The following is a 65,579-nucleotide window of genomic DNA, read 5'->3' as shown; positions in this document are numbered from 1 at the left end:
ATATAGCAGCCGACAGTAGTCCCTCGCGAGTTTTCCGTTTCTTTTCAGGATTTACTAAAAACCTGTAAATTTATTTACGTAGTTTTTATATTGTATTTTGTTTATGATAAATATTATACTGTATTAATCTTTATACTATTTACATAAAAGGCAATAATTGAGAATTTAATCAGTTTTATTATTTCTGATTTTAAACATTTAATTCTAAAAATTCTAAATGTCAAAGCTTATAAGTTATAACTAACAATTAAAATGGTCGGTCTATACTCTTCTATGTACAAACTTTAGTTCGTTAAAAGTTTTTATTTAAAAAGTAACTAATTTTTTTAATTTATTATTATTCTCATCACATCGCATAATATACAATATTAACCAGTTTGTATACATAATAAATACACGATTTTATGATACATGTACTCGTGTCTCGTACATATATATCAATATATAATTGGTCAATACATTCTTTAATTCTCGTAAATCACTAACAAAATAATAAATAATAATTGTTTATATTATTTCATTACAATTTAAATACTTGAAAATGTAAATCCAAATGTACTGGCTGAGGAATACAAGCACCCCTGATCACCAACAACTATACTCTGTGCGTGCCAATACACATCGAAAATACTCAGAAAAAAGTTTCCTACTATAAATAAAAAACTACTATAAAGTTAATGAAAAACTGGAATGATAACGAGCCTATGGAGGCATGTAATAAATTTAATGATTTTTTTTGCCATATTTTACAATTGCAATTAATTTTCATTAAAATGAGAACTAAACAATGCATAATGTATTTAAGTAGGAATTCGTAGTACTTAAAATAATTAAATAGCAAAATAAAAATATTATAATATTAAAAATAAGAAGAATAAAATTTTATTTTATTTATTCTTAATCAGTAATAAATCATTTTTAATAGTTTATGATACATTATCATTGATAATAATGTAATATTATATTATCATTAAATTAATAATAGTTTGTATTAATTATACAGGGGATAATATACGATTATTTTAAAAACTAATATAGTATAGTATTTTCTTTAAATTAAAGAATTCAAGAATAAATTTGAATAAATGGTACATTATTATATCTAATTCGATTAAAACAATAAGAAACATAACAAAAATAAATTACTATTATATGTCTGCAGCAGACTGCATGTGAAAGTATATAAGGAATTAACTTAGGATAGTTTCGAAGTGCCTTCACTGAGAGGCTTCTTTATTTTGAGAAAAAAGTCATTTTTTCTCTCATCACAATAACTTATTGTTCTATTATTATTTAACAGATTGCGTAATAAAAAATATTTAAAGTTAAAAAAAAAACTAAAAATAATATTATTTAATAATTTTATTATGCATTTATCATAAATATATAATAATGTACTTAATGCATATGTAAATTTCAAAATTGGTTATATATAATGTATTTATAATGATTAAACAATTTTAATTACATATTAATAAATAATAAGTACCTAAAAATTATTTACCGTTGGCTATATTATAATATATTTAAAGCAATATCATAATTCAAAGAAAAAATAAGGTTTTACTGTTTAATATTATGCATTGTGTAATTAGGTTATTCATGCAATTTAAAATTCATAAAGTTGCATGCAAACGATTGATTGAATATTATAACTCTAAGACATTAGATACTGGTAAATAAGTAACCTAAACCGTTGTTTGACATATTTTGGTTTCCAAATCAAAAATTTATATTTTTACAATATTTTTTTAGCAATAATTTTTTTTTGAATTCTTAACTTTTTAATCACAACATACATTTAAATTTCCCTATTTTAAAGCAAAACATTTTTGGAGTAGGTACATCGATACATACAAATCGAGTTTTCTTATAAATTATGAGTATAGATATAAAATGTAAATAATACATATACAATTTTCACATATGGAGTATTGTAGTAAAAAGAGCACCTCATATAATGTTAGACCACTACTTTGCTCACCTAAAGTTAATAATAATAATAATAATAATACTTTTAACTAATAAACTACTAGTCCGAAATTTGATTTCTATAGATCAAAAATCATAGAAAATAATCATATGCTTTAAGGTGTAATTTAAAACTTGTGACGATATTTAAAAAAGTATAAAATTTAAAAATGTTTACCATAATAAAAAGTATAAAATAGAGTTTTTTTCTAAAATATTTGTTTTTAACGATTTAAAATTATGTAAAACAAATATGTTCGAAAACGTTAGTGGTCTTATGTTTCTAATGTTAAATGAATCACTCCGTATATTACAATATTATGACATACTAAAGAAGAACAGTACACAATGTACAAACATTGAAATTAATTACAATCTATATTTGTATGTATGCGTATGAGTGTGTGTGTGACGCTGACCCATCTTCCGCTCAACATAGTGGCAGCAGAGCGTTAGTAGAGGACAATATTAAAATAAAAATCGCACACTGATAATAATTATAATAATATTATCTATAGATATAATTAGGCATGGAAATCGGCACAAACACTGTAGGCTGGTGAAGGAAATGTATGTACATATTATGATTTGCAAATTTTAATTGTGTTTATTCGCATAATAAATAACAATAGATATTTACCGGCTAGTATTTTTCAAATGGAGCAACTTTAACACTAATTAGTATTTAGTTTTAGTATCTATTATTATGATATGATACAGACGTGTATTTATACATTTTACTTTGAATTACGTAGATATTCGATGTGCGGTATATAAACTAGAGTGTTCAGACTTTATTTTATTACTCAGGTTTTTTTTTTTTTAATTTGCCTAAAAAAATGTTTATTGCAACTCCGATATTTCTCAGAATACAAGTCGTTATTTTAAATTCGTATTGTATAATTTGATCATTTATAATATTATCTTTCTGCGGTATGTATATCTTGTAGAACATGTTCTCGTCGTCATATTTATTAATGTAACATAGAGATTATTAGCATTTGAAATTATTGAATTAAAATACCTAATACATTTTCAATAAGTTATTCATTTTTAATGTTGTAGTTTAATTATTTTTTATGAATACTTTAATTAGCATAACATTTGTGTATGTAATATTGAATATTTAAAAATACTGCGTTGTTTTATAAATCCAATTATACATTTTTTAAATTTTAATTTTATTATTATTAACAATTATAAATGATTTAATATAACTGGAGAAGTGAAGAATACCTCAATTGATACCAAATGTCTTGTTTTATATTTTTTTCTATCATTAAGTTTTAATTTTAAGTTCCTAATATAAGGTCTTATATAACCTTGAATATTGAAGTGAAACACACCATTATTTATCATTAATGTGATGCGTAATTAGGCCTAATCTATACCTAATCTGAGCCTAAACAAAAAATTGTAATTAATCGGCTCCAGCTAAGCTATAAAAGCATAATACATAAATTCATAATTACCAAAGAAAAACTTTCCTAGCATACAATATGTGGTGTTAACCTAACAGTTAAACACATAATAAACAGAATTCTACCAATACATCAATGACTTAAATAAAATATAACCCACCAAACATGGATACAACATTCATCTCAAACACTGAAGATATTTTAAAAAATCAATTAAAAAAAAAAAAAATGATACGTAAACTGCAATTTATTCCATGGAAATGTTTTTATGGTTTCCGTTAATTTATTCCTACGTATTCTTGGGGATTTCCGACAAATTACGTTATCGCGTAGCAATTTTCCATCCACAGTTCACACTACTCTCCGACACCTAAATAACAATTTGATATGTATATGATATCTAAAAAATATTTTGACTGTAATTTAATACGGTTATAGCTATTGCGTTTAGTGGGATCTAATAAAATATCGATTTTCTCCGATAAAATAACGTCTCTAAATTATATATAAATTAATAATATGATAGTACCTATACATATTTTGTAGGTATAGTGTGTATTTATAGTAATATATGTCGTCATTCCGTTCACTACATCACTAATATACATATATAATAATAATATAGTAGGTAAGTGACGTCTACGATGCGTATATATAATACATATTATTATATTAAATTGTTATGACGCAGTGGTTATCATTAAAAAAAAAACCATACAATTCTGATGATGCAACACCGACACACAACCGTGAAGTGTGTATGCGGTGGGAATATTTTCAACGGCAAAATGCGCAACTAATTTATTTTCTGGGTATCCATCTTCTTATTCCAATGATTGCAAATCAGTACCGTTTTTCGATGTTTCAATTCGCCTATATTTATACAGGAAGACATCCGCAACATCGTAATAATATAAGAATCATATATTATGTACTGCAGACGTAGACGAATAATGTATGAAATGTGACATACACGCGTATATTATGTTTTCATACAAATAGGTATGATGGAAAAAAACTGCACAGCCATAAAATTATAATATTATATCGGTTGATATACCTAAAACTTACTGCAAAAATGATCACCCCCCCCCTTTTTTTTAATAATTAATTTATTAAAAATCAGATTTTTGGAACTTTTAAATACACTCAATGGCCATATTACTTATCGAAAACAAATATTGTTTTTCATAATTTAAAGATTATCCTGTGGCGATCTAACGTCTTTTTTTGATTAATAATTGCACTTTTTTTCTTGTAAATTTTCAATCAGATATCTTTTTTTGTAAATGTAGGTACCTCTTAATATAATATAAAAAAAAAACAATTAGTTTTTGAAATATTTTATTTAGTATAAAAAGGATAACAGATTCATGATAATGGATTTGGTATTTATGGAGGATAACATTTCTATGAGTTAATATAAATTTTCTACATTCTAAAATTTCTGAACATTGTTCGAATGTATAATAAATACTAGATTCGATTTACTACACATATTTTACATTTTTTAAAAACAATTTTTAAGGACTTATATATACTTTATAAACACATTTTAATAACTCTGAAATAGCTAATTAAAATTTTGTTTTAGATGTATTAACATACTAAAAATAAAAAAACTAAATATTCTGCTTGATAATCTACAATAAAAAAGTTCTTTACATTTGAAAAAAAACTGTATCGATAAAGAACACAACTCTAATGGTATAAAAAATCTGAATAATTGAAAATATAGTACTTAAGTATACTTGACAATTCCAATACTCAGAAAGTGAATAACTTAATTATTAAAAAAAAAAAGACGTTGATGAGCATGATTGTAGTGAATTGCACTATATATATTTTATACACGCACCATCGTGAAATATTATGCTCAATGTAAAATCTTATAAGTATGAATAAATTATAAAATGCTGCAAAAACTGAAAACATAATAATATGAACAGTCATTTTGCAGTATAATTCGTAAGTTTTCAATAATTTATTATTATATATTATTATCTTCGTTGCGAGAAATGGTTTCGTAATTATTACGTTTTGTTTATCAGTAAATTTATCATATACCTAGTATACATATATACGATTCCGACTGTTAACGAAAAAATCTCCGCGATCTACGGCGACTATAACAATAAATTCCAACTACAGTGTATGATAATTCTGAGAAAAAACACTATACGCAACAACTTTTTATTCTTGTTGCCAGATACTATTCAATATATTTAAAATTTTAAAATATACTGAATACGTACTGTAGGCTTTATAAAACAAAATAAAATAAAACCTATTAGAATCAAAATGTATTTGTTTGGATTACAAGTTTTAAATAGTTTAAGTAATAATAATGAAATAATTTGTTTTAACATTTTCTGAAAATAACATCGCCGCTAGGTTAGTGCCAATAGAACATGTACGAGAAAATATTGTATCAGTGCTTAGTTTCTACTAAAATATTATCCTACACTATTTCCTCCCACTAAATATAAATTGTATTTTAAAAACACACTCTGAGAAGCGAATATGAGCCAACTACGGTTGCAGTTAAACACGTTGTAAGTTTTTTTATGGAAGAAGCTTCTTTGAACTTGTGGCTTTCAATATACGTGTTCATTCATTATTTATATAAAACAAATACTTAGTTGTTGAAATAATTAGTTTAAAATTGTATATGAATACAATATAAATATCAATAAACGATTATGGTTGTTATCAGCTAATACAACTTGACGTTTTATTGAAAATATAATGAGTTTCCATATAATACTCCGAGTATTAAAACTACACTTTATTTTCTACTCACATATCACATACGTATCCAAATAAGTTAAATATAAGACTAAATTAGTACAAATATATTACTTTTAGTGGAATATCAAAACATAGCTTTCTGAATACAAAGCTTGAAATATAGGAACCTACTAACGAATTCATTAAATATTGAAAAATTCTATTCTACAACTTCATACATTTTTTAATTTATTACTTTATTAGGTTTGTGTTTTACTTTATTTTAGATCGTTACTTAACTTTTTTTCACTATTATGGTGAAATTTATTTAGAATTTTTTTTTTGATTTTCAGTGCATTTTTTAAAAAATATTTATAATATCTTTAGATATGATTGTGTATAAAAACTTAATAAAATAATAATTTTTGATGATTTTTTGTGTTTCTTGGAATTTTTGTTACTGATATTTTCCGAAATTTCTTGGAACATGAATATTACTTTATAGGTCCTGGGATCATTCCTGTGGAATTTCAATAAGTTCTAACCCTAGAGCGAAGTACGAACCTCCGAGGTTCTGACTATGTACCTACCTTTTTTTAGTAAAAATATAGTATTGCTTATACTGTATTGTCTCCGTCTTAAGAATCTACAACAGCTAATTTTTGTTCAGAAATTCCAATTTAGTATATAGTAACACTTTATAACAGAATGGATTAACCCATTATCAAACTTTAAAGTAAGAGTATCATCTATGTTTTCTCATGAATTTATAAATTTACGATATTTCAGTTTTTAAATACCTAAGTTATGAGAATTTTTGAATTGTAATGTTTTACATACTCATAGCTTGCAAGCAAATTAAATGATTGTAAAAAAAACCTGTGTAAAAACACAGATAATGTTCTGCCCTTTATATTTAATAGTAAGTAAACTTACTCGATTATTAAAGGGTAGATAGTATCAAAAATTGGAACTTTAATATAAATTTCCATACCGTACCGTAGACGAAAATAACATACATATCGAGTGTTCTATAGTAAAACAATCGTTTCAAATGGTATATAATTTATTAATGTATACTGTATAAGTATAATATAATATTATTATAATTATATAATTGAAAATAGGCTGGCAAGGCAGGATACGTAATTATACTATAAGACCGAGGATAAAATTTAATATTTTTTTTTTAGTTCAAAGTCATTTGTGTTTGCATAACTTTTAACCGAACTAGTCCATATGGCTCGATACCAAAGTGCTATTACTTATTTATAATAATACTGACAGTAATAATAATTCAGTAATCCATTAGAGTTTAATAATTAAATTCCACCATAATCCACGATATTTAGATATCTATTATTCTGTATTGCAAACTTATATACCTCTCGTATTAGATTTCGACCGAACAATATAATACCTTTATTGTGAAAGTCAATTTTTTTCATGGCGTGATGATGAAATTAAATCATTAATTTATCATAATAAATATATGTTTTTAATAATGAGTTGTGCGCACCGGTGAAATGACATTTTAAAATTATAATATATTTACAATACACACGTCACACATATATATAGGCATTTGACCATCTATTTAAACAAACTCTTCCTAATGGCTATATTATTACTGTTTAGGTACATTAGGTGTCTTACACACATGAACAATAATGTTATATTATTATACAATTACGAATATTACGTTTCGTTAATTTTATAAATTCGATTTGAGTCGACTTGAAACTATAAACTGCACATATATAACAATACCAGATACCTAACCTATATAACAGCTAGTAGGAATGAAAAATAAAATCAAATTAAACAACAACTTTCCCAGCAGCCTTGTGAATTGTGTATAATATACTCATAATAAGCCTGCATTATCCAAACGACGATATTTTAACCATATACAGAGTGCTTCATCAAACATGCTTATCTATATACATTATACATTGTATTCTTCAATAATACAATTTTTATTCACAATTTGGTTTTTGGAATTTCTAAATATATTTAATACCAGATTCTCAAATTATTTAAATTCTTTGTACTACTTCAGGAGTGTCTAAAGAAATACAAACTTCTGTTATTTACATTATTACCTTCCCCTTCATTTGTAAACAATAAATTATTTTGTGGCTAATCTTTCTATAAATGTTACATATAAAATTCAAAATTCGAACGAGTAGTTTTTGAGTTACTAACTAATTAGCTTTGTGCATTTACTAAGGATACATGATAAATTATATATTATCATAATACATGATGCGCGATACGTTAATGGTAGTAGCTTATATTATTGTGTGATTTACAAAAAGGTTTAAATTACAATACTAGATTCGATATCATATCATAGTGATAGTATCATATATTTTTGTAAAAACATCTTTAAGGACTATTGAAAATATAGAGATATATACTATTTTTGATAAAAACATTGTATTTTTAACTTAAAAATTATTCGGTATTCATTCAAATTTTGGATAAGATACATTACAAGTTAGGAAAAAATAATCCAGATAATAATTATAGTAAAAGTAGGAAGAGACTGACTTTAAAAATAAAAGTTATTGTACTGCTACAAAACACTCCTTACGTGGCACAAAAAATCTTAAAAATTTCAAAAAACTGTCTTTGCGTAAATTATTTAAAAATTCTAAAAATCAGAATTTGAATAAATTCATTGTTAAATAAAAAAAATGCGAACATGCACGCTTATTGATTCATCCTGTATATGTAGTGTGTGCACATTATGTCGATAATGTACTCGCGAGTGGCTGACGAAAAAAAATTAATTAAATCAATCCGCACGCGCGCACGTCTACTGCAAATGCATCGCACCACACCCGTGTCTTCCGCGAACGTCCTGCGTGACCTTGTAGACTGTCATAGTGGCGAAATAATATGTATTCCATCGTTTGTTGTCGTTAGGCAGTATAAAATTATTAAATAATTATATTTGTGACTGTATCATGATTATCACCACATTATCTTTGAACTAATGTTCTTCTCACCGACCACTACATCACGGCAGCGATAAAGCGATTAAGCGCAACCGCTAACCGCAAACGACTTCTGTGTACATAATAATTTGACGTGAAGTGGCGAAGGCTGTTTTTTGTGGGTAAGGTCCAGGGTAAATTCGGGGTAGATGACCTTGTAGTAGATCATTGAGTTAAAAGTAACAACTAATAAAACTAATACAAATGTATTACAAATATTTTGTATATACAGCTATTATATGAGTGTAAGTTATACAGACATACAGTGTACATTTACTAGTGACTTGTAGATATGTTTCATAGCAAGTGATATAACTAACTATAAATAGTGAGTTGTATTATGTTTATAAGTTCTAGCATATTTAAATAACTGAACTTCCAATATTTATTATATTTACTTATTTTGACTACATTTGATGCATTCTATGGCTTAATATTTTTGAAGCATAATAATCAGCATTATCACATTTTTCTATGATTTGTTTTTTATTTTTGTAGTTTGAATAAAACTACAAACTTTGATTGTCTGCAACAAAGTATTAAAAAAAAAAAAAAAACGAAAATAAATAATTATTATTGTATTATTTCTCTCTAATAAGCTATAATAAAGTGAATCTATTCAATTATTCAAAAATATTCAGTTATACTTATAATATTATACTTATACTTATACTTATATACCTATACCTAATCAAAATGATAATATTAGTTTGAAAATAAATAAAATATGGTGGTAGTAACTAGTAGCTATAGAAAAAAAGGCTTGGGTCTCCTCCGCCCAAACAATGTTCTAAACAAAAGCAAGCAAGTAATAATATTACAATAATTTAATAATATTGATCAGTGATATAATAATTTGAGTATAAATTTTTAAAATAACAACTATACATCTTAGCGATTGAAAAAACATTGGCAACTTAGTACCTAGGCCTAATCTGACTCGTAATTTCACATATAGCATCACAATATAATATAATATTATTCTGAATCCAGAACCAACATTATTTATTACTTTTATAAAATATGCAAAACAAATCATAACCTTAATTAAATATTTTTTTTTGTAAAAATCTTAATTTCATTTTTTGATCTATCTATGATGGACTCAGATAATTTAATGGTCAAACACTTAAGACAATTTGTCAACAATTTCTTTGAATTTAGAAATAATTAAAAAGTTTAAGTTAAGTTTCATCGTATTTTTTACGATTTAATATAAAATCATATTTGACTAAGAGACAAGAGATAAGATAAAATATCTTAAAGGAGACAAGAAGTCAAAAATTTCGATACCTCTCGAATTAACAGTTGAAATATTATATTAAATTACAAGTTATGTTACTTATTAAAAAGTGTTAGTTTTAACAAGACAATACATTATAATATAAATATTATGTTCAAAGACATAAAATGAAAAAAAATGAAAATTAATTACCTGCACCCATTACATTTTGTGTGATATAATTTAGATTTAAAAAAAGATGGATTATCGTATAAAATATTAGAAAAAAATTCAAATTGCTACATCAAGTTCCAGACATAATCATAACTATTTTCTAGCGTTCAATATACAATATATTATTATTACGATTATACAGTTATTATTAGATTGGTATTTTTGGTTTTTATTATAGACATAATAAAAATATTGTTATAATATATTATGAAGAGGGGCTATCTACTATTATAACAAATAAAATAATAATATTACAGTTGTAAATTATAATTTATAGTATATAAGATATATTTATTTTAGATTTTTGTATTTTGGCATAGGGCCATCGCTTGGAAAAAAAAAACAGTAACATCTAGACATAGTACATAGATGTACCTGTCCGACCGACGCTGTTATTTCAAGTATGCAAACTATACACTAATTACATACAAAAGTATTTAGGAAACAATTTTTTTTTCGGCTGAATTATTCTGAGGGGAAAAGAATAATATAGTCAACTGTGTGTACACAAGACATACACTAAATTAGTAGCTTAATTAGTTTAGGTTACTATAACTGCATTTGATCGAATAAAAAATTTTCATTATATTATTATTATTATATATTATAATGCGTATACAAAATATGTACTCAATAATAAAACCTTGGCCATGACGGCAATGGCGTGGGTTATTCGTTGTTGAAATATAAATTCAGGAATCCAACTCTTCCTGCAATTTTTTCGTGACCGCTAGAGTTCAGTTTTCCAGTTTTACGTGACTAGTTCCAATATTATATTATATTAATAATAAAAGCAATAATGTCTGTACAATACAAAAGCCGATCATGATGTCTGACGTAAGTACATTATATTATATAATTATAATGATATATTGTTTTCACTTCGGTCGCATAATATATAAGTAGAATATAGTAATATAATGATAATAATACGTCTTCTCAGGGCAAACGCGTTTGAGTTCCAAAACCTAAAACAACAACAATAAATGTAACGATGGCTGTGATGTATGCTATAATATTTGTATACTTTGTATGTAATATACTCGTGTACATATATTTATTTCATGTGTAAAAAATTAGAGCGATTGACGAAATCTGAGACGATTATTTTTTGTATTATATTATAATATATGATACTAGATACACAGTACACACGTCTGCGGGTCAAACCGCAGTAGCGCGTTTCAGCACCATATAATCCGATACAATTTATAATAATAATAAAACGCGTAATGATAGAATATGCGTAGGTAGGTTAGGTCAAGTTATAGTGTTACATGCCACACGTCCGATTTCAATAATAATACAATATTATTATGATGATCGCTAGAGCTTAAGGGGCTAGAGACTATTTTTGCCATTATTTTTATCGTCCCATAACTCAATTAAATTATATCCTACAATTAATATTATATTTTCATTTTTTGTTTTGAATTTTTCACCAACATCATAATATCATTATCATAACATCAAAAGTTATCTATGTTCCACCATAAATTATGATACAATAATTTATTATAGCATTTTATCTGAAGCAAACCCTAAGAAAAAAATAAACATTTTTTTTTTTTAATTTTGTTAACTTTTATAACGTACAAGTTCATTTTATTATAAAAATGTACATTGTTTTTTAAATTAAAATTAAATTATTTTTTTTGTTGGTTACTCTTTAAGAAACCCCTAATTATTAAATTGCAAACATCTGACAGAATACAATAATTGACTATAGAGACATGCTGTAAGAAGGCGATCACCGGAAGATTAAACGATTTCTGTCAAGGGAGGATTGTACCTATGAAATATCAAGAACGGCTTGCTGCCAAGCCGGTTAGCGATAGAATCAAGGGCAGCGGACTCTGGTTGACCCTGGAAGAAGTAAACAAGCTAATCAAGTGTTAAAAAGAATACCAGTTTTGTAAGGGCAGGTGAGTTCAAGCATATCCTGATCATCTCCCATTGTCGTAATATATAACATGTTTGTACGTCCGCACAGGAAATTTTAATTGTTATCTTTGTTATCCAATAAACTATGCCTCAGAAAATAAACAATTTACGAACAGTATTAACTATTGTATGGAGATTTAACGAAAAAAAGGGACAGACACTGCGAAACACTGAATCAATAATACACATTAGGTACCTACGTATAATTTTTTTATTGCAAAAAATACGAAGTATATACCAGTTGGCAGAGACGGGTTTACGAAAAAGTATATGGGCTAATATCCTACATATCTTCTTGTGGGTTTTAAAAAATGACCTAAAATAAAATTACCTAGTTTTTAAAAATAATTCAAAATCTTTTAATTGTATACATAATATGTGAGACACAGATATGCATTAAAAATATCAAAAAAAATGTATTTAAGATCAAAAACGCCAAAAAAAATTATCTAAACATAATTATCCATTAAATTATTTAATTTTTTTTTTAAGAATAAAAATTGTGTAATAATAAAATGAATAAATATTAAAATTTAGCAAAAAATAAATATATGTTTGTTTAATAAGTAAAATGGTACGTTTATAAAAAAAAAAAAAAAAAATGAGTAAAAACTAAAATTTGAAAAATTACATTTGTATTACACTGTACAATAAGAGTTTCTTTAATATTTTGAAATTAAAATGATCAAAGGTTATCTGCCAACAAGTTTTTTTATACTGAAAAGACCTCTCTACAATTAACATCAACTGAGGTGATAGGAACAAACTTGAAAAATGTCATATCATTAAGCGTCAAGTCTTGTGGAATAATATTTTCTGGATCAATATCTTCTTCTCCTTCTAATATTTGACATTTTTATTTATTTAAAACGTAGTTAAATTTTAAATTTTCATTTTATTCAATTTGACTTGATTTTTTTATAACATTTTTAATCATACTTACAGCATTTATATACCCTGTTAATGCTAATCCTGATAATGTTTCTAGCGTAATTATTGTAACTGGAAAGCTACTAAAATTTGATTTAACATACATTAATTTGTTCTGCAAAGTACCTTACTTAGTAGTTTTTAACATTTTGCGATTGGAGTTACATATTCTTTATCAAATTGGTTTAAAATGCCTCAATTAATCGGAAAGTATTCACAATAAATAAATAATATAATGCTGCAGTTAACCATGTTAACCATAATGTAACTCATCGCGTTACTATAAATTGAGTAGGAAAAGGAATATAGGAGTAGCGCTTTTAAGAATTTTTTTTTTTACATTTCAAATGGATTGTTCAACCTGGAGACTTTGTGAAGTTATATGAATTTATGGGAGTATGGTATTTCAATATTAAAATTGTTTGTTTGTGAATACAAGATATTTTTAAATACTTCGTAAATATAAGAAATAAATCAAAAATGTTTTAAAAACTTAAAAAGTCATTAAAAACGTCAAAAATGACAAATATAAAATATATAAAATCCACAAAAAAATCAAAAACATGTTGTAGGCTTTATTGTACATAATATTATTCATATGTTATTTAAATTATACATAAATGTACATACAAATGTTTAAATTGCAATTCCCATAGTAAAATCCTGTATATGGTGTAAACCATTACACACACAAGTATTAGTCTAATTTATAGTATAAAATTGTTTCTCTCACTATAAAGTAGGTACCTACTAATATAGGTAGTTGTTTTAAAATTTCTGCAAATACCATTATTATATATGGTCGAAACTAAAACCATAGTAGGTAATTCTTTATAGTTACATTGTATTTTAATTTAAACGTATAAGTTAGGTATCCAGTACCCACCTTGGTATAAACTATACGTCTATACCAAGTGTTATTATTGTATAACCCATATACCTGTCACATGGTTATTATATAATATTATAATCTTATTTTATATTATATTACGCAAAGTGTATATGAATTCATTATGCACAATCGTCACGCGAGCATAGGTAATAATATAATATTATCCCGCGAGCATACCTGTGTGTGTGTATGCACTACATAGTGTATTATGTATACAGGATGATATTAGTTTATTAATTGCTATAAAAATTGTTCATTAGTTATTCATAGTTTTGAAAAAAATATATATATTATATAGTTTTAAATACTGAAATTTAAAAAAAAAAACCTAATTGTGTACTATTTTTTAATACAAAATAGTTTATTTTAATTATCTGTTTTTAATTTAATGAAAATTAATGAGAAGTGGCTTCATACTTTTTTAAATGATTTATGTATTAATCTTAGATTTTGAATAAATAGTTTTTTTTTACTACTAGGTATATGATACATTGTCGAATACCTAATTTCATTTACTATGTTTGTGAATAACCTAACAATATTCTTATTATATATTAACGAGAATAAACTCACTGTAATTAAATGTGTATAGAAAAAATAGAAAATTATAATTTAAAAAGTTAATGAATTCAAATGGAACACTTCGTGAATACTGTAGATAAAATAACTTCAGTCTGGTCGACTCTTCATAATTGGAAGGTGGTAGTACACACAATAATATGGCATAATCGTACATTTTTACATCATTAATAAGTTTATACGAGAACAAAAACACTATACCTGCAGAAAGGTCATTAAATCATTGTTAATGGCGAGAATGGAAGGGGAGCTTATTACATTTCATATTATTAAAAACGAACTAATTTAAAAAATAATTTAAAGTTCTTAATTATTTTATTACGTTAAAAATATTGACCTCTTATATCACTGCTCACACAGCGACTACTCGGTTGTTATAAATACTTATAGTTTAAGACTATCTATATCTACACTATGGGTAAAACGCCGTACGACTTCACTCAGAATTCTTAAAGGGCGCTACATCAACTTACTGCGTCATTCACCATTCTTAAGCCTCGTATCTACTCGACATACTTGTCCTTTCATATGATGAATAATAAAACCATACCTCAATAACTTAACCATGCCTTACGCCTACTATTAATAACTTCCACACCAAGCTCAATTCTATTTAAACGATTAATAATTAATTGTTTATTATTGATAATTACTAATTATTAACATTACTATGGAATTAAAAACCTCAAATAAATATCTTAAAATGATAAAAAAAAATCTAATAATCTATTCACGTTATATCTCTTATAAACTGTTATATCATTAAAAAATATTAACTCATACAATAATGGTGTTAATATTTAAATTAAAACATACAATTGAGGTTTATATAATGCCTAAATTCATCAAGTGCTTTTTCTAGAATAATTTTTTTGATTTTTTGAGTTTATTTTTCGTCAGTAAACAATGAAATATAACGAGAAAAAGTTGAAAAAAATGTATTAATTAAAATAGTAGCATGTAGTAAAGGGTGGACAAATGTTCATTTTAAGAATCATTAGTCATTACATTTAACAAGAAAATGTATCAATAAATTTAATAAACTGTTAATCTATTTATTTTGTATGAATAAAACCAGCCCTGAGCAATCAACAACAAATTATTAGTCTAATATTAAGAAACCACAATCTATAATATCTTATATCTTATACTTTGAATGAGTTAGTAAAAATATCATCTACTTAAACATTTTATAAAAAAAAAAAACATGAATATAAGTGGTAGACCTTGAGTACTAGAAACAATTTAGACCACTCATGAATAAAACTATGTCGATCAATAAAATACTACGTTTCACTTTTCTTTAGACAAGTTCAAAAAGTTAACCTATTAATTATTAGAGATCAGAAATCAACCTATAGTCAATGTCTAGGTACTTATTGATTACCCACAAATTTATAAACTGAAGTAACTCTACTTGTTTTCCAAATATCAACGAAAATATTTTCCAACGGTAATAATATAGCAAAATGATATAGATGGCAGATGCCATCAAAGCCAGTAATTTAAAAGCGTGTTTAAAAGTTAAGTTGTAGAGGATATTATATGAAATTATTGTTTACGAGACGTACGAAAATCGATTCATATCAACAGCTTCTAACAAATTATTAAGTACATGTAACTAGAAAATCTCTAATGATACAAACATAAACAAAGGACGTGACAATCAGTTCTGCTACCTACAGATGTTTTACAATAAGGTCGATTAGCACTTTGATTAACTTCATTAAGAATTCAGTAATATTACTGGTTTACTGGTTACAAGCAATATTGCCCATCATTTATGTGTATTAGGTTTTAAGTTCACTTATTCATTTTAATAATAAATAAGCAGTAAAGATTTCGATTCGGCTTTACACTTTGTCCGGAGATGAGAAACGATCTTCTGGAATTTCAGATTTTATGCGTATTTAATCCGGAAATCAGAATAATTACTGCGACGTTAAACAACGGTATTATTACCATTATAACGATAATAATAAGTGATGTGTTATAATATTTTAACATATCTATAGTATTATATTATATTTTACGTTTCAAGAAAAAAATATGAGACGATAATTTTACGATATATTATACTGTGGAATTCACAAAGGATGACTACCCTATATTTCTTCTTGAATAATATATTTATATTCAAAATCTGATTTTCGAAATTTTTAAATGTATTTTCAGACCATATTTATTTAATTTCTTGAGACTTTTTATACTTCCTACTTAAGAAGACCTATGGTGATTTAATCTTCTGTTTTTAAAATTAAAATATGCCTATTTTACTGTAAATTATGTATTAAGACATTTTTTACAAGATTTTTATACATTTAATTTAAAATTTGAACGAGTAGTTTCCCAGCTATTAGAATGTTTTTATACTTATATGAAAAAAAAACCAAACCTAAATTTCTACTAAGAACTATAATCAAAGATAAAAATTGAAGCATTTTACAAGTCTAAAAGTTTATAACTAAGAGAAAAATAACACTTATTGTTGTAAAGTCAATACATTTATCGGTCCGCTTAGCATAAAAAAAAATCTCAAGAGTTTGAATAAATTTAAATGATTTGTGTAAGTATATTTAAAAAATTCAAAAATCTGTTTTTGAACTACTACATTATTGGATACTTGGATACTTGGTTTAATTAACTGGTCCTAGACTACCAATACACACTATTGTCCATTTCATATACTACTAAGCCCGAGAAATTTCTTCAGTAACGTTTTGTAAACGGGAACTTAAAATGGGACAAAATGCTGTGGTCGATTGGAGAAATTATCTACGTGAGGTATGTGTATGGAAATTAGAAAATAATTATGAAGAAATTGGTGGCCCCAGTCTCATTGTTGAAGTAGATGAAAGTTTATTTGTGCGTAGGAAAAATAATGCTGGACGTATTCTGCCACAGCAATGGATTTATTGGTAGAACGTGTCGGAAACCAACGCGTGTTTTATAATTAGTGTACCTGATCGATCGGAAAAAAACATTGTTACCTATAATACAAAAATATATAAAACCGGGTTCAATAATTATGTCAGATTGTGGGATAGCCTACAATAATTTGCAGCAAGCGAGATTCGTACATAATACCGTTAACCATACCTATAATTTTGTTGATCCGTACACAGGGGCACACACCTAAAATATCAAGAGGTTATAGGGTTCTGCGAAGTGAGGAAATAAAAAGCGCCGTGGAACTATTAGGAATTTTTTGAAGTCTTATTTGGCTGAATTTATGTGGAGAACACGTTTCGGGAAACAAGATGCATTTTAAGCTATTTCAAAAGATATTTCAGAGTTCTGGCCTCCTTTGTAACTTAGCATATTTTTTATAAATTTATAATTATATTAAATTTTTTAAATTAGAATTTTATACTATTTTTAATAATATTAAATATTGAAATAGTTTTTCTGTTTATTGTATTTTTTTATTTTTTTATGGCGGGACGATAATAAACAAGTGCCCATTATTGGCAAAAAAAAAAAGAAAAAATGATGAAAATGCTTAGTGAATCACTTATTTGTATAAAAAAGTTTAAATTACAATTACACACGATTTGTAGTACATTGTACGCTCTGTATATGCGCCCCGAAGGCAAATTGCCAAAAATGTTAACCTGAAAAATTGAAATTTGAAAAAGCGTGACACATATACCTATTTTTATTTGAATGAGAATAAAATAATATGGCAATCGCTGCTAGGGCGACGGCCGCGGTGGATCGCGTGACTCGCGGGCGTTCGATGATATTAGTGTGAGTACGACGCGCTCGCCGGCCGACCGGATATGGCGACGGTCGGTTACTCGTGGGTGGCTGATGATAGTGAGGGTAGCGAGGAAACGGGTATTTTATAATATACTCGGTTAATGATTATTTGTGCATCGAGGCGGCGTCGACGACCGCGTGTCAAAGAACCCGAAAAAACTTCCTTATTCTGTACATAATAATATTATAATACGTACGCGTATTTAAGGTAATGTGCGCTTCTTCAAATATACTATAATATTGTTATGTCCGTTTGTGTTTGTTGAGCAATATGTAGGTATGTTGTCGACAATTGATTACCCGGTACACTGGCGCTGCAGCTATTAGATGCAGATGCAGCAGTTATCGACGAGTCTCGAAACTGATAAACATATTTTATTTTTTAATAAAATCTATTGGTATCATATACCAGATATGAAAACTATACATCTCTAAAGATTTAATATCAACGTTGTAATAAATATTTATAATTACAACTTTTGATGGCCAAAATATAACTTGACTCGCAATACCCTGCACGGCAGCGATAGGTAAAATGGTATTTATTTGTACAGGTAAATTCAGTCCGATCCTGAAGAATCAAAACGTTTTAAAAAAAACCGAAAAAAAAATTTATTGCTCCGATAATAATTTACCACGCCGATTGTAAGACATTCGTCATATTTAGACATATTTGAAATATGGTCTGATGGTGATATGATACATTATACTCATAATAATTTACATTGCGTGATAATTAACAATTCACATTTTTGAAATATGTACGTGTCTTTTCCTCCGAATGAAGAGTGCCTTCCACACGACTACACGCTGGTATTAGAACGACTAAATTTAGTTACATTCAGTAATAGAAAAACCTAGTATTCCTTAATATTGCCATCTAAACTCACAAAGGTCACTTGTACATTAATTCGCGTAAATTCACTTCATTCCATGTTCCGGTATCTGCGACTAATTATTTAAATAACATAAGCCTATCCCGAGTATGATGAAATCGGCAATAAAGACCCAGTTCATTCTTAAATACATACGGATTTTTAGTAAATTTTTTTTTTTTTTTTTTTAATATTGTAATTTGTATTATTTTAATAATTTTTATGTATCATTAAATTTTATATCATGTGTTTTTATAATATGTAAAAAGGAATTGTCCCGTGAGTTATAATACATTTTAAATTATAAATCATTATACAACTACTATGTACCTACATATTTACTTTTTTCATTTTTGTTATAAAAAGGATAATATATTTTTTTATATGATGACTAAATTCATTCCGCGTTTACTATTTAACACTTCATAAATCACACGACCACGAGCACAATTACAACAACAAAAAAAAGATAGGTAAACATATTTTTTCAGTTAGTCTTATGAGTTATGATAGTGGATTACACAATGAGAAATTTACAAAATTTAATTGTCATTTATAAATAACAAATATTTTAAATATAATAATATTAATATTTTTATAAATTTTAAATATTAAAAATGTTTGTTATATTATATTATATTAGTTTATTAATATAAAATAATAAAATAAATATGAATTATAATTAATCATATTAATTGTATATCTGATGAGAGTTCTTATTGTCGCTGAAAATAGAGACACAATACACACATTAGCCTCTTATTCAATAAATTCGCATAACCACATGAAACATTTTTGCTATAAAATGTTAAATAGCTGTTTGATTTACTATTTTTGTTTAAAAAAAAAATCTTAAATCCCCTTTTTTGGTGTAAGAGATATTTTTGTTTTTTGTTTTTCGTCAAAACACCATTTTCTTTCTTTGATTCGTTTTACAGGTTCTAAAAAACTGTGTTATTTATATTTCCTTCGCTATCTCATGAGATTCAAGCATAATTTTAAACCAACTTTCTCGTACATTTGTATAGGTTTTTCTTTGAACCCGTTAAAAGATTAAATTCTTAATTTAAAGAAATTTCCTTTTCTTGTACGATAACATATTTTCTTTGTTGATTATACAAATTAATATTTTATAAAGTGTATTTAAATGTTATTAAAACCCATATTTTAATTTTAATTTAATTTTTAATTATATGGGCTTTAAACTAGCCGGGCAACTATATTCTAAGTTCCAAGACCTTCCCCACCCCTCCCAAGTATGAGATTTGAGATGACCATAATAGTTTTTACTCGCGTTACTTTGATGATAAAATATATCAAAAATCTGAAGCAACAAGCACATACCTCTTTTTTACTAAGACTTTAATTTTATCTTAATATAGTATTCTACGGAGGGTGAACAAGCTTAAACACGCTTTTATCACATTGTTTAATAAATCGTATCAACCTTGACATAATAAAGCATTGGATTTTACCTCCACCGCCTAAACCACTAAATAAATTATTGCCGCTGGTGAAATACACTCGAATAAAGAGTTTTCGCGTTATCCTACAGTCTTAACTGGTTATAGTCTTTAACAAAAATCCTATACCTATAGGCTATAGATGTATTTTAGTTTTTCGATTAATGAAAACATAATTTCTTCAGTAATTATATTATATCATAATATAGGTTGCAGCAGTTAATGTCGCGAAGAATCTGCTGCAGTCACCACACTCCTGCCTATTAATATCCACTCGGACGACTTCCGCGGATAGGCCGTAGCTTCGGATCTGCAACAGGTAGATTACACATAATATATGTATATTTATATATTAATATTATAATATCCTAATACTTTTGAAAGTGCGCTCGCGGAGACACAGACTGTGGAAACAACAACGACCGGTTTTTATTTTTCTGGTTCTTTTCAGGTTCTCCATTAAATTATGCTGAGTGCCGGAAATAGATTCTCGTTCAATAATTCATTGCGAACGGTAGCCTCCAATCGCGGTCTCGTACATTGTACATACTACATAATATACATGAAAATATCATAACGATTAATATTGTTTATGTAACTATATTATATACATTCTGTGGATAATGTTTTATGAACGGTGATATTTTGCACTCGCCCTACGAACACTAACTACTGCACAAGCCCGACAATTGGTGACGAGAGATTGTCGATAAATCGGTATTGCAGGAGCTGTAAGTACCCAAACAAAATCATACACAAGTACACAACACAATTATTATACTATGTACATTATATTAGTATATTACTACACCTTAAACAGCAGAATATTTTATGATAACCACGCGTATAAGTGTACCTACCTACGATGAAAACACCTATATGATTATTTATAAATCATAAAAAACTCATAAGAACGTCCGACAAAAATATTATCGAATATGAAAAGACAAAAAATAGTCGGGGATGTTCAAAATGTTACAATAGTTGTTACTGGAGTGGTACAATAATAAGAGAGGACTTGAATGCCGATAATTATTTACAAAATTAAATACTTAAACAAAGATCTAATATAAATAAATAATTATTTTAGTTATTTTGTTGTAACTCAAAAATGTTTGCATAGACTATTACATAAGTTCTATGTATATTAATATATTTCACGGTATTATATTGCAGTGGAATTTCAAAATATTTATATTAATTTTATGCTATCGTCTACATTTATTTTATATCGTATTACTGATAGTAAAATACATACACTTAGTAATATAGGTTGACAAACCGTCTCTGCTCAGAATTGTTTTCTATATGCAACGATTTATACGATTAATGAATTCAAATTTAACTCATCAATTATTGTAATGATGAGATACACTAAACTACAAATTAACTATACAGCATACTATACTAACCAGCCAGAGTAGGTAAATTATGTCCACGAAAAATGTCACACTCATATACTATATAATATACAAATATGGTCAGTACTAAGTCAAAGAAATGGAATGAAAATATTTATTTTTCAAAAATATCATTACACGTAATTTACGTATGAATAAAAAATATTTATGCCGCAATTTGCATTTATACAAATATAGGTACTGGGGCCACGATTTACATATTTATAAAATACACCTAGACTAAAATTTACATAAAAAAAAAAAAAAATTAAAATCAGATGTAATTTAAGTACAGACTTTTTATTATGTACATTGTATGCTTTTTATTAATTTGACTATGTATATGCACTCAATAAATATTAGTTAATTATAATGCACTATAGTTATTTGACCATTTACAATAAATATAATGTTTAGACTTTTATAAATTATTAATTCGCTCCATAAAAATTAATTTTTATAGCTCCAAAAATAAATTATGCTATTACAAATTAACCGTAGTAATAACTTTCTAGGACTGATTAATATTTAAAAGTTGATATTTTTGTAATAATGTAAAAAAAAAATGAAATAACATTATATTTTTATAAGATTGTATTTTTATTATACCTTAATTATTTCTATATTGATACATTTTTTTGTGGAATATTGTATGTATGTGGATGCAATCGGTATACTTATATTATTTGGTATACAATATCTCAATAAGGCTAGGTATCTGAATTCGTGCCATAATCGGGCATCTTCGATTTACAGAAACCCATCAGAGAGGTTATACTATATAACCTACGCTTTTGATGTTTTCATTGTTATTGTTAGAAATAATAATAAATCAATTTTAACTAAAAGGTCTCACATAAAAAAAAATTACCTTTTAGGTATAAATATATATTTAATAAAGTTAAATAAACTATTGCCATAGTCCAAGTTGGTGTACATCATACAAAGTGTAAAATATAGAGTTTTACAATTTTTTTAAATTTAATTGAATTAAAATGAGAACGCATTAAAAAAAAATTATATTTTGATACTATAGTAACATATTATTATAATACAAATAATATTTATTTACAAATAATTAATCATTGAAAAGTTCGTTTAGCCGTTAACCAAGTCTGTCATCTATATTTAAATATAATAGTTAACGCTAGTTAATCTATAGTTTAATTATTTTTTTCTAATTTTATAAGCACTAAACTAGATACTATTATGGTTTCAAAATATATATTATTATTATTGCTGCTACAGTCGATTGTCTGTTTCTGGATCCCGATAAATAGTAAAGTTTTAAAATATATTTGTTTTGACAATAATAATATAACTTTCACGGTTTTTATTTCTTTTTACTAAATTTGGTATACTAAAATTATTTTTACTGCATAAAAAGATAGAAAGTATCAAACAACATTTATTTATATACTTATTTTATAATACCATAATCACTCTGTTATAATTTTAGGCGAAAAATGCCAAAATTCGAATAAAAACAAAACAGACGGATTTTACAGTGCCCCACCATGTGGTGAAGGAAAGTTCCGCGACCCAATAGAGATCTTGGGTTCGTTATGTATTTACTTTATTTTTCACTTAAATTTCTAAAAGACTATGTGAGCTATACGCATACAAGTATAATATTACATAAAATATATTATACTAAAATGTAAGTACAGTAGTAGTGCCAGAGGCAGGTCCGGAATCGACGATTAAGATAGGCTCGGTTGTATACGTACCTATTAATTATATACAAATTAATTTTTATTTATTATTAATTATTAGTTTATTACTATTCGTTGATCCTGGCAGTCCTGCACGGCGTGTCCCAGTAATAAATAATTAAATGCAACTGAATTTACCTTGCATTAAATTCAACTCATTTTTACTACACTAATTTGGCTGGTTTTCGTCAAAAATAACTATTTTATATTTTATGACTAATGGCTAGTCTATTCAAACAAACAGATATTTATTTTTTATGTGCAAACAAATCCACAAAAAACTACTCTTTGAAATGCAAAATTTAAATATTTGATTCGTTGTGCATATTTTTGGTTTAACATTACCTATGTACTGAATTTCAAAATCATGAATTTAATAGACTTTACTGTGGATCACTTACACATACGCATTCCACATATACACATTACATGCATATAAATATTACTTACTTTTTATTAAAAGCAGATTATATAGTTAGATAGATAAAACAAACAATAAATATACAGATAAATGTAGTACAACAAAAAATAAATAAATTCTTCTTGGTCACTCAAGTAGTCACTTTTCAACCATTACACATAAAATTGGTTAGTAAATTTGTATGTAGATAATAAACTATTAAATTATATTATATTTCTGACTTTCTTATCTGTCTGATAAATTAATTGATACTAACTTACGATTCCTACAACATTTTATAAATACCTCATCTTGTGCCTTCTATAGTTCTATCTTCTATTCCGAGTTCTTCAATGTTCCATTCTTTTCAACGCCACCTCTTATATTATTGTATTTAGGCGTACTAAGAATTATAGCCATAATTATCCACTTGATCACTTAGTGCGTCTAAGGTCTAACAAATAAATCTTCAAACTAGCTCTCTGCTTAATTCACTATCACTGTCCATAATTCAGAGTTCTATAATATTCTAGTTCGATTTTGAAATATTATCAACCCATTTTTACAGGTGAAAAATACTCGGAATCAAAAATCAAGCATTTGTGCAAGGCTAATTTGCTCATGTATGCCGATATGATTTTTGATGTGACTTTCCCACCCGATGCCATCAAACTTTGCGAATGTGTGTGTGAAAGTTACAAAGCCTCAATGCACATTGCACCGGGAATAAATATAACATTGATTAATTCCAATTGCGATTACTCCGGTGATACAATTATCGAAGAACGTTCGGCTAACGAAACTCACGCAACAATGTGTCCGGACCTGAGCACTGCATGCGTGTGCTCATATAACGTTCGATGCAACCGCAAGACAAGGTTAATGAAATACACGTTAACACCGAATGAAAAAGGATACCTTAGAATAGCGGTAGCAAATTGTGGGGAATCCGCCTGTGTCACTTGAATCTTACACCTTCCCTCAAAAGTTACGCGTAAACGCGACAACGGAACTGCGTAACTTATAAAACTTCGTCACGTGCATCTTTGGGTGGTTAGGAAAACTAGTGACATAGATGGGTTTTCTGCAATTGAAAAACACTACTCCATAAGACATTTTTGTTGGTTTAGTATCAATAAATGTATAATATTCGGCTGGCCTTGTTTAGCGGTCGCACCGAACTTTGTATAGGAGCGCACATGTGTTCGTTTTTTTTGACCAGGTAGTTTTGAATGAGCTATAGTGAATGATGTCGATTTTTTTTTTCAGTAACCAATAATAATTATTGTCATTAATTCAACATTTTTACATGACAGCTGTTTTCTACAACTAATATTCTTGTAAAATGTCATTTTGTCTTTTAGAAAGTAATTGATTACAATGTTTAAAACATAAAAATTAAAATTCTATAACAAAACAGACTTCTAATAAATGGAAATAACTTTTTTATTTGTAGTGTAATTTATATTTTTACATATAAAAATAATTGACATTAAAAAAAAAAAAAAAAAATGTTACCTAATTGTTATTTAAACAAGTTTAAAATACAATGTCTCATTTGCCTAACACAATACAATATAAATGCACAATGTATTAGATACAGTTAAAACCTATAATTTACTTCAAACGTTCAAACAAAACAAGTACAAAATTAGTTGTTTCGTTTTCAACAAAAATAACAAGTCATTACGCATATTATATACGTGCTTTATATGTTTACGTCGAGGAAAATATTTTTAAAAATTGAAAAATAGGAAATGGCATATTACACTTTATACACAAAAAAAAGTTAGGTGTACCATAGATCTGATTAAAGACAAATTAAATTCGAAAATAATTATTGGTTTAGGATTTTATTATGTTAATTACGAGTACCTACGTATAAAAATCGTTTGTAAATTGATAAAATCGATAATGATTGATACCCACTGAATTACAAAACTATCATATTTATTAATGAAAATAAAATAAACACACAATTTTTCGGTTCTTATAAATTGATATTATATATTAACTCAATTTGCATACACATAATTCTTGGTAGGAATAAGAATGCGTCTCACAGTATTTAACATACAATTATTCATATATTTTTTCTACGACTGAATATAATTGTAGGTAGTGGATCCTTGGAATTTACAAATCACAAATAATCTTTATTTTAAATGAAATATTTACGATATACTGTATGCAAGATAATTGCGGAAGTTATATCGTTTTCGTAATACTATTACAGACAATTTCAACATAACAAAAGTTATTTAATTTTTTTTAATACTAAAAAGATACGATCGTAGAATGCGGATACGATTGCGACATTTAAAATATAAACTATTTTACATTTCGAAAATGTATTTAAATTAAATTAATAAAAAGTAATAATTAACTTATAATTAAAGATGTTGGCACTGCCCAACAATAATTATACTTCGCAATTATTATAAATATTTTAATAGGAGTATCTATAAAATATCGAGTTTGCGCATCAGTTATTTATTGTATATTAATTATATTATAATAGTCACATAATACATATTATTATGAAATGCATTATATAGGGTAATATTCGAAGATTGTATTGATTTTACAATGAAGGGTATTTTTTTTTTTTTGCAAAATCCGTTTTTTTAGTGTAAAAATTTTTGGGATCACCAACACAGTGGATAGTGAATTAGATTTAGCTAGTATTTTTTGAGTGGTTAAAATTTAATATTCTCAGTAATTTTATAATTATTTTTTATTTTATTATTTTAATGAAGTTAAATCGTCTTTGCTCAGAATCATTTTGCATTGTACTAAATGATTTTTTTTTCGGAATTTAGATTTATAATAGAACAATTACAATGCACACGAGGCACAATTGTTAACTATAATTACCTACTTAATGGTTTTTTTTCAATATTATTTGAGCGTGATTTAATTATCAGTATTATAATCAAGTCGATTGTATTTTAATGTTTTTGAACTATTGAACACAAAACACAGTAGGTATAATACCAAAACATCCCGTTCATTTATTTTATTCAAAGCACAATACATCTTATCAATTTCCCTTTTACCACATTGGACATAATATGATATATTGATATACTTATAATATAGGTATATATTATTATGTACCTTTACCACAACAGCATTTCGGGTTGAACAAAAAAAAATGATAGTTTATCAAGATTTTTTCTCGGAGACTCCGCAGTCATCGTCATTCCAAAACGGTGATTATTATTATATTTTATCGTTTTAATCATCCATGACAAACGCACGGTTTTATCGCAGCAAAGAATCGCAGTGCGTAGTACGGCGATTGGCCTGTTATACTATATATATTGTGTAATACTGTCCGCGAAGACCTACGACGCTGGTTGCATGGTCGATACAATAATAATTTGTACTAAAGATACATCTATGTGATTTAGACGCATTTTAAGTGAAAAATAACCCTTCCCTGCAGATTTTCACTTTGGATCTCTGCCTGGTGTAATAACTTGTATCGAAATATAAAACAAAAAAAAAAAGTCGCAAGAATATAATAAATTATAATAACATATACCCACTTGTATGTATGCACAATCACTACACAAATCTTATACATATATACTTTATAAGCTACGACGAGTACATAGCCCTAAGACAATATAATATGCTTATATGCACGCTCTGATGACACATTACAAACGATTTGCGTTTCACTTCGTCTACAACAAAATATTATATATAGTTTACTTCGCGTTAGCTATATATAACTCGTTGCAGAATAATGATGCGCGTGTGTGAGACTGTTCTATACAATATTTTAGTCGGACATTATGTATAATAAATATTAATAAAGTACTATAGTGGTAATAATCAGTTAATTAAATACATCGAATAGTAACATTATATTGTATTAGCGATTTCCCAAGACTTGGCTTGCATATCAGTAGTTATTATATTATAACTAGTAAGCTATATAGACGTGTTTAAATAATTGCATCAAATAGTATTAAACACCAAGTTTCAAAGAAATTTTACTATAAAAATATTATTTTCTACACTTACCTTAGCACCTCCTTTCGTCTCTAGGGGTTAAATATCTAAAAAAAACTCCTTATTAAATAATGTCTACTGCAATATAAAATCAATCCCTCTCTAAATTTTAAATTTCTACCAATGTAGTTAACTTTAGAGTGGTTATTTAGCTTCGTCTTTAAATTAGGGGTTGAGTTTTAATATAAATGTCATGCTTACCTCTTTTCTCGGGTTCGAGCTATATCCAGGTAAAATTTCACCAAAATTAGTTCAGCAGTTTAGCCGTGAACACCTAATACACAGCATTTTCACATTTATAACATTAGTATCGTATAAAATTAGGGAGTTTTGTTTCTCTGTTCTTTTTACTCAACGACTATTTGAGAGCTTCACTAAACAAATCTTGAATTTAAAATGAGATTAATGGTAGATACAAAATCTAAATTTTTTTTTATGTATTAAAGAGATAAAAATGATATAATATAATATATTATTTGTTAAGTTGGAACACCACCAATAATCATAGTATAGGCCAGTAATTTACGTATAAGTACACATTAAGTTAAGTGTTCCAACAACTGACATATTTTTGTCAAGTATCTTAAGTCATTATTACAGCTATTCCCTTGACTTGTGACAAATTTATCGACAAACCTCGGGAAACGTACTGGTGACAAAATCTAATTGAATATGTCATGGTAGTTTATTAATTTATTATTATAGACGAATGATGAATATTTGGCAAGTAAGTACACCAGTCGTGGGAATTTATCATAACTTGGAGTGTATGTATACATGGTTAGAAGCCCAAAGATATAATAATATATAGATTTTAATATTAACTACAGTTGATAGTATGTATATTGTATACTTTATCATTTTATTTCACCAAGATAATTCTCAACTTATACGAATCAATAAAAGTCCACGCTCAAATAGACTATACAAATCACGTTCAAACGATCTATATGATAATAATTCTTATCTAAAACTTGGTAAAAAAGTTTCCATACACTAATGAACAAAAAAATAAAATTAAAATGACTTATGGTATAAAGAAGTACTGGCGCTCAAATGGGTAATATTAATTTATAATTTTATAATACTATACAATTATACAGACTAGGTTTGTGTAGTAAGTACTGGAATACTTACACCGTTCCTTGACCAGTTCCCGACAACATAGTTTCCTTTCCATTTTACATGAACTTGCAAGTATCTGAAATACCTAGGTATGAACTTATGGTTGAAAGTGTTGTTATAGTAGAGCTATAAATATAACTTATTATAACTAATACTTAATATCATATATGTTTATATTGTCAATAGGTACTACCCTATATAAAATAGGTGTAAAATAATAATAGACTTACTCAACATCAAATAAGTTGGTTTTCATTAAAATAAACAATTAATATGGTACCAATACATTTACAGCACATTTTAAGAAATTTTATATACTGAAATTTTACAGTTATTCGACTTTTTCATCTGTTCACCGATTATTTTTTTTAATTTTCAGCCATTTGTTTTAACTTTAATTTAAATTTTAAGTGTGCTTCTTTATTTTAGATATGCATTTCATTAATAATTATTGAATCTCGTTTTAAATTAACAAAAATTAATTAAACCTTGAGTGGGTGGAATAAAATTATAAATTACATTTTTCGTCAAATAATTTACAAATAATTTGTAGTTTGTTTGAAGAAGATGAAAATCCTTCCCACATTTTTGATGGAAAGTCAAGTATCAAATCTTTAACATATTACTTAAATAATATGGACCGTCATGAATCATTGTATAAATTAAACTTAAAATACCGGAGTACTTTATAGATTATGATACACGAAACTTACGGTGTACTTAATGCAATATAATAATACACTAATAACATTAAGAGTAATTACAATGCGATGACAATCGTCCGGATACATATTATAATATTATATGTATGATCGTGTCTCGATTCAACTCTATTCTCTCATTAATAGTAAAAATAAATAAATAAAGTCCACCTTGAAATCTAGTACTATACACTATAGTGAACGGGTATATGTTATGTATCTAATAGTAAAATACGTGTACATAAACATTTATATAGGTACAATAAAATATTATATACACGTTAATTGTTATTACACACGCTGTCCACGACGATAATATTATATTATATTATTATATGGTGTATGTGTATATATGACCTTTGTCGTGTAACAATATTCGACGACGAGTATAACAACATAATTAGTAATAATGATATTTATCTATATGACTATATAGCTTAATATTGTTAAAAGACAAACTCTTAAAATTAACAAAAAAGTTAATTAATAATTACACATATGTGTATATAGTAGCCGGTAGTTTATTATGATATCATATTTAAGTATTTTGTCTCTATCTCTCTTTCTCAATATCGAAAATATACAACGCAGCACCTACACAAATATATCATTATGATACTTATTATTTTATAAGCTGTTATTAAGATTTTCAAAAATATTGTTTTTACATAATTTTAAGTCTTACAGAACATTTTTTTAAAAAAAAAATTAATTCACAATTTCTCATTTTTTACATTTTTAAAATTTTTTACTAATAACATTTTAATCTCTATTTCCAATGCAAATGTTTGTTGAAGTATTTCAATATATAATATGTACCCGAAATTTGGAAAATTTATTTACGAGTTAGATTCAACTAGGTATTTACAGTTTAGATGAACAGAGTTGAGTGGCAAACTAACATTTTGTGGGGTACTTCTGTACCATTCGGCTGGTAAATAGTACAGAAGTACCCCACAAAATGTTTGTTCACCGCTCTGCTCTCATTTAGGTTTTAAATGTTGTTTTTAAATTATTTAAAATTATGTAAACAATAGAAATATATTTATAAAAACGTTAATGCAGTTATTATGTAATATTGATCTTGTAAACCCAGTATGCTATCGAAATTGTAACATTGTAACATGATTATCGACATGTCGTTACTTATAACATTTTCACGCAATATACGCTAGACTATTATTATTATTATTCGCGTCATTTAATTAATTGTCTAATAGGCACTCTAGATCATACACTCTAGATATAGTCGTTTTAGGTACATATTTATATTATAGTATAATATTACAATTTATAACGATATGTTTGTATAGTGCTATTAATATAACGCATATACCACGGATTCGGTGATACTTTTTACACCTTCCCTCGCCCCAGGGAGGATACATTCGTCAACCCCTCTAAAGTCCCTAGTCTGATTGAAATAGTAATGCAATTTAACTACCTACTAAGGAATTTAACAAGAGTACTTACCAATTATCATGTATAAGTCGTATGTAAGATTGTAGGTATATAACATATTAGCCTATAATCAAATAACGATATATATCCGAAGATCGCCTCACAATATAATATAATATATAATAATACAGGTGATCCCAAATCGTCTCTATTTGTCTATCCATAGTGCAAAAGTGCTAAAACGCTGGGTCGTTTTATTAATAATTTTGACGACCAATTTTTGATAATAAATTTAAAAAATAAATATGGTCGCTGCTCGATTATAAAAGTAAACATTTAAGATGTTTGTTTTCAAAAAAAACATAACAAAAACACATATAAGCGTAATAAGGTAATACTAATTACGAGGGATTTAAATGTATAAATAATAATATACTGCAGTTACTGCATTATAGTAATAATTATTAGGTACGCACTACACATAATGTGTCTCCCAATACGAAATATCACCTTGTAGAGTCGCTTGTTTGTTATATTATTATGTTATAGAGTCGTAGAAGAAAACTTGGAGGGCACGCGAAACTGCACCGGTGAAGGTGAATTTAATTTTTAACGCGTTTAAACACGTCTGTTGCAACAATTCAATATGTATCATTAAAATTATTTTGATCGATCCTATTTAAAATATACAATACATACCCAATAAGTGAAGACACGCCGCCTAATGCCGCCGTACAATTACGTAGGCGGCAATCATATTTAGATATTGAATTGCGTAGTATAAAAGTCTATAGACCAATATTGCAATTGCAGCTGATTTCATTGTTAACCGTAACAACGACGGCGACGTAGCCTATCTTTTTTATTCGTTTGAATGTTGCGGTTTCTTTAACACTCAAGAAGCTTTCGCGTGATTGTGAACCGTCGTTTATTTCACGCCATTATATGTTGGCCTAAAAATGAGTTATGTTTATAGAGAAGATAGGTAAAGTCGTATGCATAATATTATGCTTGAACTCAATCATAATTATATTATTAAATGTAAAGGCGAACAAGTTCGTGAAAATAATTAACTCAAGTTAAATCAAGTTTAAGCTTTGGAATAACTAAACCATGCATTTAATTCATTAAGTTATTATATGTGCTAATCTAAATATAGGTACTTTTATTCCAAGAACCATAAAAGAAATGTATTATAGTACCTATAAAGTCTTAATATAACTAGATTATTTTTATTGTATTAGATCATATTTGTATTTAAAAAGCGTATAATATAATAACAGTATACGTACTGAAAATGCGTTAAAAATGTTTTAATATTTTAATAAAATATGCAACTAAAAAAATTAAGTTATTTCATAAGTCGATTAAAATAATTAATTTCTTATGTTAGTAAGAAAATTAATCAACTAGTTAAGTTAAACTTTTTAAGGGGTTTCTATCAAGTTCGAGTTTTCTACTAAAATAAACTAATGAACATTTTACCAACTACTTTATTCATCGTATAAAACTTCTGAAAACATATTTGAATTCACTATTATATGAAGTTCACTTGAAAACTACTTTTATATTTTTGTAAACTTATTCTTAATTTGAAAATTATATTTTTAAATATTAGATAGTATCATTTTTAAATGAATTTCATGATAAATAAGTCACAAGTTTTCAGAAATTTTATGTAAAATTTTGAAATTTTAATGAATAAATTTAAATAAATATTAAAAATAAATGCATTTTACATACCTATTCCCACATAAAATTAAATTTAGTACCAACGAAAAATCGGTTTATTGTTATCATTTTATTATTATTTTAAAATTAAGATTAAAATACGTATCCGTTATTCGGAGGTTTCATCATTTATATTGGAAGGTGACAGTTAGGGAATGTTTTACTATAAGCTATAATATATTATAGAATTGGAACGATATAATCATAATGTATAGTATATGAGTTAAACTGTATAATATGCGAGTAATACTTTCTCATTATTATTATTATTGTTCGACGGACATCAAGACGCGATAAACCCGACGTCTACAGCAGCTGTACGCACGATAGCTGAGTTCGTCAATGCCATCCTTTTGTACACATTATTATTATTATTATATTGTCGTTCCGTCGCACCCCCACCACAAACACCGGAAGTACATTCGTTATCTAATACTGATTGGTACTCGCCTTCTTCATACACCTATTTTAATGTATTTTATATTTTAATCATCTGCGCTGCGCGACATTCATTTTTGTGGTTCGATAAAAATAAAAATGATAGGTATGTAATTGTTTTTAATCATCACATGTGCCTCTAAATATAAACAGAATATTATAATAAATTTATATAAGTATAATAATATTTATTACTCTCATAGGCTTATCTGTAATACTCAAAACAGATCTCTGCAACCGATATTATACGATATCTATTATAGGTAGATAGTATCTAATATTATAAAATAAATAGGTATACCTATTACCTATTATACCGGTATATAATCAGTGGTACACGTATTCGTTAATTTTCTTTTCCGATGTAGACCAATAATAATTATATAAATGAAACACTGAGCTTTTCTCTGACATCAAACACCATACCACAGGTTTTGATATATTTACATTGCATTCAGTTATAACAGTTTTTACGAAATGGTAATTAAATTATAGTAAAAATGCATATTTTTTTTCAAAAGTCTATATTTTGCAAAATAACAATTTTTTTTGATTTACAATTTTTTTTTTAAATTTCATTTTAAATAAATACACTTATATATCAAAAAGTTAAAAAGATATTCAAACATAAAATCTTTTTTTGTATTTATTAATAGCCATACAAAAAAAAAAAAAAAAAACAAAAATTAAAAAAGAAGTATATATATATATATATATGTATATATAATATGACTAAAGTTGTAAAAAAAAACACACTGATCAGAAAAGTACGATGGCCTCACGTTCTTACAATCTACACACACTCACACATATATATATATATATTATATACATATATATATATATATATCGTTGACACTATAAATAAGGTTGTACTTAGAGAGTTCTACGTTTATATTTTTCGTTGCCGTATGTATTACATTGTACACAACAATATATGGGAAACAAAAAAAAATATATATATAAATTTAAAAATTTAAAATTATCATAATAACATAACCTATACGAAAGGTAACACAATTCCAAAATAACTCTACCTAATTAGTGTATTTAATATTGTTTGTACTGTTCTTCCGTTTAATCTTATTCATTTTGAATATAATATTATGTATTTTATTGATTTGTATTTATTATATTTCGAGTGAAAACAAGAGAGAAAATTCCACCAGGATGGGTACATATTATAATTCGAACGTTAAGTATATATATATATATCTCATTACGAAGTGTACGAGTTAATAATAATAATAAAAAAAAATGTTATTCGATATACTATATACACAATATACTTATACCCATCCCCCGGAATTTACCTACCGATAATAATATATAAGTACTTCAAGCATTGCACACGTTTTCAAACCAATTCGCGAATAATAATGGGTTCTAATAAAGAAAAAAACCGTTTATTACAAATTCATATGATAAAAAAAAAAAAATGCGCTACATTAAAATTGCTTCTAAATGAATCTTTAAATCAAAAATGTAAGTACATATATGTAAATACGTATTATATACAATATCGTACATACTGCAATACAATATACATATTGTTTATTGTTTTAGTTTAGTTATATTTGTTTATACGTTAGATTTGTTGTTACATGTACACCTCAGACAAACAGCGTTAAGTTTCACTGCTGCATACGCATTTTTTAAATTAAATTAAATTTATTTTTTTTATTTTTTTATTTTTTTATGTTTTTTTGTTTTTCGTTAATATTTTTTTTAGTTTATTATATGGACATTTTTACTTCAAATAATTCATTTTCAATAATTTTGTATATTATTGTATTGTGTTTTATTATGTTTTGTTTGTTTTGAGTGTGCTTTATATTATTGGTGATTGTGTCATATATCCGCAAGCTGTTCTCCATTCGGTTAGGAACGTTTAATCGTATCGGTTCATCACTATTTGGTTTTGGCGTCTTCAGTCGTTTTAAAACCGTTGACGATGCCATTCGAATAGTACACGACGACGTTGTCGTGTTCGTTGGATGAACACTTGCTGTAACTCGCTCCTTCCACCGGCTGTAAAACAACAATGATTATACATGTATATACAGCCATAAAAGTACATACACAATGTTTAGAACCTATATAGGTATATAGGTATAAATACGTAAACGATTATATTATTAACGCCACATCAAGGCTGTGCATTAATGAGTTAGACGATTATAATAAACCTAAAGTCAGTAAGTAGTCATTATTTTTTTTCCATAAAATTTGACTACTGTACAACTATAATATGTATAAATAAATATATAGTTACAATAAAAACGTACCAACTAAGAAGTTTTTTTCTGACACTAAAAAGTATAATATAGTTGTTCAAAGAAGTATACTCATACTAGTATACTCATATATTATAATCGCTGTTGACCCGAATTTCATATTACAGTACTCTCTTATAGAATTATGCAAAATAGATTTTATTTCAAAGAAGACATTTTTTAACACTCTATTGAAAAATAAAGACTAATGCATTTTTAAAAATCATATGAGAATATATTTTTTTTTGTGTAGAAATAGCGCTTAAGGTCTATATATATATATATATATATAGATGAGTGGAGGGAGTGCTGTAGATTAGAATAAACCACAAAAGTGTAAGTTCGTTTTTTCATTAAACGGAGTATTAAGATTAAATATTAGTTAATAAGAAAATAATACTATTTATTTAATAAATAAATATGCTATATTTATTTTTATATTTTTTATAAATGTTGTTGATTTATTTTGATATTTTGGCTGTATTAAAATATATGTTTTGTTATTTTTTTTTTAAAGAAAATTGGTATTAACGGGTTTTATTATAATATGTATATTGTATAAAAAATAATCGTTAAAGGAGTTTAGATTTGTCTCATTTCAAAAAACGTCTATAAATTATGTATATAATAGGCTTTTACTATCACATCCCAGAAAGGTACAATTACGACCCCTCCCCCCCCCATTAATCTATATATTCATATTTATTGAGGTAATTGCAATTCCATACCACTAATAATATAATATATAATACATAATAGTGCGTGCTTTGTTTTTTGAGCTCCAACCGTAAAATCTATAAATCTTAAAGTTCAGGCTTTTAAGAAGTCTAAAGTATAAGAGGACGACTATACATGTACTAAAATCCTTTAAGAGTTTAGGTGCGCTGGTATATATAATATGTCATGTATAGAATGTGTGTGGATTTGGAGGAGACGACCAGCAACCGTATATATGTAGTTTATATTCAAAAACAAAAGTCAATGTTGGTATAACGCGTGTTTACGTAATATACTGAATAAGTTATAACGCTCGGCAAGTCTATATATTATATACTGCACCGGCTTTTGGAATTAAAATATTCGATTAAACGCACATTTGAATATGTTCTATAGGTACATATCACTATATTATATCCATGTACCTACCTATATAACATATTTATAGTATATTTAGTTTACAGTAAATGAATGTAATATGCGCTTCGAATCTCTTAAACCGCAGCACAATTTGTACAATACGGAACAATATACGTACATCGAAGATTGTCGTACCTAGTTGTTTTTGTTTTAAATATTTAAAATAAATTAGGACACCAAATTATAGCGAAAAACTTTACGAGTATAACTTGTCCAATTCATCTTGGCAATCAGTAATAAAAGTTTCTAAAATTCAGAGGTCCAAAAACTATATTACATAGAAAAAACTATCGTAATATTTTAGTAACTCATTATCTGTGACATAAGCTAATGGCCAAGATAAACTGGACGAGTTATACCTCTTTTATATGCTATATGGCATACAATAATTTGTTGAAATATTAAGTACCTACTTATTTAACATAAATAAGTACTTAATATAAAATAACACAAATAGATAACATATAAAGCTCTAAAAAAAAAAATAATTTTTGTTTCACCAAAAAATTATATAGTCATGCAAATAAGACGTACATGTACAAATCTATAGGTTTTAAAAAAATTAATAAACTAAAAACAATACAATTATTAGTATATTATGTTTTAATTAAATTGACCGTTAAATATTTTGAACTTTTACTAAAATGTTAATATAATATACTAATAATTTGTACTTGTATTTTTATAAATGCCATGATTTTTAATTTAATGCATACCGGTTAATTAGTTTTTTGATAATCTTGAACTTTATATAAAAATAACGTAATACCTATGATGTTGTGTTAAGCGTTCTTTGATATTTCGGAATACTATTAACACCAATGTCCGAGGAATAATGTCCATAATAATTGGATAATGACGACTGCAGTAGCTGTGATTTATAATACAACCAGACTGGTGACTTTTAATAAAAAAAATCAACTCAATTGAAGGGGAAAAACTTGGAATTTCAGAAGAGGGGAAAAAATCAGTATAGGTATAATATATATATATATATATTTGAAAACAACACACACCATTATACATTCTACAGTAATAAAAAGGCCCTTAGGAGGGTTAATTATTTTTGTTTTGTCCTCCTAGTATTATTTAAACGTATATTTCATAGACAGGGACATAACTGAGAGTCAAGAAGGGAAAATCATTAAAGAATTGAAAAAAGTAATATCTTTTATTTTATTTATAATAACGCAAATTTATTGATTTCTTTTTGAGTACTGACAAGAAATATACACACGTAGGTATAATGTTTATTGGTTATTAGAAGTACATTAAAATTAAGATTTAAGATAAATAGTTACCTTCAAACTACATTTTTAGACAAACTTATAGATACATCATTCTAGAGAACAATGTTAACAAATTTCAGAAAGTGAAATTTGTTTTATGATAGTTTTTTTTCTAACAAAATTATTTATCAAAGAATATGATTGGTATAAAAAGTCACTGTTGAAAAGTACTTATCTACATAGTTTATATTTTTGTGCTCACTTAGTTATGATCGTTGACATTGTTGAAAACTTAAGAAAAATAAAAAAAATAATGAAGATATAATAAATACTTTTAATTTGAGAGGGGGAACGGAGATAAGTAATTTAAAAATTACTGATGTCTAATACATACATATATAAACAAAATTAAACTTATACTTCTACCTCGACTAATTTGTACGTGAACAAAATCTATAGTCCCTCCCTTTACCTTCTTAATGAAAAATTAGTTAAATATATGCTACTGCATAAAGGTATACAATAACAATCGATATAAGGATAAAACTGATGTACAGTAAAGTATATATAACATAAGAATTCAGACGAGTCAATTATATATACTTTTTCCGTGACATTTAGTGAAACATATATAGCACGAGCGCACAACCGGCAGTCCTTGGGGATAAATAAAAAGTGACTAAGAGATCGATAAAAATATTTTCAACGTCATAAAAATGACATCCTTAAGGTTAATAGACCGCAGAAACATTTGAAATTACAAGGGCTCAAGTATCTATCTCTTTTTTTATAATTCCTTGCTATCCGTTTGCTTCCAATTTACATGGTAAAGTAATATTTTATTATTTATTTTAGTAACTGTACACAACATACCATACAAGCTCCGTCGTTTGCCGGTCTTCGTTTACCGTCACTGGTGTATTTGGATTTGTAGAAGTCTGAGAACAGGAACAAGAACATAACACCGTGCAGGCCTATCCAAACCATAAAACTCTTCGGGTAGTTGCATTCGCGGAACAAGAGTTGGAACTGGTGGACGAAAATGCACACGAATTGCAGCTATAAATATAAGTACAGGAAAAAACAAATTACGATTAACGATCACCACAATAAATGATAATTTATTTTAATTTGAAATAGATATATAATTCAAAAGCCGTACCATCTGGAATGAGGTGAGGTATTTTTTCCACCAAATATATTTTTGGTATTTAGGTCCCATCGCTGACACCATATAATAAAAGTACATAACGATGTGTACGAACGTATTGAGCAACGCGAAGAAAGTGCTGTGGCCGCCTATATGATTAAAAATAAAAAATAAAATGATAATTATTTACAAATATTTCAGACATATAATATATACACGCAGAAAAAAATATACAGGGATCTACAGATTGATCCACCCGTGAAATTTATTTCTATTTTACTTTATATAGTTATATCGACACCATTATATTACGCGGTGATACCGTCACTTATAAAATATATTATAATAAATTAATATATATTTATTTATGTATAATGAACATACATAGGTACCTATGGTTACAAGTAGAGTTCATAAATATCTATATACGTCACATACGGTGTAAATAACTAAGTATGATATCAGTATTAGTCCATTATATGAAGCGAATGCAGTAGGTGTGAAATACCTATATATATATATATATTATATACTACTGTTTGTAGTATATAATTAAAACTCAGGATGCCGGGTTTGATTCCTGGGTCTATGTGATCGATAAATTGATGAAATCTTTTTTTCTATGTGTTATATTTTATATCACATATACAAGCATATTTCTTGTCAATTTCAATGTGTACTATAAATTATAATTACATTATAGACCATTTAAAATTAACAGAAATAAAAAAAAGTAAGAAAAGATGAATACTTTTAATTAAATTTAAATTCTAACTACCTATATATTTAGCTGTCACTATTGACATTAAATTACGGTTAGTACAACTATATAAATACTAAGTAGTTACAATAATTTAAAACTATTTCGGTACAAGGAAAATATTAGTAATATATATATATATTTATATATATGTGTGTGTGAATACGAACCAGGAGCAAATTTCATTCCCATCCAGACGCTCATCGGCATGCATCCGTGGTGGATGACATGCAAGGTTGACACTTGTTGGTTCTTTTTCCTGAGTATGAAAAACAACTGAAAAAAGAGAAAACGATACAGCTTTTATTAATTATATTATACGAATTTAAGTAGGTAAAATATATAATTATTATTATTGTGTGGTCACTGACCGCCACGAATATATTACCAAATATATATATATATACAATAGGTATATACACACACGCACAATATACCAACAGTACCCTAACACAATACAATACATGTATATAGGCCAAAAACGTACCCTCTAACCTCAACCCCAATCCTTACACCAAGTATATAGTAGAGAAGGCAATAGCATTGAGTTGTACGAAAATAACACGAAAGCTCGTGTGACATTGGTCGATCGATTTTGTTTTCCTTCCCCGCTACACTCCCGCCACTATTAATATATATTATAGTATTATACACGACGTCTGTGAATTATTTCTACTCGGCCGGTTATTTTCAGGCAAACCAACCATATTATATTATATACCTAAACAACTTCGGGGTGTATCATGAAATATTTTGAAATACGTTGACCACCCGCGATATTCTTGAAACAATACCATTGACATAGCCCACCCACTCACACTTACAACACACAATAATAATAATCTAACATAAATATTATTAAACAGTCACTAAGAGAAAAACTTACCGTGTCAAAAAATTCGGTGAATTTAGAAATATAGTACCACCAGCACGTTTGAGCCATCTGGAAATATAAAGATACGAACATTATAACATAATTACACTATAATGAAAATAGTACTTATTCAGTTGCAAAGCAATATAGTACTACGGTTTGTTATAATAATTAATAACAAATCAAAAATCCAAATCAATTATATATTAATATAATAATACAAATACTATACAGCTATTATGAATAATACTCACTCGTAATGCCATAGGGCTATAGGAATAGTCGACCGGTTGACATTTTAAACTGTACGATCCTCCCCAGCCGCTCATCATATACTACAAAACAAAACATTATTCCTGAATTAGGATCGTATTTTTTTAGTCTTCGATAGGTTTAACATTTAAATATATATATTATAGGCTTTAGATCAGCCTACTTAGCTTTTATAAGAAAAGGTAAGGTGGCTTTTCATGAAAAAAAATTATATTACAATTTACAACAATAACAAAAATTAAAAAAAAACATAGTAATTTAATCAAGGCCGAATCGGGTAATAAGACTAATCGTGACCCGATGAACCTTTATTGCCGGACACATCACTGCATTGATTTTAATATTATAATTTAGATTACAGTTGAATCTCAATAACTCGAATTTCTAGAGAGATAAAAATTAATTCGATTCATGAAATTTTCAAATCATATAGAACTCGATTTAAAAAATTAAAATCGAATTAGCTATTATTGTAAATGTATTAACTAGGTACATATTATTACAATCGGAAGGTTACATTTTGAAACACATAAGTATATTTTTTAATATTTGAATAATATGATTGTAATATGATTCGTTAAAGTGAATTGCGTTTTTCAAATACTATAACCAACTTTTATTTTTATTTATTTATTTATTTATTTTTTTGATAACATTAACTTATTTAATCTCTTTGTAGCATATAATATAATATATATGTAAAACATAAAATTTAAATGATTATTAACTGTTATATTATTATCAAATATTATTAATTCATATTCAAAAATAAAATTTAAAAAAAAAACACTATTAGGTACAATGGACAATGAATGTATTTGGGTCAAATACACATGTTTACAGATTGATTACAAATGCTGCGGACATCTAAAACAATACTGAAGAATCGGCCAATTGAATTTCAGCCTAATCGTGGTATATTTACTTTTGCCAAACAGTGCTTAAAAATACAGCAAATTTTTTTTTTTCATTTCAGCCACAACGCGTATATTATACATAAAACATTCTTAATAAAAATAGTACACCACATAATCTTAAATATGACAGCTATTATAACAACTTCATAAATAAATTAACAAAAACGTTAAATAAATACACAGTATTTATAACTACTGATTACAAGCAAAATTATAGATAATATTCAAAGTAGTTTGATTAATTAAAGAAAATATGTAAGTACATTACAGCATATTGAATGATTACCGAAAAAAAGTGTTAGAAGTGATTAAAATATTAAATGAATAAAGTAAAATTCAACTTGATTAAAGTATAAACATTGATCCAAAATAGATTGATTTAAAGTATTTGAAAGAAAAAGTATTTTAACATTAATGTAACAATTTATAATATAATAAGGTTGTTACGCATTTACAAATTACTATTTATACATTTGTATAACGCATCTATATTTTTTGTAATATATAAAACATATTTTAACAGTTATGGGAGTGTAGGTATTTGAAAAACTAAACATTTAGAATTGTGTATATTTCAGATAAAATTAATATTTTTTCTTTTTTAAACCACATATATAAATCAGTAAGCATACTATGATATCTTAAATTTATTTAATAAAATCCATCCAATATATATTAACTTATTATTGCAAATAAGATTACCTACTGAAAAGTTTACGAAAGACTTATGTATAGATATTTATAATTAAACTATTGAGTTTAAATTTTAGACTTGAACTTAAAATTTGTTATTTATTGATAATTTTATGGTCATCACTCGTAACTTAATAATTAAGCACCCATATAATACACCAAACCTTCTCATATGACTTTAATTTAATAAGCTAACCTAATGACATTCAAGATATTAAATATGATGTTCGTTGAATACAATATAATATCTTCAGCACCATACATTTTTTAATTCACATACAAATTAGTGTTTTCTATATTTATTTATGCATGGTAATAGTTATAATTAATTTTCATTAATAAAACAATATCAATTAAAACAAAGACACAAAGAACAAAGCGTGATGCCTACACCAAAAAAATCATTAGATACATACAATGTACACATTGTATAGTATTTAGGTAAATCAAATTATTCCTTGTGGGTACATAGGTATATACTTACAGTAGGTGTTATCAAAAAAATTATTTAAATTTAAGTGCTATAGTCGTTTTTAAAAATTCTATATAATCGAAACACGTATTGACGAACACTAACTTATTACTGAGTTTTACAGCGTTAGCTGGATCGGCCGTTCCAGAGATTTGATTTGTGCAAATTTTAAGAGAAAATAAAGGTCATAAACAATGAGTTCGTGACAATTTAATTATATAATAATTATTATTATGACTAAAATAAAAGACGTCAGCGCCTTACTTTACAGAAGCATTATAAGTTATAACTAATAAGATAGAACGTTCTAGTAACATTATATGTCCTATAGACGTCATATAGCAATAATTATAAATTATTTACAAATTAATATTTTTTTAAAAACATAATAAACATAACGTATAAAATATAAGTACTCAACAAATATTTTAATTTATCTACCCTAAATATTTATGAAACACAAAGAGCACACGAAATCATCATTCAAAAGGACGGTTAAAAATAATATTGTTTTTTGTTTTCAATTGTATCATGAAGGTAAGATTTGAAATGAGGAAACTAAACGCGGAAACGTAAATTACACAAACACATGCTTGAATTATAATTTACAAACCACTAAATTCCTATCACATAATCTATCTACAATATGCAATAATTGGAAAAAAGTACACGTGACCGATAATAGGTACTTACTTCATAGAATATCCAAGCACTGAACATCGTTTGTATTGCATTATAAACTATGAGTACTTTTCTAAGTTGAAACGGTTTTCGGTTTTCCATCAGTCTTGGCCCAAGCGTTTTGGCGAAATAACCATAGAACAAACAAATAAACAGCGTCGGGAATGGACTAGACAACATTGGCCAGCCATTTACTCTAGGATCTGAAATACAAAAAATTAAAATTAAAATTTCTAAAATAAGTGAATACACAATATTCTTTAGATACATAGTGTAATAATATATTCGTAAGCAGCAAAATACATTCTAAAATGGAAGGCAGATAAGGTATAGTATGATATAAACAATGAAACCATTTTTTGTTATACTGAATACAAGTATTATACATGGTTCGAAAAATATTGTTATTACTATTTACTGATCCTTAAAGAAAACTAATGATAGCTTATTTAATTATTTACTGAATAAAATATCATCAAATAAAAATTATTATAGTCAATAGTCATTAATAAAATTACTAAATACTATTAGACAAATATTACTTCCACTGTAATGTTCATAAACCTAAGGTATACATGTTAAACTAAACTAAACTAAACTAAACTAAATTATTATTATTATTTTTTTTTTCTAAACTCGAGATCAAAATAAAGTACATAAAGTAAGGTACATAACGGTTTATTGGTATATATCTATAATATGGTGAATATAAAAATATTAATTAAAAATACAATGCTCCAAAAATAAATTATTATCATTAGCGTGTAAAATTAGTTTAAAGTACAATAAAATGTTGAAGTTAAGTATTGATAATATAGTTGTCATATCCACAATCCACATATTACAAATCATCGGCCATGATTTCACCACAAAACGTGATTAGGTATAAAATGGGGTATAAAATATTAAAACTACACATAGGTACTCTATAACTAAAGGTTTTAAAATTTATTTTACATTACTTATTACATTAAAATTGGTAATAATTTCAATAAAATATTAATTGTTATTTATATTAGTTGATACTTATTATGGCAGGGTGTAAGACATTATGGTAAGGTATAGTATACTTAAAACTAACACTCTAACAGGTCAGTGCCCTCGGATGCATTCAACTTTTAGTTACACAATGTTTCTATTTAAGGGCTAGAGCCAATAGCTGATGATCCTGTTTACATTCAAACAATATAATGTAAACTGAATAAAAATGATGTAATGAAAGTTTAAAAAAAATTAACTTTACTAAAATCGAAATTATTCAGACGGTTATATTGAATCTTCATTTTGAGTGCATAATAATCAAGCACATAAATAAACATTTCCTTTAATGTAGTGATAAATACTACAGTGTATAAATTAAAGTTATTAATTGTTCTAATAGTTCATGATCTTAAATTTTAAATTTAGGACAGAAGGCCTTACTGCAAAAGGTGAAATATTATAATGTATTTACAGGAAATACCTACCTAATAATGATATCTATAGTATTATGTCATCACTCATCACATATTTTACATACTGATTATTTGTATAGATTGTAAATAAAAATAATAAATACCATTTCTAAAAAAGAATATTTAATAATATAAATAATAGTAAAATATTATACTATTTTATACATTAATTATATTATCTATGCATCATAATATACGTCACGTTGTCGTCGATAACTGACTTTCGACAATAATACTCACTGACTCAGGTCTGAATGCGGTGCATAACACATTATTTTTATCAAGTACCTACCTAATTTTAACTAGTAACAGAGTAAATTTTAAAAGTATACTGACATTTTTAGGTGTGACTAGTTGTTCTACAGTTATAGTATAAATACAAATTATTAATTAAAACATAATCAATTTGTATTAAAATCGATAAACATCTTTTTTTCCTATAAGTGTAAAATTCAAAAGTTAACATTTCTATTCAATTGATTTATTTAGTATGATATTTAATTTATATTGTTGAAATAACTATGCTCAAAATCATTTAAATTACATTTATCGTATCATTTATGAGCATATTGATTTTAATTATAATTATTCATATGTGAGCGTTTTATTTAAGATATTTCCTTATTTATTTTTACTATAGATTTAGCTGGTAAAAGGAATTTGAATGTAATATATGATTTTCTTATCTTTAGACGAAAACATATCGATACAGGTAAAAGTGAGTGATTCTTAACTACTTTAAATATTACTGATACTGATTGTTTCAACTAATTATCAATTAAAGTCACTTATACCTAATCAAGGATACCATGTAGGTAGCGTTTTTTACTAAAATTATACGAGTAAAAATAGAATAAAAATACGATAAATTCCATTTTAAACATTGTGATAAGGTCTGTTGGTTAATATTATAAATTTTTTTTATAAAATTATTATTTGTTTATAACATAAATCAGTGGCGTATAAAGAAATTAATTTCAGAGGGGGTTAAAAAAATTTATGATAATATTATAACAACCAAAATCAATGCCCATACACCATTGACATAAATGTTGAATATCTATTAAAAATTATAAACATAAATGTTTTTTTGTTGTAAACAATAAATTGTGTTGATTTATTTTATTGAAAAACTCTCACCATTTTTAACTATAAAATAATTCAGGTTTATCTTTAAATTATATTTTTCCAATAATGAAAATTTTTTTTCAATAAAATAAGTTAGCCTGGTTTTTATACAGGGTGGCTCACAGTTTCTTCCTTTTTTACTATATAGCTAATACAGAATAACAGATGGCCAAACATAAAAAAAAATGTTGTTTATTCTGAGTACAAAATCCTAAACAAAACAAAAATTCCAGAAATGGATTTGCCAGCAGTTCCCAAAAATTGTAGTTATGAATATGATAAATTTAGAATAGCCAAGTACAAAATATTTTGTCACAAGTTATATTAACACACGAAATTAAAGTTATTAATTGAATAAAACAAGGTTAAATATTTTAAACTTGTATAATGTATATATTATTACAATTGTTGTACCTACTATACCTACTATTAAAGTCCGTAAATAAATATATGTACAAATGTACATATATAATATGAACACAAATGTATTCCGGACTATACATCTTTCGGTCTTTAAGCTAAATTTGAATTAATTAATTTGTACAATGATCGTTTTGAAAATAATTTGTACTCATCATTACTCCCTGGCAGAGATAGGGGTTATTTTATATACATTATACAGTTATTATAAAAGGTTAGTTATTATATTGCTAAAAATTATATTTTTAATAGTTAACGTTTTACACCACATCGATAAAACTGATAACGTACTTTTTGTTTTATAGCTAACTAACTAGGAAATATTTTCAAATAAAATAAAATACTTATAATTAAACAATTTTATGAAAACATAAATTTAACAAAACAACGTATAAAACTAAACGTAGATATATATTATTATAAACTTTTAAAATTTAACTTAATCTTGCGTAGTACCTATCTACTGAAGAAACTTATTTTAAATCATAGGAAAAAAATAAATGAAAATATTTTTTAAATAAGTATATTATGGTCATTGGTCATGTGTATATATTATTATATATAAATGTGTGTATGTGTGAAAAAAAAGAAGGAAAATAAAGAATAAATTGTATTTGGAATCGTACGATTTAAAACCATAACCCACATAATATTATATCAGGTGCATTTGAGTATTCGGAAATGCAACAAAAAAAAAACAGAAGCAAAAAACCGATAAAAGATTTGTTTGGAAATTTAGAATAAAAGGATGTTTTCGAGATTCGGGAAGGAATTTTATGGCGTGTACAATAGAAACCAGAATGCCGATAACAGCTGGAGCTGTCACGAATGGTATATAACTGGTAGATATACCGTGCACTTTCTACGAAATAAGTGTACAAAACCAACATCATAAGAGTAGGTATACAATGATTTGCTATAACACGACTTTTATTCTGGGGTTGCAAGATAAACGCGTGCCACATTAACAATTTAACACAATACCTATGAGTTATGATACAATATGCACTTATCATAATCGATCCTATGAGGTCTATCGTCTTATTTTAGTGTTTTAATATTTGGCGAATATTTAGGAACGAAATAGTTTTTATAATATTAAACACAATATATTATACCTACGACTAAGAATAACTTAAAGAAATGTATTCAATCGCTTTAGCACACACTATATATTATATTATATGCATTTTAACGATTTTCACATAATCGGAAACCATAATAATGACTATCCAATCGATTTATATTGTCATTTAAATTTTGAAAACATACCTTTACGTATACCTGTGTGCGGAAGAGGAGCGTTTATTAGAATAAATAAAACATACTCGTTAGAAAAATATTACTTAATGACCTACATCTACACCTTTCTCCTAGCAAATTTTTTCCCCACCAATTACATGGTAGTAATCGCACTTCCTATAGGTATCTACACATATCCACCTGTTCTGCCGGTATAACATAATTCTTTTAGAATTAAGGTTTTTTTTTGACGTAATACCGAAATCGAAAGTTGATACCGTTAAATGAAAATAATATTTAATATTATAAAATGTACTCACCACTTTTGTTTTCCATTATATCGTGGTAACTGTCGATAAAGTTTAAGACTAGTTGTGCCATTTTTTTTGTTTATTATTGTTATTTTCTTTAATAGATCTGTCCGATGACTGTAGTTGTCCCAGTGAGCAGGTACTGAAATAAAACGAAAAAGTCATATTAATTTAAGCGTCTAACATGTAACATACCTACAGGATGGCGGGAGAAAAAACAATAAACAAAGTAACAGCAGTATATAAGTTGATTCGTTCGCAAACCGAACAAACTCACGTAATAAACAAAAAAAAAAACAGGTATTCGACGCGATATGATAACAAGATGTTTGAACCAGGAAAACCGCATACATACAGGGTACAATATTATATTATAAACAGGAAGAACAGGTGCAACTCTGTCATAAACATCAGAACAATTTTTTTTTTTCATACATTTATAAATAAACGCGTGAATAATAATAATAATTTAAGTTATAAGTAGGTTTATTACTCTTGTAGATATTATAATATTGTTAAATATAGGCATAGTTGACCTCCCTATGTTGTAATCAAATCCATATTTACATTTCAATCCTCATGAGCTGTAGTAGCATAATATTATACATTATATTAAAATTTGTAACGATTAGTTCTAATATTATATGCTGAAAACGTTATTATCACGGTCAACAACTGAAAAGAATAGAACGCGCTTGGCCGATGCGGCGATCGTAAGGAAATTTAAAAGTTCTTCGGGTTATGTAAAGAAGCTATGACATTATTATTATAGGTACATTATTATAATATAATATTGTATTTTGTTGTTAATGAGTATGCCCGTGTACTTCGATGTGACGAAGTTATGACTTACTAATATTATAAATAGGTACTCGATTGATTTTTGTCTAGATTCCGTGTTTTGCACCAGGGTTTCGACCAAAATGTGAACCAAAGTTTTACTCGCTGCAGAGATTATATATTTTAAAAATTATAAACAATAATTAATCCTACGGTTGTTCAAACGAAATTTAAGATTGAAATAAAAAAAAATAACCTTCTTATGAGTTTTCATCACGTTAAAACATACGTAGTAGGTATTAATGCGATAATACAATATTAAGTATGATAATTTAGATAATTTATATTTTTAATAAAAGCGTTATTATAACTGCTGGTGCGGTGGCACGTGCTAACCACCAACGCCGTCCCTGACGGTGACGTCACGACGACGCGTCTAACACCCGTCGTCAACCACGAGTAATGCATTTCGCGCGAGCATGTTTTTTTCATAATATATAATATGACCATCTTTAAAATCGAATGTAATAAAATAATTGCAATTCGACCCACGTACATTATCACTGCCACCACAACAACAACTGACGAGAGAGCATATTATACATAATTCAACTCGCAAACGTTGCCGGTTCATCAGCCAGAGGCGTGTGTATACGGATATCACCGAGTGGGGAAGAGAGACAATATATACACACAGGTAGATTATTAATGCTAAAAAATAGAAAAAAATCTAATTGTTTCTAAAACAACGGTGTACGCAAGAACGAGAATTAAGCCCGTCGGTTACAATACGATGTTACGAAATCTACTGTGATCTGCAGAAGCAATCAAGACACCGATCTTACAACGTACTATAAACCTAAGCAAAAAAGAAATTAAAAAAAATTAACTTTACCTTATTTCACAAAAAAAATTGTATTTTTTAAAACGTGGTAACTGATTTTATTCTGAAATTCTGAAACACACTAGTCTAGTAGTCCGGTGGCAGCAGTCGAATATAATGACCGTACCAAAAATATATGTATTGTATTATAGAGTTTATTTTGATTATCAGATGTGTTTCATGTCACTTTACGCGACGACGACGACGGCGGCGGCGGCGGCGACGGCGGTAACGTCGAACGATACGCACGAAAGCCACGCGGTTGACTGGACCGATACCGTGGACGATTATTATAAGACCACTATTGCGGCGGCGGCGGCGGCAATTATTCCGAGACCGTGTCGTCGTCGTCGTCAGAGGCGGCGCGCGCGTGTATGTGTGGGAGTGGGAGAGTGTGACAGCAGCGGTGACCGAACGAGATAACTACAACTACTACTGGCCTTTTTTAGATGGCGAGTGGTATGCGTCGGCCCGGGAGAGAGTGAGAGAGAAAGATAATGAAAGCGACTATCGAGTAAGAGGGGACGAACACCATGTAAAAATCCTTCCTAGCGCCGGCAACGGATGTTTTATTATGTATAAAGTCATATTATTATTATTACTATTATCATCATCATCATTTTTTTTCTACCCCCTAAAAGGGTTGTCCTCGCAGCCTTTTAAACGATTTCCTCGTACATTATAGAAGACAATCGGGGGAGAACGGAGATCAAGAGAGAAACCGCAACATCCCACCAATTGACGAACGACCGTAGTAAATATAAACGCTGCTGTTGATGCAGAATTAAAACAAAAAAAAAAATATATAAATACATATAACACAATAATAATTATAGCAATACGACTTTTAAAATAAACATCACCAACTGTGTACATATATAATGGGATACAATGTTTCATTCAAAACTTTTTTTCAGTAGAAAGGTGTGGACTGTGGAGATTATCCATGTTATTAAATACAAACGTTTCATTAGTACTATTAACATCGTCAACACAACGATTATTTATTATTATTTACATTTGCAAAAATGTCTATCATTTTAATTGTATTTCTATGATACAGTCGTTGATATAATACATTACGATATTTAAGTACACTATAGGATTTAAATCTCAATTCTTCATAAGGTATTAAGTACAATATTATTAACGATCATTATAGTTGATTAATTCACGGAGTACAATAACTAAATACCACAAATAAAAATAATACTCTGATATTTTATCAAAATATTAGTCAGGTATTCAAGTCTGTGATAAACATGACTTAATTGTGTATCGTTTGTCAAAATATACTTAATTTAACGTTAAATTATAGCAAACCTGTATTACAATACGTCTGTTAATTAATATTATCTAGTAATTTAACAAATTCAATGTTTTTAACATATTTTCGAACTATTTCTTTTGATAAATACATTTTTATAATAATAATAATAGTACCTAATAGATGCATAGTTATCGTAAATGATTAATAAAATGCATTTTAAGTATTATAGACTTCGTCTAGGTTAGGTGTCAACGAGGTTGGTGCTAAATCTCAAAGGCAGCATGCCGACTTAATCTATTTTATTAAAAAAATGTGCTAACATTTTATTTTTCAAATTAGTGTTTAAGATTTCAAAATTAATACTTTTATTTTTTGTTAGACTTCGTTGACAAATAATCTTCAATTTTGAGAAAAAGCGGTAGGAAATATAAATAAGCACCCATTTCTAACAATTTCAATCTTGACTATCATTTTTAGGTGACTCGAGTTTTACTCAGAATTATTTTTTAACAGTTGTGATATTTGTTAAATCTTAACATTCTAAATAATATACTACTGATTTTTACAAGCACTAATAAAAGGAAAATTATTAAAATTATTATAATATACTGTTCATGAATAAACACGGATAATTATTACATGATTTAATTATTTATTACTATTAATTATAATTTATAAAAATATATTTCCAATGTAAATTACCATGCAATTGTTGTATGACACAAAAGATTAAAAAATTTTTATTTATTTTAAAAACCTATGGTAATATTGGTGTTTTAAACTTAACAATATTTGTTGTTAATATTAATAATAGCTTCTCATAACTTAACTGAAATATGCAACGTTTTATACTTTCTATAAATGATAAATTAGCAAAAAACACGGTGTAACTGAACCAACATGTACTATTCGACGCCTTAATTCAAATTGATATGTAAACTCAGAATAATAACTCAATAAGCATAAGTAATAAGTATACTATCTAAATCAGCAGCGGCCATGGACTCGATTGTTACCTACAATAAGACTATTATTATCACTGTTTATCTTACGAGAGTTATAATTTAGTTTATCGGTTATCATTAATCGATTTTACTATACCCATTCAAAATATGAAACTTATACCACCAGACTTACATAAAAGATTCCATGAATATTAGAGAATTAGAATTTCTCTAATATGCATGAGTGATTCATACATTCTATACATAGGGTGAGTCAAATTTATTATCTAATTCATCAAACCCATATGATTTTATGATGGGTGAGTAGGTAACTTTAAATAATCCAAAGTGTAAAAACATTCAAAACACCCACTCACAAAACAGCTCGTAATTCTCGATAACAAAAATAAAATTAATTAAAAATATCAAACAAGAACAAGCTGAGTATATAAATTAACTACCTAACCTAAACTAATCTAGCCTAACTATACTTCAATAAAACTAAAGCTCCACAAGTAATATAGGTACATTTAAACTATTACTTCATAATAATTTCATATAATAAATAAATAAATATATTTCTTTACAGGTTTTGTGTAAAAAGTGTTAATATTAACTTTTAATTTATCTCAACAGATAAAAAAAATTATTTTAGCATAAGACAATGACCTTACAACTGACGACACTCAATCTCAATTGAAAAAACAAAAATAATGATTAACATTCGCTATGCATTGTAAAAATATTTAATGTTTTATTTATTCAATTAAAATGTAGATATAGAACTTTTAAGATAATGAAGGTAACTGTTTTAGAGGGAATTTATAATTTAATACAAGTACCTATAAATGTTTATGATATACCTAGTTATATATATTTTTCAATATTATTGTTAAGGTGCGTATTTATTTCAAGCATAAAAATATTAAAATGTAATAAGATATAAGTAGTTTAGTAGATAGAAAGGCATGCTGCATATAATATACTTTCTTTTAAAAACTGAAATGCAATAATATAGCGGACATTGTATTTAATTATCCGATTCGATTTTAAATTATTACAAATATAATATAATACATAAGCAAAAAATCATTAGTTATCTTAGTCAAACAATTTTAATGACCTCTAGAAGTTAGGTAATATTAAAATTTAAAATTACACTAAAAACTTAAAACTTAATTTTATTTCTACAGTCAGGTATTTATATGGTATAGGTATACTACTGCATTTAAGATGATAAAATAAAATATAGGATGAGGTATAAAATATATTTTTTAGTTAATTAACCTGAAATCTTTTATATTTGTGAATTTGTAATTGCAGTCTTTAAGATATTTTTTAATTATTTTAATTTCTTTGTAAACTATACGTAGCCCAGTAGACATATACCTTATTTTTCACATATTTAAGTGCTTTAAAATTTGCACGAAGCATTTAAATGCAGTTGATTAATGTTTTCACAAGATTTCAACCATAAAAAAACGGAATAACAAAAAAAAATATAGGTTAAATTATATTTTTACATCCTAACGTATTATTTAAATTATTTAAATCTATAAAAAAAAAACATAGTATGTAGATAACATATTTAAACATTATAGGTAGGTCATAAAATATTGTATTTATAGGTAAGTATTTTATTTTATTAAACTCTGCATGTACAGCAAGAAAATACGATTTTCATTTAGTTGCAGAGCAATTTATCGTTAGACAGACTTAAAGTGTGGTATATTATGTCATAATTTGATTATTAGGTACTACAACAACTACCTGTATTGGCTGTATTATTATATAATATATAAGATTAAAAATATTAGATAAAATATACAAATGTTGTGGATAACTAAATTATAAATATTTTAAATAATAACATGGAACTAGATTCAAAATATAAACTTAACGTAGTATACAAAACAGAAAACTAATTTTGACAAAATTATCATAAAACGCAAAAAAATTAAAAAAATGGAAACAACAAATAAAAAAATGTGTACAATACTACGTTATGCACACACTACTTAATTCACCTTTAAGAATTAGTGGAACACTATTAGGTATAGATATAATAATATTAATATGTATTTACATCAGTAAAACAAGATTGATTTTGATCGGATATGCAGTATAATGTTAATTATTGTTATTTAATAGGCATAGTTTTCAACATTTATTGAGTGTAAATTAGTTAATACAATATTATAATATATAGAGTACTTATTAAATATTGAGGATTCACTTAAATACTCAGATATTAACACAGCAATTAAAGTGCTCACTTAGCAATCAAGTGTATTGACGTAAAGTACAAGTGTTACTTGTGTTTGAATTATTTAGAAACAATACCAAAATATTAAATTGAATTGACCTTCAAGCAAGTTACAAGTATCTAATATGCCTAAACTATAAACTTATGTGATGTGATTTTAGCTAAAAAAAAACTTCTATAAGAACTAGTATTAACCTTTCAAGCCTTAAGTGTTAAAATTAAAAAATACAAACTATCTTGTAAATAATTCGTGACGGTAAGAGGATCTGTCTCTACATCTAATACATAAGCAGAACATAGAAACTATAAAGATGTGATTTTGCCATATTATGTACTTATTGATTATGTGAAATGATTATAAATATGAAAACAGATTTGAATTTGTCGATAAGTCTACTTTACATCGATTTTCCTACAATTTTGATTTTATTAACTTAAATTCAAAAATATATATATAAAGAAAGGGTGGTCAAGTGGATAACACTCTGTTGTACAATAGTGTCAAATATTATTAAACATAAATTATGCCTATATATTTTTATAATTTTTGAATCACTAAAATAATAACTCATGAGAAACTTTGTATTTAATTTTCAAGTACCTAATTGACATAATTCGTAAAAATTTAAACTTGAAATTCTTATAAAAAAAAATTTTGACAAACGGTTTCTTATTTTTTTTTTTTTTAATTACAATAAGAACAACTTATAAGAAACGTTGTATTAAATTTCAAGTTTTTTTCTACATTCAAAATTTTTTATCAACGTTTCAAAACAAAATTCTTAAAAAAATGAACATTTCAGCTATCTATGAATAGCTAAAAAAAAGCCATAATATTTTAAAAATTAAATCTTGTATTGTTAAACATTTTCAGTGTTTACAATGATTAGTTTTTGAGTTACAACAATATAAAAAGATCGATTTTTTTGAAAGCTGCTGGAAACTTCTCATTTTTGACCTCTATTATACACTAAGGATATTCTATTTGCCATCGGAAACCACCCCTGAAGTTTTAAATTTATGCATTATTTCGACAAGTTACAATATACACAGTCCCCTCAAAAAAAAAAAGAAACACATCATTGTAAAACCAATACATTCATCATTCCGTTTAGAATCTAAAATTAGAAATTTCAATTTTTGAATAAGTTATAACCAAAAAAAAAAAAAATGTAACAAAGTCGGATCTCAAATAAACTTAATAACAAATTAAAATTTCTTTTCAGATTATTTATCGCTTCACTATATATCAATAATACGTTTGGAAAAAACTCGTCTAAAATTCTATGTTCCGTATATACGTTATGTAGTCAAAAACAGTCGACATCGAATTCCTTTAATGAATTAATCGAAATTTAAACTTCAAACAAGCTATACAAATAATTATGAGAAAATCACATACCTATCTAGGTAAAAACTATAGGTTTTTGACACAGAAGAAAAACCGTCGTATCTTTTTGTATTTTGTATTGTACTTCTTTACGGCAAAATTATTTAGGATATTATACATAAAAATTGCATTACAATAAATTTTTATCTACATTTAATATAATGCATATTTATCATACCCTGTATCATATATTTATCTAATTATACAAAAAAATAACAAAAAATCTCACAATTTTGTGAAAAAAATTTATAAAATTTAAAAAAACGATATTAGCCTTAATTACTTAGAATTAATTTTTTGAACAAAATAATTAGCTATTAGTGTAAAGTGTATACAATAATATACTTGACTTAGGTATATTACACTATTATTTTACGCTAATATTATGATGGCAATAATAGTTTTAGACATTTTTGTAAAATATATTAGTTTTCCAAAAATAAGTTTGAAACACAATAATATAAAGTCGCAGTTAATAAAACGTGAAGCCCGAAACAGAAAATAATCGATGTGCAAACAATTTAGTATCAGCTGTCATACGTCAACAATTCGTTGATTATAGGTATACATTTAAAGACGTATAATCAATGTTATTTGTATTCCATTTAAATTCAAAAATATTAAATATTCTAGTTAAATGTCATTGGAAGTTCCTTTCGATTTTACCGATACTCAAAGTTACAGCTAAAATGGTTTACTTATATAGTAAGTAAAGCAAACACTAATAAAAAGTACCTCCAAATGGTTCATGACGTAAATAATCTATGCTTTAACTAATCTTCTTGCACCTATTTTTTATTATTACTAATTCGTTATTATTATGGATGCTTAACTTAAATATTTATGAAATTTATTTGACGTTCCAATAAAATTTAAACAGAATCGAATATCTAGTTGCTTACATAAATGTTATTACTTATAGTTTGCCATGCGATAAATAAATAATTACTTAGGTAATTTAATATTTAAGGGGTAGTTAGTATAGTTTTAAATATAAGGTTCATTTGGTAAGGCATGACATTCTAAATTAATAATATCTTATGAAAAATCCAGGGAAGATGCTCATATTATATAAATCTAACTAAATAACCTAAACATGTCATGATTCGTCAAAATGTTTACTTTTGTAATGAAATAAAACATTATATATTCACAAATTAATATAGAAAAACTATTTGAAAACTACACACGTGGTAGTGTGTCTCTGTCTATTATTTTAATGTAGGTACAAATAAATCTTACTGTGCATACATTAGTTATTATCTAGCATTATAGCAATTACTTCATTCTAAAATAAAAATATAAAATATATTAATTATATTTCACATTTAACAGAAAAATTTACTAGAATAATAACCTTGACAATTAAAATTATTTATTCAAGGACAGAAATAACAAGTTTTGGATAAACTTGTGTATATAAACCCCATAATATAAGTACGAAAAACCCATAACAGGTTAAGGTCCAATTGAATGTTATTTGAACCTTGATAGACAAGTTATATATAAATCTAATGTAAACTGAATTAACACAGTTCAATATTATATCTATCTAACAGATTTATAACATCTGGCTGAAATCCAGTATGATTTTTAATATCAAATTGTTTTGGATAATATGAAAAAACGGCATGGGTAGATATTAAATAATAATATACATAGTTTTTTTTTTTCATATTAATTGCTTTATTATTTCAAAAATATTTAAGAAGTTCAAACATTAGTGTAGTAATTTAATTACTATTTCTACGAAAAAAAGATCAAATATGTAAATACTAAATAAAACGTAAATATTTTATACCAATACTATTTCAATAACTTAATTATTAATACCTACTAAAAACTATATGTACGCCTATATAATAAGTACCTGGTGAGGAAGTATCTGTACAATAATTTATAACTAAAACTCCATTCAAATTAATTTTTTTTTTCTAATGGATGATTGTTTAATATTTAAAAAACACAAATAAATAATTATTGCAAATTTCAAGAATATCCAAACATTAAAAACAATGACAATAAGAAAAACTTTAATTTTAAAATTATACATCAATTGTATACAATAAACCTACATTTTTTTATTCGTAGAACAATTGAATTGTTTTACATTTAATTGACCTAGTTTAATATTTAGTCCTAGATTATGTTTAAATAGTACGAAATGCAGCTTAGTAGGTAAATAAAACATTAATAAATAATTAATATTTTGTAAGCATACTTAAAATACATAATTATAGTAGGTACATTATACTACCTATAGGCTATAATTTACTTCTAATCAGTTTTTAAACGACACTAAATTGTATCTGCGGGCTACAAATTATCAAATTATTAACGTACTTTTCATTTTAACAAAAATTACTATTGAATATTTAGGAAATACCTGAGGAATTTTAACAATACAATTTTTAAAAATGTATTGTAATATAGACTTAGTAGCTAAACAATAATAATCGTGTTAATATAATATAATTCCGGTAATATGTACATTGTACAATGTACACTAGTTAATTTTATATCAAATTCCAATCGACTAAAAATCAGTAATAGTCAAAGAAAAATATTTTTCGATTAACCAATAACAAATCAGCTAAATAGTGTTACAACAAACTACCTATACAATTTTAAAAAATGTTGAATAATTCAAAACAAAAATACAAGGAACTAAAATATACCTTGAATTAAATCTGCAGTATTTTATATTCCACTTAAATTAATATGTTTATCGACATTGTAATATTCTAAACTTGATAATCCTAGAGACTAAAAATGTTGATCTATTAATTTAGGTTAGGATCTTATATAAAATTCGGAAAATGTATTGTTGATTCTAGTTATAACTTACGGGAATTTAATATTCTGTTATAGTTGTGTGTGTCTGACGATAATTTCGTAGCTATATAATTATTTATTATTACCAATAAACAATAACATATAGTAGGTAGGTAGTTGTTTTTATACAAATATTATTTTGTCAATAATCAATAACATAAATTACTATTGATAGTAGGTATAATACACTGGATAAGAAATACAATTATTTTTAAATTTTTAATATATTGTATCTATACTTTATTTATATTATATTCACATTAAATTAATTAATTATTGCATAATCATAATTAAGATCACGTGTAAATTAAATACACAGACATGTTTAACGTGCTATTGTGCTAGTAATATAAATTTAACAAATCGAATACCTTACAATAATCATTATTGGTTATTTTGCATTTACATAGCAAACCCTTCATATTTAAAATGAAAAAAATTACCTAAACCATGGATATTTTTTAGTTCTCTTAAAAACGTTTAATGCTTTTTCTTAATTACTTAAGCATTTTATTTTTTACTATCAATTTTATTTTTATATTGTAAATCAAATAGGTAAGTAATCCTAAACTAAAACAGATTTTTATCAAATATTTAGTTTATTACTATATTTACGAAAAAATGATTTAAGGTAACATTATTGAGATTTTTATGAATGTTGAAAACTATTAACAGAAGGTTTTTTTTTAATTATATTCTAACAATGCTATTTTTAGAAATTTATTTCAATTTCATTTGTGCATTTGAGAATTAAGTACTAACATTATTTTTAATTCAAATGTAAAGCTTTAATCATATGTATAGGACATGGTATTTATTCTTTATGTGTTACATTACTAACAATTATTTTATTACTATCTATAATATATGTTTTTTTTTAATTTTTATCATAATTAATTATTTTAAAATAAACTTTAAATTTGTAAATAACCCTATAAATTTTATTGTAAATTTATTTTTGATCAGAATCATTACCTAAATAAAATGTTCAAATTTATAATTGCATTAAAATTTAAGTAATAAAAATACATTCATATACCACTAGTATTTGCTGAGAAGAATGAAACTAGATAAAAGTTCCGATAAAAGTAAAAATCAAACTTTAGATAGGTATATGCTACATCACATCCACATTTTTTAAGATGAGTATTAAAATAACAATGAATAAGAAAATAATGAATAAACAATAACTTTTTACAAATAAACTGAATTTCTAAATGAATTTTGATACATTTAAAAAAACATATTATTTATTGTTTATTATTTAATCCCTTATTTTATGCAATCAAACTTAAATTTAATGTTAAAAATGAATACACAAAAGGATATAAGACATATTAACGAAAACTTTAACAATCTTAAAATAATGATAAAAATTATTTTGAAACCGAAAATGCCCCAATTAATTTTGTATTAGTTATTGACGGAGATATTGATTTTAAATATTAATAAAAGGTATTTCATTCTTAAATAGTACAATATGTTGATGAAAAAGGGTGTAGACTCTTTATAAACCCATTGGTATGTCACTGAATAAATAATAACTACCTACACATTTATTAATTAACTTAATCTAATAAAATCCAATAAAGTTAAATTAATAAATTAAATAACTAGCACCAAACTTAATATATTATAGAGGTCAATAAGTAAACATTGTCAGTACAATATTAGTTGAAATTGAAAACTAAAAGCGGATCACTTAAACATTAATTATCTTTCTAATTTGGCATGTAATTATGATGTAGGTAGTACATGTTTTAGATTGGGTCAAGTTTGTTATGAATGACACCAAGTAAGGTATGTAAATAGTTGATTCCAATATAATGCATGTTACATACATTATTTTATCATAACAAAATAAATTAGCATATACAAATCACTCACTAATCCTTATCATTTAAAAATATCTGAAATTTTAATTTATATTTAAAATACAATATAAATTGGTTCATTCCTATAAAATAAAGTAAAATGTTTTCCATTGTTTTTATAAATTAAATTCAAATAAATGGTACCTTCACAAATACTTCCTACTTTATATTTTAATAAGTACCTATTAAGTTAATATTTAATTTTAAAATGTAAAAATAAAAGTAGGTTTATATCACTAATCACTAATTTCAATAAGAACAATTTAGTATCAAATATATAGGTATATTTAACAAACCTATGCATTAGATAAGTATTTTAATATAGGTACCTACAACTAAAGATTTTATCATACACGCTATATTCACAACTTACTATTTAAAATACCTACCTAGTTATTAATCTAAATAAATCAATTGCTATTAAATAAGATATCAGTAATTGATAAAAAATAGGTCGAGATGCATCTTTAGATTAAAATTAATTAACAATATGTTTAATATACCTATTTATCGAGCATTATTACATAATAAATTCAAATTGTAACAGGAACAAAATATACATTAACAATTTTAAATTAGAATAGGTATTAACTACCTAGCTAAGATGATAACCTAAACCAACAATCTAAATTAGTGTTCTCTTCATAAAATGTTAAGAATTTATACGCCTTAACAAAATGTTTTTTTAACTCATTAAAATCAATATACAAACAGATAAACCTTAGAAAAAATGTTTGTTCATAAGTTTCACCTAAAATACAATTACTTATTAGCTAGTAAACTATCATTTTTGACTGCTTACACATATGATGTAAAGTAAATTTGTGATTAAAAAATTATTAGAAATTAGAATCATCAATGTAAATCTTTTTTTGAACTTTCCTTAATTAAAAATATTTTTATATGAGCTTTAAATGTACATTTGCTAAATAGGTACCCTCATATATACCTAAATAGACATATTATAATTATACAGACTATTAAGTTATTATCGGGGTTATTATCTTGCTTAGATATGATTTACTAAAAAGAAACTGCAATAGTTATATACCTAATAAATCCTAATAATAACAATAATAACCCATTTTATATACAATAACATCTATATGAATAAATGGGTGTTAGATACTTACCTACATTTAAATATAAGTTTTACCCACTAATTTATTATAAGATACCTACCTAAGTAACGATTCATTGATAGGTTCGAGTGCTGGGTAAAGGGTGAAGTAAAGGATGTTGGTATAGTGAATTAAAGTACTAGATGTATCTAGTTTGACACATACCTACATGATATTTTTTAATTATACTATAGATCATAAACCAAGAATTAAGTGATGTGTAGTAAAGGTGCTACTACTATCCATTAGATTAGTGGTAAGAGGGAGGGTAATATTAAAAAACCAGGGTAGGGTGATAAGATTAAACAACTATTGTGTATTAGTGAGCAATAGTATTTTCTTACCTAGTGCAGATAATTTTATGGCGAACAGATGACGTTTTGCAGTGGCGTCTACAAGACGTAAAATCCGGTTACCGGACAGCGTTTAGTGGCGGCGGTCATATTCTTGGCTACTCATAAGGAAAGGCCAAGTGATTTGACGACTAGTGGTGTGGTACGCGGCTGTTACACGGGTGAAAATTAAAATTATATACTGGAAGGAAAAACAATAAATAGGTACACCGACACGGAAAAACGACTTAGTGCACACGTGTGCCCGGTCGTTACGATACGTTAAAGGCGTTTGCGACAATCGATAGGTAATATACGTGGATGCGCACGGACTTTAAGCAAAAGATTTAATAACTCATTTTTTTTCCTTAAAATTTATATTAAACACCTAGGTATCTATAAAAAAATTATTACACACTAATATTATTATTAATATATGCACACTCGCGCGCGTTAGATTATCGCCGGTCACAAACCGGACGCGACGAGATCAGCAGCTCCGGAGACGACTTTTATGGGCTTTCCCACTTTTCGTTTCCTGTTCGATCTCTAGCCGCTGCGGATCCCGTCTCGATCTTTCTCCCACGCACTGCTCGATCGGTCTATGATGATCACACATGTACACACAACACTGTGAAGAAATTTAATGCACGCGAAAACGCACACACACGCGACAGTACACACACACACAATCGAGAACGGATCGTGCTGCCGTCTTATCATCAACCGTATTCGATTCACCGCAGTTATCACGCCGCTTTTTCATGGAACAAACGGCGGTGCCGCCGACGACGACGCCCGACGGACCCGGCATTTATTCTAGCCGTGGTCGGTCGTGGTTCCCCGCCAGAAAATCATATAATAATAACAATATAATATTATTATTATGTTTATGATAGTAACCTACACCGACTACGCCGATTGATAGCAGCACTACCGCTATGGTGCCATTGATAAAAGGCAATTATGTGGCGCCTACGACCGAAGATCGTGTAATGGCGCCATGGCGCTGAAGAGCGGATTACTGAGAATTGGCGCCTTATAATAATTTCCAAAATTATGTACGTTAAAACGTGTATTGACTATTGTCATTTAATAGCAAATGTTTAATATTGTAACCGATGATTATTTTCTAAATTAGGTACCTAGGTACGTAGATATTTTTGATTTTCACTTTGCAGGATTTTATATTTTATAGACAATTGTTTTCATCTTCAGTCGAATCGCCAGTCGACTTATCGAGAAAATAAGAAGATAATATTTTATTAAAACAATAATTCAATTTAAATTTAAAAAAAAATCATCGAGTTAGTCTCTGTGTATGGTTCTATGGCGTGTTAAACCTAACCTAGCTAACCTTTTATTAAACTTTAAAATTGATTACATAATGTATGCTTGTTAAAAATTATATTAATTTAACTATACAAAATAAATTGTAAATGTCCATAATTTTGAGGAAATTTATCAACATTCTATAGGTAACTTAAATAATGTTCATAAACTATTATTGTAGGTTTTTGCTTCACTTTTTAATTCAATTCCATAGAAAACACTATGATATATCTTGAAAACATATCGTAAATTCGAATGTTTTTAAATACCTCAAAAAAGTTAAAAATATATTGAAAATTTTACTATACGTTTAAGAAATGTTATAGTAAAAACATATGATGACAATTTAAACTATATTTAACCTATGATGGTTATTCGTTTTTAAATTATAACAAATAAAAAAATATTTTTTGATTTGAGTATCAAGTAAAAATTTAAATTTTAGATATTTATTTTTTAATTGGCCAAAGCTCAACTTCTTTTATAATTATTGTAAGCCAAATTAATGGAAAATCTTGTATTAAATTTTCAGTTCTTAGCTATTTGTACTATTTGTCATACGTTTTAACTGCAAAATTATTTATAATAAAAAAAATGTTCACGATTTTGACAAATTTGGATGATATACAGACATACAGTAATATGCATGGAATATTAGGGTAAAGCATTGTATTCATATTACGATTGAAGTTACTTTTTTGAGACATAAGCAGCTCCAAACTCATTGCAATTACACTACAAGTCTACAAATGTAACATCAAGTGTAACATTACAAGTTACAAATTAATATTGTAAAAACATTGCAGAAGTATTCCATTGCACAGTAGATAATTTTATTATTTTAACAATATAAATATTATTAAAATATGTTCTATATTCATCTAGTTTTCGATATGATATTATGAAATATCGTAGTATTATTAGTATTCAGTTACAAATATGAAATATTATTGCTAATATTTTATATTTTCAGAATTTCAACGATAATTTAGAAATATTTTGGAAACAACTATCATAACATAGGATATTACATTATGTACGAACATTATTATAAAAATTGTTATAATAATAAAATGGTATTAAAAAATACTATGTATTATTTATTTTAAACATAAGCGCTATGCATTTAATACATAAAAAACCTTAAAACCTTGAAAAAATGTAGTTTTAAACGCACTAAAAAACTAGGTATATCGATTTGTAAAAATCTCAAAATTATTATTATAATATACGCTATAAGAAAAATAGGAATCGTAATATGAAAATACAAAATTCTTTCAACTTTCAAGTAATTTTTTTTTAAACTAAAGACATTATTAAACTAGTAGATAATGACGTGCACACAAAACTAGTCAAATAGTTATGACAAAAAAAAAAAAAAAAAATACTGTTTGTAAAAAGTTTTAATTGAAGAAAATTTTTAAAAATAGGTATAGAACAAAATAATACAAATTTATTTATTTATATTGCATTGCAATTACGTATAATTATACCTAATGCACCTAGTATGTCCTACATTTAAAAATCTATAATTGTTAGACTATTATTATAAGCACAATAGTTAATTTTA

The 65,579-nt window shown here is 26.4% G+C and overlaps 2 protein-coding genes across 3 annotated transcripts; one reads left to right on the top strand and one right to left on the bottom strand.

Moving 5' to 3' along the window:
- The first annotated feature begins 23,505 nt into the window (after positions 1 to 23,505).
- Positions 23,506 to 25,741, top strand: LOC114120821 (uncharacterized). The gene is made up of 3 exons (XM_027982866.2): positions 23,506 to 23,707; positions 23,888 to 23,986; positions 25,112 to 25,741. Exons 1-3 carry the CDS (start codon positions 23,638 to 23,640, stop codon positions 25,507 to 25,509), a joined length of 567 nt encoding a protein of 188 aa, XP_027838667.1. The 5' UTR covers positions 23,506 to 23,637; the 3' UTR covers positions 25,510 to 25,741.
- Positions 25,742 to 35,429: 9,688 nt separating this feature from the next.
- Positions 35,430 to 63,352, bottom strand: LOC114120749 (elongation of very long chain fatty acids protein AAEL008004-like). 2 transcript variants are annotated; one of them, XM_027982763.2, is made up of 9 exons: positions 62,690 to 63,352; positions 48,992 to 49,124; positions 44,440 to 44,630; positions 41,646 to 41,726; positions 41,404 to 41,460; positions 40,688 to 40,793; positions 39,770 to 39,906; positions 39,481 to 39,666; positions 35,430 to 35,996 (listed from the first exon to the last, which is right to left on the bottom strand). In XM_027982763.2, the coding sequence occupies exons 2-9, from the start codon at positions 49,050 to 49,052 to the stop codon at positions 35,877 to 35,879; spliced, it is 939 nt and encodes a 312-aa protein (XP_027838564.1). In that variant the 5' UTR covers positions 49,053 to 49,124; positions 62,690 to 63,352; the 3' UTR covers positions 35,430 to 35,876. The 2 variants fall into 2 exon arrangements, with proteins under 2 accessions (XP_027838564.1, XP_027838563.1); XM_027982762.2 differs by lacking the exon at positions 62,690 to 63,352 and adding an exon at positions 50,658 to 50,986.
- Between the last annotated feature and the right edge of the window lie 2,227 nt (positions 63,353 to 65,579).

The sequence above is a fragment of the Aphis gossypii genome, chromosome 1, assembly GCF_020184175.1.
Source record: "Aphis gossypii isolate Hap1 chromosome 1, ASM2018417v2, whole genome shotgun sequence".
NCBI classification, from domain to species: domain Eukaryota; kingdom Metazoa; phylum Arthropoda; class Insecta; order Hemiptera; family Aphididae; genus Aphis; species Aphis gossypii.
This window is presented reverse-complemented; position numbering and strand designations above follow the sequence as displayed.

Excerpts from the sequence above, each read along its gene's own strand:
- LOC114120749 (XM_027982763.2), bottom strand. The coding sequence starts at position 49,052 with ATGGCACAACTAGTCTTAAACTTTATCGACAGTTACCACGATATAATG. Across the intron at positions 41,461-41,645 it reads ATAGCCCTATGGCATTACGA|ATGGCTCAAACGTGCTGGTG; the intron begins GTGAGTATTATT and ends TTATATTTCCAG. Across the intron at positions 39,907-40,687 it reads GGGAATGAAATTTGCTCCTG|GCGGCCACAGCACTTTCTTC; the intron begins GTTCGTATTCAC and ends TTAATCATATAG.
- LOC114120821 (XM_027982866.2), top strand. The coding sequence starts at position 23,638 with ATGGTTTCAAAATATATATTATTATTATTGCTGCTACAGTCGATTGTC. Across the intron at positions 23,708-23,887 it reads TTTCTGGATCCCGATAAATA|GCGAAAAATGCCAAAATTCG; the intron begins GTAAAGTTTTAA and ends TTATAATTTTAG. Across the intron at positions 23,987-25,111 it reads CGACCCAATAGAGATCTTGG|GTGAAAAATACTCGGAATCA; the intron begins GTTCGTTATGTA and ends CCATTTTTACAG.